The 62,626-nt window shown below is 38.1% G+C and overlaps 1 protein-coding gene across 1 annotated transcript; it reads left to right on the plus strand.

Moving 5' to 3' along the window:
• Nucleotides 1-34,772: 34,772 nt before the first annotated feature.
• Nucleotides 34,773-57,498, plus strand: AOPEP (aminopeptidase O (putative)). Its single transcript, XM_088525675.1, has 4 exons — nt 34,773-35,633; nt 46,388-46,554; nt 53,976-54,132; nt 57,044-57,498. The coding sequence occupies exons 1-4, from the start codon at nt 34,828-34,830 to the stop codon at nt 57,294-57,296; spliced, it is 1,383 nt and encodes a 460-aa protein (XP_088381801.1). The 5' UTR covers nt 34,773-34,827; the 3' UTR covers nt 57,297-57,498.
• The last annotated feature ends 5,128 nt before the right edge of the window (nt 57,499-62,626 follow it).

A 62,626-nucleotide genomic window follows, 5' to 3' on the forward strand; every position in this document is an offset into this window, starting at 1 on the left:
AAATGTGCATTTTCTTCCATGATAACAATGTGTTCTAATGGTTTTTTGGCAGCTCCATAAAGCAGCCACACCTTTTTTTTGCTTTCTAAACAGCATTTTGTATAACATGACCTTCGCCTCCTAAACTTCAACCATATTTTCTAACAATAAAGTAATGATAGTATAATTAAAATGAAAAACAAATGTTTTCTGGTAAACTCTCTAGATATATTTTTGTTTTGTGAAAATCAGAACTGACCGATATGTCCATTTTGTAAATCCCTGCCCCTCTTCTTCTTTTTTGTCATGCAGAAGGAATCTGCCATTGAAAGCGTCGCTCCTTGGGGACCAAATTCTAATTAAACCACAGGATTTTTTTTTTATTGGAAGTTAGTCTCCTAGTTTAATCAGGAGTTTTTTTTTTGTTTTTTTTTTTTTTTTATCAGGACTTAGTCTACGCATTCAAGGTGAGAAAGTCGGTACAAGTTCACTGTCCTGCTCTTGACATTTAGCCTCTGACTCCTGCCAGTCCCAGATATAAAACCAAGCACATGTTAATGCCTGTGTGGAGCGGAGCATGGGAACTGTTTCGGTGCAGGCAGTAAGGCTTAGCTGAGCAGGCAAAACTGGCGTGAGCCTCAGCACCAGCACTGAAACCTGAGCCGTAGCAATCCATCCCAAATTTTAACGTTCTTGAAGGTCTTCAGCTACAGATGTAAATATATTCAAGGAGCCTTTCAGTTTCTAGCAGCAACTTGACATTTGTGTGAATGTCTTTAGTTTTGAAAGTAGCTTGAAGGCTTCTGTGAACAGCAAGCCTAAAACTCTGCCAAGGAGTGTCTACTTTGCCTAGATCATATCCTAGCTGTTTGGCTCCTAACCCAAATGTGACATTTATGCACTGTTAAAAGATCCCATTATCCACAAGCATAAAGGATCATCTGGACCCTATTATCACTAATCTAAAATTCGCTTGGGACCCCTTCCAGACCCTTCTAGCTGTAATCGGGGTTAATCATTGCCCTTGGCCACCCAGTTTAGACCAGAATTTAAATTTAGCTAGCCCCTCAGCAGCAGCTTCTGCTCTCTACTTATAGTTTATTGCCCTTCCTTTTGACAGACCTCTATCCCCACACAAATCTTAACTTTAATCATAAGCCAATATAGACTGTCAGCCCCAGGCCCATTAGCTGCGTGGAAGCATTTAACCCAAGGTAATGTCTCCATCTGCACTCAGTCCTAAACCCTGCAAGGCCAAATCCTAACTCCAATATCAACTGAAATATCAATTACAGCCCCAGGGTTTGCTCAGTGGGCACCTCCAGGATGGGATTCAGACAAACTCCTAACCTAGGCTCAAGTTTGCTTTGTTTGCTAAACAGTAATGGAGATTTTTAGGACATGCCTTAACCACAGATCAAACTCCAGGCCTTTGTCTACTATCTCCCAGCTTCTTTTAAGGCAGAACTGGTTAATCTCAGCTAAGCAGATCATTCCTGTCCATTTATATGGACATTTTATATTTATATTTAACTCATTTTCAATCCCAGCACCCACTTTAGGCTTGGTCTAGAGCTGCTTCCATGCCATACAGCAGTGTAGCCCAGCAGTCCCCATTACTGCCTGAAAGAGTTGCAGCCCTTTGGCCAATGATGGTCCATACCCGAACCCTAACCACAATTCTAGGTTCAAAGGTTAAGCAGAACCTCCAGCAAATCTTGCTGTGGCAGTTTAAGAGGTTGCTGCCTCTTGCTCTTTACCCTTCCCCAAGCAGCGTGAGCAGAAGGTGTCATGCGCCTGCACCTCCGTGTGGATCCTGCTCACTTTGCTGCCTGTAAGAGACCTTAATTCAAGCCCCTCTAAGGCCAGCTGGTCACAGATAACTGAAGCAAGCAAGGCTTAAGTCTCTGGAGTTCTTTACTCCAGAAATTCCATAGGCAAGGAATACATGCATTATATAGTTGGATAGTAGAAGTTTAGCCAAATTATTTGAAATTCAATGGGTTAACCCAGAGAAAGTTTTTCATATATGATCAGGTGAATCATACATCAAGTTAGAAAGCAAAAGAGAATAACTGACAGACAAAATTTTCGACCTGCTGCACTCCTCTTTAGGACAAAAACGGCAAACAAGCTACTGGCGGCAGTGGCAGTGGCAATGGAAAACTCCACTGAGTGCTTATTTGGCTCCTAGCCATTCTGTGAATGCTTAATGATACATTTAAACACATTTAGCCAATTTTCCTTTCACTAATACAGTCTTTTCTTGTCTACAATCCAAAGCAAGAAGTTTTGGAACTGGAAAAGGCGTGTTCTGCTCTACGTTGTTATTCCACCAATAATCTCTTCAATTTCAACTAATAGCATGGACTTAAATCTATTTTAAATGCTAACCTTAGTGCCAGAGAGTACAAGTTCAGCACACAGAGGCCTGTCTGAATAAGTACAAAATTTCTAAAGGGGTATGAGCCATGCTTATTTTTATTCATATAAATGAATTTTGCTGCAGGTATACCCTGCTACTACAAATTATATCCTTTAATGGAAGTTAAATCAGCTCATCAGCAAATTTGGATGTCCTGATTTTACATTAATTACACAAATATTTAGCATGTGTGTTCTTGATTCTCATCGCACTGCTTTTGTTTGAATGGGCTTTATAAAAGCTTTGCTATCTAAAATGGCTTGAATGTGTGGCATTGTGGAGCCAGTATTAATGAAATATGAGATTAGGATATCTGAAGACAGAACTCAGACTCTGGTGCTTCAAATTAAAGTATCATCTTTGGCACTGATCACCTAGAAGTAAAACAGCAAAAAAAAAAAAAACAGTTTAACAAGGCTAGTTGGTGCTCAGTGAGCAAAATTATGGCAGGAGAATAGAGGGTTTCTGCAAAACATCCTAAATAGATCTTCAGCACCTGTTCCCCAAGTTTCTGATCTTTGGAGTTAGTCACAACTGCCCTCCAGACCCAAAGACAGGAATAATTCAGAGACAAAAACAGGATTTGAAAAACTAAACACTGAAATGCTGGCACAGAAGAAAGGCAAAAAGTTTTGTTGCCCAATGATATGAATAAAAAGTGCTGAAAAGAGATGAGAAATAAAAAGAAGCATTCATAAACAAAAATAAAATCTGAACACAGATCACCAGCTAATGGATTATAGGTAATCTCCTTATCACCAAATGCCAGGCTACTTTTGACTTGTACAAATTTTTAAAGATATGGTTCTGGAGTTTTGCTTTGCAAATGTAAGTCTCTATTTTCTAGATGTGAATAGCTGGCATTCTAAATTCTAGATTTTGATAGCTGGAAAAAATGTAATATGACCACTGAGCTGATTTCATTGTATCAATTTCACTGAGGCCAGCAAAATAGTGTTTGCGTGATATCTACTCTCTCCTCTTTCTCTATAGAGACAGTCTGGTTGGCAATTGACTTTGCTTTTGACACACAGCAATTTGGTCTGCTCAGTGAGGATCTTGCCATTAAATTTGCCTTGAATCACAACCATCTTTTAGAAATTGTCACTGGTTTACAGTTTTGACATTGGATAGTGTTGCAAATATATTTTGTTCTTCTGTTTCTGATTTCAGCCCTGTAAACCTGTTTTGGTATGTAAATTAGATTTTGACTTGGTCTGTATCACCCCTAAGAGGATGAATTTCACAGTTTAGACTTTGCAAACTTCTGTAAATTGGAAATACAAGAGCAAATGTTTTGTTCATCCCTCAGGTGACAATGTCAATGTCCATTCCTCAGCTCTGTAGGTCTAAGAATGAAAAGCTTGAAATAGTCATTTTACTTACTTAGAAAAGTAAGCAGCTAAGCTACGACGTTAAAAAAAAAAAAAACCTTTTTCTGGAACTCGTAATTCTGCTGCTTCAAGTCTATTATTTTATGTGCAACAAAATAAAAGCAAAAGGTTGCTGACAGCACTGTGAACACACTGAGAAACTAGAGCAGAGCTAAAGTCAGTATAGATATGCTGGACTATATCAGTACAGATACTAGGACTACCTGACTGCAAACAACTCTTTCTTCAATTTAAAATTAAGCTAAATAGTAGCACAATTTACCATCTACCAACAGTAACACAAGTACCATGCCACATTTTTTTAAAGTACTGACATTAAATAAAAAGTCATATACACATATATAAACCACAGGCTTTGAAACAAGATATTGTAATGCTTCATAAATTAGGGTTTTATGTTTATCATGAAAGCTATGTGTAAGAATGAGGATACTGAAATGAATTAATAGACAGGTATCCATAAATGTTATCTCTTTCTCTTTATTCAGTGAAAGTCAGATCAATAAATTATCAGTAAAAGGCTCTACATTCTCTAGTATCTGAAAAGCCAAAGCTCATTGCATGATTGTCTGCTAAGAATATCCCCGAACAATCTTCACATTTAATCCTTCAGTGGAATTAAAAATGAAGACTAATGGAAGTCACACTCTGGCAAAACACTCAGTCTCTTTTGTTACTGCAATTTTTCTTTATTCTTATACAATTATGACAATCAAAAGGTCAGGCTATGAAATGTCAAGAACATCCCCATAGCAGATCCTTTAATCCTGAGAATGGATAGCAAGGGCTGCATATGCAGTCATAAAATTTTAAAGAGCTACGGTAAATCTCTCTGCGAATTCTGCCTTTTACAGGAAAGTAATTGAATGAAATACAGACAGGTCCATTCACGAACCCATTTTAACCATAACAGTACATCTTGTTTTATTTTCTCTCTCACAATGACTTTTGTCTTTTCAGTGGCATTTCTCAAAGAAAGAATTCAGAGGCTAAGAATTGATATTGTAAGTCATTAACTAAGTTATGTTCACATCAACTTTGCTCATCACAGGATGAATAATTAAATTGTTTTCTTGTCAAAATGTTCATCTGCAACTTTCCAGCACAGCTGTTTAACATACCAATTTGATAATGCTCACAAACTTCTTGTTAAAACTCAACTCCATCCTTTCAGCAAAAATAAACAATTTCATGCTAAGCGAGAAGTGTAGCTCCTGTGTGGAATGTAATATGAGAAATGGAAGCTAAGAGAAATCATTTCATGAGTACATCCCCGAATTGCAGCTGACAGTCATAGATCCCACACACAAACTAACAATTTAATTTACAATAATAGGCAATCGATTGTGTTACATCTTAGGATTGTGAAAGTCCTTTTAAACTCTACTCTCTTTCTAGCTAGTCTTTCACAGGAAAGATTTATGAATTAAATTTCACAACATTTCTGTGTATTTTCTTTTCTATGGCAAAAATACAAGAATATTGTACAAGGATCTCTTCTTGGTTTTTCATTGTCTTCTCAGGTTGTTTGGGAACTTGATCTCTCTCTCCCCAGCATCTATTGGAATAGATATTAATGATATCTATTTATCTAGGCACATCACAGAACCGAGACAAGCTGGGTCCCTTTGCCATAGAGCTTAGAGTCTGTGACTCTTGTCCTGCAGTCCCATCCACATAGACAAATTTTTATACAGCAGTGTAGTGCAGATGTTGTCAGCATAGCTCTACACTGCTGTAAGGAACAACCTATTTGTACCTGATTACAGCTCTTGGATGTAAAAGGGAACCCAAGGTAATGTAATTCTCAGATTGGAAGAGATGGCCCGGGTGATCAAATTTACCCTGCTCATAGTCATGAAGAGCTGATTGATTACTGCATTCAAGGCATTTCACTTTGACACCAACCTGCATCATAACTTAAGGTATTAAAAAAAAAAAATCTCTGAAAGCTGAAACATTCAACAGGAAGATGAGGTTTGCAATTCCTAGCTCTGTGCAATACCAGAAATTTGGGTAGGTGCAAATGGATGTACAACTTGGGTCATCCTAAAGAACAGAGCAGCTCAGTTGAGGTTCAAGAGTGACAGAGAAAGGAGTGAATAAAATGAAGACTGGAGATCTAAAAAAAAAAAGGTCTCATGATTGAACAAAAGGAATTCTCAGCATAAAAATGATAGTGATGTAAACCCTACTAGTTCCCTTATATATGGAAGCCTAACGAAGTAAACAAAGCAGTGGAAAGACAGAGGGAATGGAAACTTTGTGGGTTGTTGAGCTGTTAATCCTTTCAATCCCACTGATTCATGGGTAATTATATGAATCAAACCCATTAACTTCAGTGTACAAAACTATTCACTAGTGTCAGTAATGGGCATTTAGAGGGTTAGAGCAGGGATGGCCTGATGGACTTCAGAAAACAAGAAACATATGGGCTCCAATTACATCATGTTCTGGCTGAGTCTGCGGTCCAACAGGATGGAGAGGTTAATTGGGGGCAGAGCAGCATCACCTTCCCTTTCACATTGCTTCTCCCTGGAGAGTGGAATGATGTGCAGACTCAGCACGGCGATGTGCCAGCAGCACAACAAGTGTGTTTGGAAAGGAACTTTTTTAGCAAACATGATGTTGTCCTCCCAGTCTGAAGTCTTGATGAGAAAATAGGCTTGAGTTTATGATCAGCAACAGCAAGAATGTAAATATGACATCTGGATAATTCCAGATAGTCATCCTGTTTAACCTTAGCTCTTTTGGTTAGATGGTCAGTCAGTCCTCAGGAGATCAGGGATTAGGGAGTGTTCTTCTTCTCAGTCAAGTGGTTGCTATCCACACTTTCGGCCAATTATAACAGAAAATCTGGCCTTCCTTGCTAAAAAGTTCTTTTCATCCCCTGCAGTAACTTCCTGCTCAATAACTCCTCCCACCCACTCAGTTCTTGTGTGGGTTGGAAAATCTCCAGCTTCATTATTTCCCCTTGCTTGAAGTTCCTATCCCATTAAAACCAAGAGTGAGCTATGAGAGGGAGCGCTAGAAAAACTTCTTAGAACTTTTTCAGCAAATTTTTCAAAGAAAAGATTAGGCCTCCAGAAGTCCATTTTTGAGGTCAAAATTGACCAGTTGTAGAGAAGACAGTTATTTTTTCATTAAGAGAAACATAACAGTGGTCATCAGTAAGATGGGAACCGGTGACCTGTTATGGAGGATTTGGTAAAACACATTTGTGAAATTTGTCTGATATGAAGGAACTTTTTACAGTTCTTTCTTGTGAAGTCTTTTCTTCCATTCATGTCTATGATGAAAGAACTGACAGACACTACAGTTCTTATTGTAGAATAAGTCCAATGTGCATACAAGTTAAAGATAAGGAGGAAATAAAGAGCTTATACAAATATCTCCGCTTATGAAAAAAGATGAAAATGCTTATATGTAATATGGTAATAAAGCAGCAATAATTGCTTTGGTTTTAAATCATTATGGCAAGCATATGTTCAAGGCATATCTGTGTGTGATGGGGCACTTTTGGTTATCCCATGCTATGCAGTGGCAGATGCTCAGGATGCTAAGACAACACTGAACAAACTCACTATACTCACCAGACAACTGAACAAATTCACTATATATGTAAGCAGGCATTCAAATCTTACTTTTCCAGAGCTATGGCTCACTATATCAGGATTTAATTTTGAAATGAACAAGTGATCTTAATACTTGTTGGGACAAATATGTAAAGTAACTTTGTATACGCAAAATCTGACTTTGAAACATTGCTCCTACTGTTCTAATACTGTTCTAATGCAAAATATATTTTACTTTAATCACTCTGTTTTACATCTTTATCCTTAGAGTAATAAAAAGGAGTTTAGTACTGGTACTTCATTGACCTGGGCTCGTGTGCCATTTGTTTGCACAGAAGGCAAACATACAGAGTCAAAGGCAGTGTCTTTGCATTGTTTGAGCCTGTGTTCACCAATGCAATATAAACATGTAATAACAAATCAGAAATTACCGAATTGCTATGACAGCTATTGCCCATTACCAGCAGTTAGCACGGGATCTGTTACTATTAATATGTACCCAGGACACAATGCTCCCTGTAGCTATGAGCAGATTAATATTCCAGTAAGCACTGAACTAAAGCCTTAAATATTAAGGCATTGTGCTCTCCCTAAGCTTGTCTTTTAGAATACGTTAGTTAGCTCATGATTAGCTGGTCTGACCCTCTACTATATCAGTTCTAATAGTTGTCAGTCAATGTTGTCAAAGATTTGTGTTTACATTTTATGTATGTATATATAAATATATACTGTATTTATAAAGTATATATACACTATGTGTGTGTGGTACATATATTATATATACTATACATCATTATATATACTATAAACATATATGGCAATATTCTTGAAAGAATTTTATATTGTGTGTGTACAATGTGTACATTGCTTGTGTGTACTAGAGACATACAGAGGATTAACTTTAAAATGGAGAAAAATGAGAAATATATTTACCAGAGATAACATTTACCATGAGATGACAGGTAATGCCAGCAAATTAGTACAAGAGTGTGAAACCATGGATGACCTACATGGTGGTTTTCATCAAACAAAATTATCTGCATCACTTTGCTTCACTGTGTGTTTTATTTATATCAAGTAAATCTTATCTTTGCTCTCTTTTGCCTTTTTAGTATTTTTTTTTCACAGATCCTGCAACAACTCAGTTTAATAAAATCAGAGCTGTTCTATTACTTTGCTAACGTCAAGTCAAAATACAATTTTTTACTTTTAAATGAGGGTAGATTTGCCACACATAAACATTTATTATGGTTGACTGCAGAGCAAAAAGATGTTGTAAACAGTCATGTAACTGTGCAAATCATTATGCAAGTTATAGTTCTTACCTGGAGGATCGTGTACTTTTGTTTTTAGTCCTATAGCTGTCATCCAGTGACTGCTTAATGGAAAACACAGACACAGTCCTGGATGGAGGAGTGGGAACACAGGACTTCTTTGTACCAAGGAAGAATCCAGAGTGTAAGCAGGCATGCAATATGTGAACTACAAAATAAGACAATAAGGAGCATTTAGGATTTAAGCAATACTTGTGCAAGAGTTTTCCACTTCACATTTTTCAACCTGGTTACTGAAATCCAGCCTGATTTCCATTTCTCCTACGTTGACTCCATGCAAAACTGTGCAAAGATCTTTAAGCTAGTGTCACAAGACCTAATGTCTCTATGTTTCTATGCAATCTTGAGTAGACATGCCAGCTCACTTGTGCTGGGTTCAGTGTTCTGTCCAGTATATACCTAGCCTTAAATCTTCACTGAATTTTGGTTGCAGTTCCCAAATAATAAAAACTTCTCAAAATGCCTTTTCTCAAAATTTTAATATCTCCGCTAATAATATATTGACAAAAGCAGTTCTCTTCTTACCTGATGAAAGTTTATCACAAGTTTTTGTTGATCATGGCTTCAAGCCTCAACATTCTACTGCATATTGGGTTGTGATTTAGTAATGTGGTCTGTGCTGTCATTTCCTCATGACAAATATTATAATCAATCCATCATTGCTACATAATGAACTAAGTCAGTTTTTCCCCAGAAACTCCAAATTCCAGATGAATCCAACAAACTGGCAGCAATAAACCACTGCTCAGTGAAGCTGGGTCTGTCTCCACAACACCTCCTCCTTCACACCATCCCCACAAGTAACAAGTTCTCTTATGAGCTCTGCCAATTGAAGCAAAAGGACTGGTGAACAGAGAGCCTGTAAAATCTATGAAATTCTCAAGTACCATCTTCACATATATTCAGATCATTAAAAAAGAGCTTAAAAAAAGCCTTTCATACTCCATTGCAACTCCTACATCCCATTCAAATAAGCCTGCATCACCTCAATTAAGACAAGCAGAAGAATTCCAGGGATTTGTGAAGGCATTCCAGATATCCTACTAAATACTTGGGCACAAATCATGCTTCATGGCCTATTTCATTTGACTGAAACATTAAAATGGCACCTGTGGGAACAACAGAAACTCTCCCCAAACTGAAATAATGTCTCTGGGACTGCCCAACTATTAGAAATTACTGAATTGCCATAACAGCTGCTGCTCATCACCCGCAGTTAGCATGGGTCCTGTTCCTATTAATATGTACCCAGGACACAATAGCTATGTGAACAGATTAATATATAAGTCAGCACCGAAGTAAAGCATTACATATTAAGGCATTGTGCTGTCTTTAAGCTGGTCTTTCAGAATAGTTCATTCTGCTCAAAATGCTCAATATGAGCTCAAAATGCTCATATGCTAGTTAGCTCAAAAACTTGGAGGTACAGGGAGAAGCCTTTGTACACTGATACATAATTTATTGATAATTCAAGGAAAATTATGTTCCAAAATCAGCTCTTTCCAAATATAGCTCTTATTAGTAAAAGTGAACATCAATTAGTTCATTCAAGGCATATAATATGTGCATTATGGAATTACGTCTGTACTGAGCAAAAAAAGGAACTCTAATCTACATTTGTAAATCTAGTCTACATTTTTTTGAAAAAAATTGTTACTCTTATGGATATAGTTATTGGTATATAATTAGATCTCTTTTTAAAGAAAGTGTCCTTCATACCATAAGCTTCCACGATCACTTTTTTTTTAAAAAAAAAAAACCTTTTTGGCTTGTGCCATGCAGAAGATTCTGATTAAATGTTCAAGTCTGTCTATATTTCACCAGGGATATATAAAACGAGGAGAAAATTTATTGTCAAGTCCTACGAAAGCAATGATGAATTTCCTTCTTTAATCTTGGTGCGTTGTTTTTTTTTCCCTCCACCCTGGTGCTAATGTAAGGGGCTGACAACACAGAATGTATCTAGAGTGTAACAGAGATCCAGCACAGACCCCGCAAACTTCCCAGACACAATCCTTAAAGAGGTAATGGCAGGATTTTCACAGTTTGCCCAAAATGCAAAAAGTTTTGCATTTGAGTTCAAAACAGGAATGGCTTTATTTTGGTAAACGATGCACACACATTACCTACTAAGTCTGACACAGTGTTTTTTATATGTCACCCATTGCCCTGATATCTGACCACCTCTTAAGCAAAACAAAAAATATTAAGGTCACTCCATTTCCCCCCCTCTCCCTTCCCAGGCATGCGAGAGGCAATAGCTTGTCTGATTCATAGCTCTGTTGCTGTGCATGGAAATGCAGTCAACACATTGAGGAAAGCTGAGGCAAAGACTTAGGCTTGTTTTGTTAGTAATTCTAAATGAGTTGTTAACAGTCACCTTAATTTTGAAATTAAATTACCTTTTAATGGCATTCTTTTTATTGTACATATTCCAGTTCTTAGTTCCTAGTTCCCAGATTTAATAACTAGAAGGCAGATACCCATCCTAATGGAAGGGGAGAATTGTCAGAGCCTCATGCTTCACATTCAACATTACATTCCAACACGTAATGTAAATTACATTCAGTTTCAGACAGTACATTCTCAACAGCTCGGTAGGTCACCTAAATATTGTGGTCGTGTTTGCTGGCTTAAGATAGACCTAATGCTTTATACAAATCTTCTCTCTGGATCCTCACCAACCTGCAAAAGTTTTCTTGCAGATTTTGAATAAAATGACGTGGAAAACTGCACCTTGTGTGGCTGCAAGTATGTGCTCTGGGGGTTAGAAACACCACTGCTGGTTTTCATGAAGTCTAGGAAAATTACAGGGGCTGAGCAGAACATTTCACTGTATTTCTGTAGCACGTTAGCCAGTGGCTGGTGACATTTGGGGGCAGGAGGAAGGTGAAGGCTGCATGCTCAGCCATGGCTGCAGGGGCTGGCTTCTACCAGGGTCTCCAAAATGGGGACTTTGACTTGATTCCCGTGTTTGGGAAAGGAAGGATGGATACATTGTGCTTGAGACATCTCCTGATAAGGGGAGAAAGTCATTTTGGTACTGTGCAACCTCTGTACTTCTGCCTGAAATTGTGTTTCTTTTTGATGTACACAGAGCTGGGGATGTTAGAGCATCACAGCCATTCCCCACAGACATCCTGCTCTAATTATTAATCCAAAGCTTTTTGGCCCAATCTGTCACATTACAAAATGTTCTCTGTATCCCCATTTGCTTTTATTTAGTCTTACCCTGCAGCAACCCTTGTGTTCCTGCACCTTTTTTTTCAGCTTGCTAGTGATAAGGCACTTGGTATTATTAACAGACAAAGGCTATTAAATTATGCATATGTTTACTTACTTTCTTTTTTTACGCTGTGTTTGGAGATGAGAAAGTGAATAGGTTATTTTGTGATGACTCACTCCGTGCAGCTTCCCCTTTGTGTGCTACCTGGAAAGGCTCACAATGAGCAGATCTTTCCATGGAGTGTAATTAAAACCAAACTCTACAAGGGGAGTGAAAGATTATTTGTGTCAGATGAGAGGGGTTTCCCGAAAGTAAAATTTGCTGACCCTTTGTCCTATATTTTAATGACTGCATTAGTATTTTCTCAGGCCAGGTTGGTATGAAGGCTTGAGACCAAATTAGGACAATTGTTAGTGTTTGTATAGAGGAATATTTTTCCGCACTGGATGATAAGAATCACTGCAGCTGAAATCCACTGCATAAAATAAATAATTCTGTCAGGAAAACACAGATTATTTTAGATCAGGACACTCGTGGCTGAGAGTGAAGCCATATAAGGCATTCATTTTTATCGGTTCTAGCAATGGCTGTTTCTTTTAAGTGCTGAGCTGCTAGCAATTCCCACTAATGCCCACTGTTCCTTATGTATGTTACCCTCATAAAGTCTGATCTCCAAATTAGCATCCATTTTTATATTTATATCTGTTTCCAAAAGATAACTTAGCTGCATGAGAGCTATTTTGGAAACTCAGAAGTGGAAATTATATAGGTGTCTAGTTACGGCAAAAATCAGCATCAGAAGTTCATTTTTATCTTATTTGATGTCTTTTAATGTTCCTTTGTTCTATTTTAAGTCATTAAACCAAGAAAGGATTTCCAGGCAAGTACTATTTTTTCCAGTACCTCCTGCATCATCTGATGTCTCCCTAGCCAATTTTCTTTACAGACTTCAACATATGGTTGAAAAATGGGAAGCCTGCATACTTTGTATGCAGATTTTGAAGACTGCAGAAATCACTTGAAGATTAGTATCCCTTTGTACTTAACAAAATAATGACAAAGTAGGCCAGAGGCTGAAGCCATTAAAGCCATCAAATGTAGAAACAATCTAAGTAGGAAAGATTTCCTTGGACTGGGGGTAGAACATAGCCAGAGGGTGGCCCCTACATCCTGAGTCTATGCAGGAAACACCTCCAGGTGAGGTGGCAGGACTTCCATTAACTCTTTTTCCTCAATAATGCATGACCTTGTGAAAAAAAAATGCAAGTCAAGAAATATAGGCTTTTTCTTTAGCATTTTCTGTCTTGAGTCGCTTCCTCTTTCCCCATTTCCCAGGCTTTTAACATTGGCTTCATGCGTTCCTGCTTTTATATTCACTTCTGCTATCCTCCTTCTTTGCCCATCCTCACTTTGTATTTATAATGCTTTCATTAACTTACATACCACCACTACCAGAATAGTATTGCTGCCATCATATTCTTCACTCTTTGTGTTAAACCTTTTTCTCTTACCCTATGTGTAATTTGTTTCTTTAGGCAATATGCTCTTTAGAATACAGGATATGGGCTTCTTACTCTGTATTTGTACAGCTTTTAGGCACTATATTCACAGACACAAAATAAAAACAGCAATGCAAGGAAAGCTGTATGTTCAAAGGAGTCTCCACATATAGTTTCAAACTGTGCTTGCAATTTTGCACACCCACAATCAAATACATCCTCGATTAGTATTTAATGTCTTAACTAACACCAAAAAATGCCAAACTTAAGTGTAAATGTTGCAAACTTACATTGGAATCGAAAAAGACAGTCCATGCACAAGGTTTATTTCTTTTAGACATCACAGGACAGAGGAAACAGTTACCAGAATGATAAATGGCATCACAATTAATGTATTAACTGTGTTAGAATAATTTTAAAGACAACACTAGTTACCCCAGAATGCAAAAATTCACTTCCTTTAGCTCTGTGTGGTCAGCATCTTATAATCAAATGAAAGGTGATTCATAATTAGTGCATGTGAATTGTAAGTGCTCAAGATTCAACATATTTACTGAGCTTTGCTTTCTTTTCCATAGTTTCAAGTACTTCCTCATCACTGCAGTGATTTCCATCCTTTCTATATGGTGACTACTCCAAACCACTGCCACTGGTGTCAAGTTTGGCACTGAAAGCAAGTCCAAGTGATAACAGTGACCACAGCAACAGCACTTTAACAAGCATTTATCAGTTGCTTTCACTGTTTTGGACTTACAGGCTCTTAATCGTAAGACTAAGTAGGAAAGGTGCATAATACTACTGCTGCTGCTGTAATATTGTTCACGTAAGCTGTTACATAACAAAAAAAGAAAAAAAAAGCCACTTTTAAGAAGCCTATTTCTTTGGGAGGGAAAGCATGGTAGGCTTTTTTTCAATAAGCTTTTATTTTTAATGGCAAATAACACCTGTAATTCCATAACTGGAATTACCAGCACCCACCCACTTTGCTTGTGTCTAAGGTCATATAAAGCAAACCTCCAGTGTTCATTTACTGCAGTCTATTTACTGGACAGCTCTATTGCAAATGGGAAAGGTGGTGACATGCCATGCTCTGTGCACTTGCATGGCAACAGAAAATGCTTTTTGCCAAGAGAACACCTCTTCTCTTAAAAAATAAATACATTTGTGTTAAATAGAAAGCAAGACAGTGGTTATTTACATTGATGATGGGGCCCTGGTTTAGCTTTTTCATGCTAGAACAATACATTTTCTCAGTCAGATCTTAATGACTGGAAAAGGCTGACAGACAGGAAAATAAAAAGAAAATACAGTCAACTGAGTTGTCCATCCATTAATCTACAACCAAGTGCAGAGGAATTTTTGAAATGTGAACTCAGGACCCTTATTTAAGCCTATTGAAAATGGTATAGCGATTGCAGTTGTCTATGTCAGATATAACCAGCCAGGGGCTACTGAAGTACAGGTAGGGTGGTTGTCATCATCTCAGAGAGGTCCCTAGAGATACTTTCCTACCAGTACAAATACCATTCAAATTTGAGGAGAAGTACTTAGATTTCTGCCAGCTATTTGCATTTTGAAAGCCACCTCAGTCAGACCTGCTTTGCAGAATGGCACCCAAGTAGGCACCCAAGATAGCCGGTGAATCCCACAAGCGAGGTCTGGACATACATACAGCTGTCTGGGAAGCGGAGGCCAGGCTACTTCTCTCATCCAGGGAGGATGTGAAGCACACGCACAGAAGACGATCTCTGTGCTTCTTTCCGTATAATTCAAGGGTAAAGGCATTTGTCTCGGAAAAGGGAGATGTGTTTTCAAATTTCCCTGTTAAGCAAGGGTTTGGAAGCCGCTAAGAAGGCTTCCCTACCTCCCTACAAAATGCATTTGGGACTTCTGGGAGGGAGTTTCACAATCTATCCTGTCAGGTTCTCTGTTTTTGTTAGATTGTTTTTCATTTTGCATAAATAATTAAACAGTCATTTGGCTAAGGAGGAGGAGCAATTGACTTTGCGGAGTTGCAGTTAAAACAATCACATTGAAAAGTCAGGTTCAAATCCCTATTCTAATGAATTTTTAACTATTCTCTGACTGAAAACGAGCTATGGAGGCATTTCCCACTCTCTCCTCCATGTCTCCATATGGTAACTTCACCAGGGAGCCTGGGCACCTGTGGGAAGAGCATTTAGTAAATGACAAGATTCAGAAAGGAAACACTTAAAGCTAAAATAAACATCACAGAGATCTTTCATCCTCTTGACAGCAAGCAGCTTGACCAGCAGCCTTCCTACCATTCTCAGACACCTGCAGAGTTATCCAGTGCCAGCAACCACCAGATATCACTAGTGGCTGCTCGCCCCATTCACAGGAGTAGCAAAACCCGTGATCTGCCAGTTAAATGTGTCCTTGTTGAGAGCTCCAGCATCCATGGAGCTCTTGCCAGGACAGCTATGCCAAGAGCTATCAAAATGACCCGTTCCAAGAGCTCTAACTGCCCACTGCCACATTGAGAAAGAAAATAAAGTATTTAATTAACTCGGGGAAGACAAATGTTTTCATTTGCATCCTAATCTCAGGTGACTGGGTTTTTGGCTATCTCGTACAGCATACCTTAATGTGCAAAAAAAAGTAAGCTACTCCATCCTGCGATTGTAACATGACTGCAAAGTTTGTGCCTAATAAACAAGTAATTTTGATGCTGCAAGTCGCCATCAGTTATTTGAAAAAGCAAATTCCCATTCTTTTCCATATCCCTTATTTCTTGCAAGTGGAAAATGCATATTTTGGGCTGTATAATGAAGCCAGGTCTATTGATAACAGGTCTGTGATTCTTAATGAGCAGTACTGTGTAATTTATGAAGAAGTTGCAGTGTGTGGGGGGGGGGAAGTTGACAAGAACCCACAAATTATTGATATATTTGAAATTTCTCTCAATCTTTAGAATTAAAGACAGCGGCTAGAAGGACAGACGAAGTTTCACCCACACGCACATTCACACTCTTTTCGAGGAGCAGAATGGCCAGCACACCCTCCTGCCCCATCACGGCCCTCGCGGTAGGGCTGCCGCTGGCTCGGGTGAGCGCACCCACGCTGCCCACCGCCGAGGGGCTGGCGCGGCAGCAGGTGGATCGGGGCGGCGCTGGGGTTGCTGCTCTGCCCACAGGCTTTGCTCTCCTGCGGGGAAATCAGGACTGGCCCAACGCCGGTGGCTGCACCGCGACGCAGCATGCCCAACTGCCCCCTGAATCAGGATCGGCGGGTGCCAGGCGCAGGAGACAAAACCCTGCTTCGCGTCACGGCGGGTGAACCTTCCGGCCTGCGGCCGGTAGCGAAGCCGAGCTGGGGCCGCCACATGCCGCTCCGCTCGTTTTACGGGCAGGGCTGCTGTAACGCGGGCGTGCGGCTGCCGGCGCCACCGTGCCGGCCGTTGGGCCACGCCCCGCGGCGCCGGGCGGCCGTTAGCGAGGGGCGGGCGGGGGAGGCCCGGCTCGGTGAGCTCATCACGGGGCGCCGCGGCGGGCGGGCGGGCGCCGGAAGTGCTCGTGGCGGGAGTGACAGGTAAAGCCGTTGCGCGGGAGGGACGGGTTGGGACGGGTCCGGTGCCGCGCACCCAGTCCCTCCTCCGGCCCCGGTGCTCCCCACTGCGTGGCTTCCCTGAGGCCTCGCCCTGGCCCGAGGTTCGTGCCCGCCGCGTCTCCCCGCGCCGGCCCTGGGCTTCCCTTCCTGAGGCCCCTCTGGGCGCGATGGGGCAAAGTTGTCATCTCTGCCTTGGTTAGAGGGTCATGCGCTGCTGCTGGAGGGCTCGGCGATGAGGAGGCAGAGTAGCAGGGGTGCAGAACCTGCGGTAGCCTTCGTCCTTGTCAGCTGGTCCTGCCTTAGGCTGTGCCCTGTTCATAGCATCCTAGTCTTAAGTGTGATTTCTTGAAAGGGTTTTAAATACAATTGTGCTAAAAACTCCCAAAGGTGGTTTACACGCTGTCTTTCCCAGCAGCCACATACAGCACTTGCAAGTGTATGGGTAAAACTTGAGCAATACCACTTAGCAAGTGGTATTTTGTAATTTATCTGTGGCCTTTGTATTAGCTGTATGTCAAGTCCTTTATCTCAGGATAATTCTTGATTCTTTCTGCAGAGCTCAGTATTAGTCAGCAACAGAGCTTTTGAATGCCAACATTGGAAAAAGAGGATTTTTTTTTCCCCTTATGTGGGCAGTATTTGTGGTAACTGCATGGAGTAACAAGCAGTCATACTAGTTCTATGTAGCTTGACCATGGATACGTCTCTATAGGAATATCATCTTTCTTGCCTACTCTTGTGAAAATCAGATCCATTTTGTTCTGTACTTAAGTGGAATTAAAGTCCCATAATGCTGTTCAACATCTTGAAAATGTAAAATGCAAAGTAAAAAGTTTCAATTTTATACCAATAGGTCTTATATAACCATAGTAAGTGCAGATACCTGAGCAGGGATCTGCAAAATGTTTATCTGAAAATGCTTGGCCCTGGTTAATGACTTGCTTATCTGCATTTTTCTACAAAAAAACTGCAAGTGGGCTCAGGTTCAGTGTCCTGAGGGGTGAGTTCATGATGCTTTTTCTAGCTCTATTAATATATTTTGGAATTGGTCTTTGGTGAATTATGTTTTTCTCTAGAAGCGGGTAATTTTTGAGGGAAAGAGGGACTGTTTGGTCTCCTTAGGTTTCTGTTCTTATATGAGTTGACAGAAGAAATAGCTGATAATCTTGGAGAAGAATATACTTCCACTATTGTTATTTTGTACTTGGTGAAGAACGATTTCCATTATGTTTATTATTTTTGTAGGTCACAGACTGGAGAGGAGGCTTCTGAAAAGCCACCATTACCTTTGAGAATGCTCTTCATTGAATTTGTCCCATCAAGGTTTCATTGTGGTGCGTGTTGGTTTTCTTGTGACTTCCAGTGAAGCTGCAAGCTGTTCCATACAGAGTGGGTAGCAGTTGTTAAACAACAGCAAATTGTTTGTTAGATTGTTAGGTCCGGTTTTCGAATCGACAGAGAAAGAGGCAAACACCATCGATATTTTGTGCTTTTAATAATAGGAGAAAGATAATAAGTATTACCAGCTAGCTGGGGTCCGGGCTTTCCCACGCAGGGGTCACACCACGGACCCCGACTGTTTCGGTCATTCCTCTTTTATACTGTTCTTACCCCAAAAATGTTCCCCCTCCCGTTTTCCTGCTCTGCTTTCATGTCAATGTTATCTATATTTTATTGCTGACTGGGACATCTGTATAAGCAACCCCTCCATGCAGAACATCCTGACTTGCCATATATCAGGAGTCCTTGCAGATAGGCAACCCCTCCATGCAGAGCCACCTGTCTTGCCAATTATCAAGAGTCCTTGCACTTAGAGACTAAGCATTGACTAGTTTATTAGTACACTCTACATTAACTATTTCGTCCCTACGTGATTCTGCCTTGTTTTCCCTGTAGAAAAGTTCATACCTGTCTCCTGCTTAAAACACCCTACCTGTTTGTGTTAAGTGTGTGGAAGAAAAATAAAGTTGAAACTACTGAAAATCATGCATACATATTGGTTAATATTTAAAGACTAGTATTAGTGTTACCATTGCTGTTCAAAACTGACTTGTGGAGAAGATCTTAATCTATTACACTTTGTAAAAAAACAAAATATATAAAACTGTATTTGGAAGAAGTTTCTTTGAAAGCTGGTTAAAAGAGGATTAATTACAAACCTCTTAAAATTACTAGAGAGGGCATTTATCCAAGAGAGTCATTTTTAAAATTTCTTTAAACATTAGATGGAGAGCAGTGAAGGTTTGCACCTGCATGTTGAAACCAATTGAGTTAACTTTTATGTAGGGACAAAGCAAATCATGCTTAATTCAAAGTGAACAGAACCCAAACATGGCTTTAGTTTGTGTGGTCTTTTCAAGGTGGATGAAAAGTTTGTCTACTTATATGAAATAGCATCTAAATACTGCTCAGTAGCATGCAGGTAGGTCTGTGGTCCTGTAATGCTTTTATAGCTTCTAAAGAATATATATATGAATATGAGATGCAAACAAATTTGTGTTTGTTCTTCAGAGATCTTGTTTGCAGCCCAGAATGTTAGCTTAAATTGCAGGTTATACTACCTCTGTCCAGGCTATGGAACAGCTGGGCATGGAAGCACTAGTCTTTCTTAGGTGATCAAAGCGTATGATTCTGGCAGGATAGTTGGAAGAAATATCTTCAAGCAAACCAGTTATAAATTAGTGGAGGTTTTCTGATGGGCATTAGTCTGCTAGGCACCTCAATTAGTGCAAATTTCTATCTAATTGCTTTAATTGGCTGCTATTTCAGGGAGTATGTGTACTGTCTGAAAAACAGAAAACCTAAGGTAGAACACACCCTCAGCTTGTGTTACTTGTGTCAGCAACTGTGTGTGAGTAAGCTTGTGCAGCTATGTGCACAGGAAATGTCTTGGGGGATTTTTTTTTCAAGTGCTAGACCTATTTTTTTTTCTTTTGTAATTGTGAGAATATTCATGTGTCAACTAGTTGACACTAGTCAACTAATATGTCTAGCATATTAGAAGTTTTGAAGCAGCTTTTAGTAGAGAATACTCCAGTGCTTGGCAGATAATACAGAATTGTATTTGACTTGTTTTGTGGAAGATTGGTTCTCTTGATCTTTACCTCTTATATGACCCTCTCTTTTACTCATTTCTGCTTTCTGAGATTTTGGAAGGATATAAAAGAAAATAGCTAGTTACATGCTCTGAAATAAGAAGTTTCTCATGTATTAATTTATGGAAGAGAACACACATTTGTTTAGCATAGACCTACATATTGCCATGAAGACTTTTTTTTAGGCAACTACATTTTATAGCCATCTTTTACTGTAGTGTATTAAAAATGTGAGTGAGTCCCTTGCCCACTCTCCTTATACAATCAAGTCAAGTATGTGCTTGGAAAGGGCCAAGAATACCATGTGTTCTTTCTATTATATGTGACTTATGTGAGTAAGTTATGGAGACATATTCTCTGTTAAGGTACTTCATTTGAAGTAGTGTATACATTTTGTTTTTGAAGTTATATTGATATTCTTGTAGTATAGTTGTGTCATGCAGTTCGTAGCTTGCTTAGTGAAATATTCAAAAGCATTTGCGAAATGTGCCAAGAGATGTATCTAGTATTGTTTAATTGACCACATGAACTGTTTTATTTTCATGCAGAAATAGTTTAGTCATTCTTACTTTCTGGGAAGGTGATACATTAAGCAGATTGTTTAATATTTTGGTGGATAATTTTTTTAGTATGCCTTGTAAAACATTTGCTATTATAAAATGAATGTAAAATTTTTCCATTCATACTTAACAGACACAAAATTTACCAATTCTTAATGCTTTAATCTCAGCTTCAGTCTCTCTGGAAGTTTGAGTTCTGCAAGTGGGCACATAACTGAAATACCTTTTGTACCCCTTCAGAAAAATTGTCTTGAGTTTTAAAGCTTTGGCTTCAAGTCTCTTTAAGATCGGTAGAATAGGATCCCAGTTACTTTGGAGTCTGTTGTATGTGGGGACACAACAATAGGTAAAGCAATCTATGCTCTGCATGGTTGTTTGTATTTGGTAGTTGTTACAAATATCAAAAACTCATTTTTTGCCTTTCATTTGCCTCAGCATAGTAGTTAGTACCTGTGCTGGATCTCCAAACAAGTTTAGATGGTAATCTGTTTTCTCATGTGGATTGCTAGTGTTAAAGGGGAAATACGCAGAGACAGGAATGGCTAGCAGTTGACAAATGAAAATAACAGCTTCCTGGAATAACGGGAGGTTTATGTAAATTATCGTAACTGATCATTTTGATGTTTTTTAAAGGTTATTTTCAGGTTTAACTACTCTGTCCTGTATAATAGCTCTTCACAGTTTTCTTATTTTGTTATTTGTACCAGAGATATTCCCAAGGTAGTTTACTTGCATCTTTTCTTTTTCTTCTACTTTGTCCTGAAGAATGATGTTACATTCCCAAGTTCTTATCTTCTGCAACTCCTGTAGCAAAGCTACCAAAACTTTTTGGTAGTGATACACAGAAACATATTTTTTCTTCTGTAGACTGTTTTTAAGGATGTTTATTCCCCACTCTTGTCTGCTTTGCAATCATGTTTTATTTTTTGCCTGGAAGCTCTTTTCGTAGTTATGTTTTCAGAAGCATATGACTCTAATTCAGGCTGATACTGCCTGTATTATGTGGAAAAGCAGTGCTAGAAAATTCCATTCTGTGAAGGATCACTTCTCCTCTGTTCACTGTTCTTTGTGCCTCTTACTCAATTGTATTATGCACAGATGTTCAAGACTGACTATTCATTTGGGCCCACATCTGCTATAATTGTTGCTTGTTCTTTGCAAACACCTATCTTTAAAATATTAAAATGTATAACCTAGTAATTAACTCAAAAATATCATTCAGGCTGTGAAGTACATTTGAAAAAGAAGGTCAATTGAATATGTAGTACATATAAAAATTATTCTGTAGTTATCTAGATTCATAGTACCGCCAAATTAATATTTTGGTACTTCTTTGTGAGATTCAAGAACTATGAGATGAATTATAAAGCAATTGTCAAGAGTTCAAGTTGGAATTGTAGTTCCTAATTTGTCCTGATGTTTAGGCAGCAACTTAAGATTCTACACTTTTATAAGTGAATGGCATTACAATGGTGCCAAGAGAAAAAAAGAAAAAAACAAAAAAGAAATGAAAAAAAGGATATTCTTACTACATGCGGACTGTAGATAAGAATATTGAAGATGACAGTGCTGTGTAAAAAGAAATAAAAAATATAAATGACTGCAGTGTCTTCTATATGACAGTACCCTGAGATGTGCATAAGCCAGTGAGAAACTTGTGCTATTAAAATCTTGTAATAATGACTCAGTCCGGCATATTTAGAAATTGGAAGCAAAAGATCTATAATTTCCATATACAGACAAAGCTCAGATACAGCAAGGTCCTTAAAGAGGTCTTCTGAAATGTACAGCATGAATATTCAACAGCTTCAACATTTGAGATGGTGTGTTTCTTCTAGTATGAATATCAGGACTGCAATTTCCTTGCTAGTACTGTTAAGGAGGAATTAAAAAAAAAAAAAAGGCAAAATGAATAGAAGTTCAGTTATAAGTGTATTATGAAACTGGACCTAAGATAAGCCAAATCCTAATTTTTTTTTTTGAGGCATATCTTGGTGTTCACGGAGCTGAATGCGTATAAGTGGTTTCTGATTCTCTAGAAAATATTTTAAAGCTATTTAAATATTAGTAGCAACACAACGTGTATTACACCAGTATATGAAAAGTGTGTATGAATATACAGGGAAGACTTTCCGCTTGTGTGTAGTTAGTGCAGTCTGTTCTTTTTGTCTAAACAAAACAAAAGCCCTGCTTCTCATTCTGTCTTGCAGACCCCTACTCCTCCAGTGACAGAGGAGTACGTTGAGCAACAAATGCTAGTTTGAGTTCCATGATCAAACACCCTTTTCGGGAATTCTGTGCTTCATCAGAATCTGCATTCAGTTAATCAGAAGTAGGAAAGAACATTGCCTTTGTGTGCCTAGGCTTCACTTGCAAATGTGCTTAGCATTGCAGCTTCTATTGAGTTTGCTTAGAATTTTGATTAGCTGAATTTTAGGCCTTCTAGGTCAAAACACTTTGGAATGATTCTATTATGATTTATGTGAATATTTGGGAAGACTTTGCTGAAGAAGAGAGAAAACTTGCATTTGATTGCTACTGGAATCCCATGATAAATTATCAGTAATTATTAGTTCTGTTCCAACATGTCCCAAATTATCATTTGTAAAAGTCATCACAGTTTAAATAAAGAGGAGAGCCTGACATCTGCTATCATATTTGCTTGCTCTGTGGCTGCATATAGGTTTTCTACATACTTCTCATCTGCCTTTGTACTTCTCATTGCATCTTCTGTCTTCTCTGAGCTCACACACACTTGTTTTCTGTCTCATCTGGATGATACGTGGCCACTGAGGGGCAGTTTGTATGTAGACATTAAACTTAAAATGTAATATCAGCACAGTTGTTAGTTATTGTTGAAATAGCAGTACTGATGCAAAGCTATAAATGACTAGCACTTGAACAAATGCAGAACAACATATATCTTTGACCTATTCAGTTACTGATGCCCTCATGTTCTCTCCAAAGAATAAAAAAAAATTGCCTTTTTTAGCTTTGGTAGTACATGCTGCAATAATTCCTACCCTCCTCTTTTGCTGAAATACGTGCTTGCTTCCTTTAGCATTGTTTTTGCTCGTCTTTTTTCCTTTAGTTTGATCGGCTTGTATTTTGCTTTCTATGTTATCTTGGGATCTTTTACTGCAAAAGTTAGGTATGGAATTTTTTACTGCTTTGATCTACCTTTATATATATATATATGTGTATATATATATATGAAAAAGCTGTGTATTTGGGCCAAACAATTCTTTTCTGATCTTCTTGGATAAAACTGAGACATTTCTCCAAAATAGTTCAGATCCAAAGCTGGATAAGTGAGGTATTGGCCTGCGGAGAATAGATACCCATCTTTTGTGGAAGGCTACCAGGTACTTTAATTTCATAAATTAGTAGTCCTATTAAGCCAAGTGCATCTGCTCATCCTTTGTGAAGCTAAATTGTTACATAAAATGGCCCTAGGCCCAAATTACACATTTAAATCATTTTTTCCCTAGCTCTTAGTCAGGTAACATTTTTATGCTTTAGAATATGTGTAATAAATTGTTTTAAATTCTGTGCAGCCTCATGCTGGTTTTCTGTACTGCAAATGCTGTATGTTTTCAAAAGATGTATCGGATTACTAATAAATTTATTCTTAATAAAGCCGATGTAAATAAAGTAGGATTAAAAAGCACAACTGTTTCCTTGCTGTGTTAGTATTTCCTTCCTTTTTATCTGGAAAACACTTTAACATTGATAGTGTTTATCATCTCTTATCAATTGCTTTGCTCTGACATGAGCCTGATGTTGTAAGAAAACAACAGATATTTTGTTGTTGATAATTTATAATTACTGGGAAGAAACACTGATCACTTATTTTTAAATAGATTATTGCATTTGTTCTAGATGGCTTAATACGTAGTGGTTTAGCATCACCAATACAGAAGAGGGCACACTAAGTCCTCTGGAATATAATTAGTGAAAGCCTTATCATTTGGGATAATTCAATATGTGCAAATAAAACAATAAAAATAAAATTAATGTGGTTTCATATGTAATTCTTAAATGTTATGTATAAATACTTTTGGGTGTATGAAAGAAGTTAACTAATCTTCTGTCAAAAACCTTTGATTTAGCTGAGTGAAAATTGTAAACTTCTATGCTTGAAAACTAGCAAAAATTGCTTTCCAGCAAGTTTTTACCATGTGTCATCACCTTTTTTTTTTTACAGTGGTGTTTTACAGACAAATCATTATGAAATAAACATTAACGTAGTCAAGTAGAATTCCAGTTTTTAAATATAAACATTCAAGGTTTTGAAAGTTTTTTTTTAAACAAGTTCTTTAGATTTTTTTTTCCTGTCCGTATTGTAGTTTTTATTTTGTCTCTGAAACAAGCACAGTGCTTTTCTGCTTGCAACTGTAAATGTGTGGAGTGAGGTAAAAAGTGATTTTTTCCATATGTAGTTTTAAAGATCCTGCCCCTTCCCTCCTCTCCCCCATGCCCATTTTTTTTCTGTACTAATGTTGACTTTCAGTTCTGACCAATGATTAGACTTCACTAACCATTTGGGCTTGTGTTCATATATTCCCTTTTTCCATTACTCTAAGTTATTTAAGTTACTCAGGGCCCAGTTCTAATTAAATGCAGTAGATCAATCTATCTAGATCCCATACGCACTTTGAAAATTTAGCTTAAGATGTCTTTAGAAAAGCTTTTGAATACTCTTTCAAAAGTCAGTGAAGGCAATATTTTGTAGTTATCTATCTGGATACAGACAATGAGCATTTTAAGTAGTCACACTGAGTAATGCATGATCGTCCTAATACTGCAGCTATGAAGTATATACCACAAATATACACTGTGCAGAAGTAAACTAGCAGCCTCAAATGATGCTGTGATCTGACTGCTTCTTCACATAATTCCTACCTTGCAATTTCTTGCTAAATTGACCCTGGAACTGATATTAATATTTCTCTTGTTTGTTCTTGTTGGCTCAACTACATTCTAGACTTCAAATGAAAATTTAAAGACTACTGTTTCCTGTGAGTCATTGCAGTACACCCATCATTCTTAAAATGATGCTTTTCTATTCTTATACTTTATTTGCTTCTTATAACTTCCGTAAACTTTTGACTTAATGCTTCAGTTCAACAACAACAAAAAGCTTTGTAGAACAGGAAAGGAGATATAGTGTTTTTTTTTTTTTTTTTAAATATATATATAATGCAATGAATTACTTGTAATGTGCAGTTATATGCAGGTTAATGTCTTTTTCTCTGCCCCTTCTAAAGAGCCAGCTCCATCATCACACTTTCAAGTAGCAGGAAATAACCATTACATTCTTCATTTACCTTTTCTATCTCTGTCTAAGCAAAACAGGTTCCTCAGCGTCTCTTCCTTTGTTCATGTGCTTCAGCCTCCTTAGCTGTTCTAGTGGCCACCTGCTAGCCTTATTCTATTAATATACTTGCAGTTTGTCAAGAAATCTGTTTAGTTTCTTGCCAGGAGGTTAAGGTAGGCTGCATGAATTGTTAGACAATCTATTTATGAGAAGAGAAAAATAATCAGTAGGGACTTGTCAAGACCAACTGTTAAAACAACCTGATTTCTATTTCTTAAAAAATGGCTGGACAAGTAGATAATGAAAAATATGCCTATTTTCACTTTGTCTTTGGAAGGACTGTTGTGTCATAATTTTCTTTAGCTTGACTATGAATTGAATTTTAATTAGTCAATAATTTAAAAAATGCACTTAACCAAGCTCTAGAGAACACTTTGAGCGTTCATCGGTAATTGGCTTTTCAACTCTTTTAGCATTTTAAGTGTGTATTTGCATACTTGAGTGTGGTTGAATCTGTCCTGGTTCTAGCTCAGCTTTTTTTTTTAGACTATAGATACTATGGCATTGTTGGCTTAAGTTTGTCCAAACCTGAACTGCAAGTGAAAGGTCTTCTGTCCGCATGTTGCTGCATATTCTTGCCTCTTGCACCTTTGTAGATGCCTGAAAATGAAGGATGAAGGTTGGGCACAAATTTGAAGAAGAATGATTAATTTTATTTTTTTCTCCCAGTCATCTTGGGCTCAGATTGGCTTTGTTGTGAATCCATATTTTCACCTCTCTTATCCTTCCATGAATAAAATGATTGGCAGAGGTCAGTTTGGAGAGGTTGCAAGTGAGCGGAATGCTCAAGTTTCTGTATTCATCAACAAGGGGGTTTCTCCACAGTTTGGCTGAAGAGCAGGACAAAGGCAGAGGAGACTGAGCGGAGCCATGAGCCCAGCGGGACAAAAAGAGCCATCTGCAACGAGATGGGGGCCTTTACAAAGGAGGGAAATAGGGCAATTGCCCCACATTCTTCAGCAAGGGGGACAAAGGAGTTGGTGAGCTCAGGTGAGAACAGATGGCGGGAGGCCGGAGTTCGGTGTAGGCGGGCCGGGAAGGCTGCAACTTCTGAGTACCTTGGCCAATGGGGAAAAGGAGAGGGCGTCCCTCGGTCGGGAAATTAGGATAAAAGGGGGGCTGCGTCCCCCAGCAATCTGAGAGACCCCACAGGGATATGCCCGGTGGACTCTCCCTTTATTCGAATAAAGTTTTAGGACTCCTCTGTCTCCTTTTGGACATTCAGTTCTTGACATCGGGATTTTCCGCACACAAGCACTGTGCAGAGATCAAGATGTAAACTGTATTGAAAAATGAGCTAAAATCATTAAGCTGCAAATCCATAGCAATGAGTAAAGTGTTACAGAAAGAAATTCCATGTGCAAAGCTCAGAGAACTATCTTGTGATTATAGCAGTATTGGATCAGGTCTAGTCTGGAGAGAACACTGAGGTTTAGGTTACTCAGAAACAGTCTTTCTCGCCTTAGCAATACAAATACTGATTGTCCCTCCTGCTGGGGTTCTCCTGACCGTGCAGGTTTGAAGAATGAGCAGTTTATGTAAATTTATCACGGTTTAAACCTTTTTAAGAAATGAGTCTGTTCTAAACAGCTATATTGGGAAATGGAGGTGTGTGCAGAGGGAGGAAGACTGACCTGTAAAGGAGAAGGAGTAGCCTTGTAGAAATAAATAAATAAAAGGAGCTTTGTTTGCTAGAAAGAAGATGTAATTAACTATTAGAAAGAACTGGATGAGGCTAACTACAGAACAGAAACTGAAAATTTCCTTTCCACAGAGGTCTTTAAAAGCAGAATAGAAGATTATTTGACATACTGCTTTCTCATCTCAAGGGGGAAAACCAGGTTCTTCCAATGAGGACTCTTCTAGACAATATAATTAATCTATTGGATGTATGGGTATGTATGCAATAGCTGATCATAGAATCACAGAATGCTTAAGGTTGGAAGGGACCTCTAGAGCTCATCTAGTCCAACCCCCCTGCACACACAGGGTCACCTAGAGCACGTGGCACAGGACTGCGTCCAAGCGGGTTTGGAAGATCTCCAGAGGAGGAGACTCCACAACCTCTCTGGGCAGCCTGTTCCAGGGCTCTGTCACCCTCACTGTTAAGAAATTTTTCCTTAAGTTCCTGTGGAACTTTTGGTGCTTTAGTTTCTGGCAGTTTACTCTAGTTCTGTCAGTGGCCATCAGTGAAAAGAGACCAGCACCAACCTCCTCACTGCCTCCCTTGAGGTACTTATAGACACTGATCAGACCCCCTCTCAGCCTTCTCTTCTCCAGGCTGAACAGGCCCAGCTCCCTCAGCCTCTCCTCATAGGGCAGATGTTCCAGGCCCCTGATCATCCTTGTGGCCCTGCACTGGACTCTCTCCAGCAGCTCCACATCCCTTTTGATGCACAAATAAAAATGGATCAAGCAAAAGGGTATATACTTGGAGAACATCTATGAGTAATAGCTCTGAACATTGGTAAGAAAGGATAAATTTGCTTTGAAGAAAGAGTAATCTGCTAAAATAAATTTACAGGGTGCATTATTTAAATTGTTTTGTGCATATATGCAAAAATTTGAACTTTTAGTGCGTTAATATTTGGTATATATTTAGATCTTAGCAAGATTTGAGTCAGATTATGACCTTTCTAAACATTTTAACAGGCCTAGCAACGTAAGCGCTAGACCAAGTTAACTTGCCCACTGAGAGTGTGTTGTTTGGGGTGTTGTTTGCCTTAGCAAGAGGTGCTGATTGTGACACACAGGTGAGGTGGCAGGAATATTCTACCAATATTTACCATTATTTGCAGTGCTAAATCTATCTTACCCAAAATACTGATTTTGGTCTTTATTTTATTCTTCCGCTCTTCTTTTTTTAAATTTTTTTAAAGCATTTTCTTTTATAAGCATTACTGCATGCTTGCTTTCTTGCTCATGATACATGAGTCGATCCTGTGGTAATAAGGGTATGCCTTGTAGTCCTGTGTGAATGTAGTGTGATAGTTTCTATTGACCGAACTGTTCTTCAAAAATCTGACTTTTCTTTTTAATTTATTTTCATAATGAAAGAGACATATTTCTGTTCTGTGAGATTTTTAATTCAATATTTGCAAAGCTGCAACGTTAAGAGTTGCTAACAATTCAAGAAGCTAACAGTGATGCAGGAAACACCTTATTACTACTACAAAGGTAGTGTGATTCATGGCAATTTTTTGAGACATCTGTAGTGCTGGTCTGAGAGTTGGACTAATTAAGACTGGGGTGAGTGTGTTATGCAAATAGTTACACTTTTTTAAAGTGTAAATTTCCTGCAAGATTGCCATGTTTTGCTTTTTTCCTCTGAACAAAAAATATCCATCAAATAAAAACTTGTGACGCTAACTATTGTTTAAAATTCTAGTAAGACTTGCTTCCTCCTATTATTTTTCATAGCAAATATTTAAAATTGTGTTAAACTGTCATGCTTTTGTAAGTTCATTATTTTGAAAGCTGCATTTGTATGCAATCTTAGTTTTATTCATTTTGCCTCATTTTGTTATTTTATGCGATGTTGGAGGATCAGATAGAGTGAGGTACAAAGAAAGTGGCAGCCTATGCTATTCAGCTGGCAGTAGAATATGCATTGTTCTGTTAACAAGCTTTGCTAAAGATCTGCTATGTGTTCCTCAGTAAGAGGCTTTATCTCTGTGGTTCTCGCATGCCTTTTCCCTTACATTCAAGTAACAGGAAGACCATCTCTGCATTTCCAAACCTAAATTTGGTGATGGTAAGGAAAAATGAGGCAACAATGAACAGAACATTCCTATCTCCAGAGAAAGGAAGTGTATAGTAGAGAGAGAAAATCAAGTGATCAGTATGTTTGATTGAATTGATCGCAATTACACTAATAACTGTTTCTTTTCAACTTGTTACAGATAATAGTTCCTGTATGTTGTGTAAGGCCTAATGCTGCTACCTGGAAGTCACTGAATTGTGGCCCTCTGATGGTTTGATTTCTCACTCTTCAGAGTTGCCCAGTATGAGAATGTTAGAGAATAATCTCTTCATGTTAACTGCGTGTGCAGCAGCTGCGAGGCTCACTTGCAATTCCAAGATTTAGCTTCATTTTTTTTCTTTTAACTGATTTTTAATATATTTTGGCAATTTATTTATGTTATGTAAATAAGTATGTTTCAGTTATTGAAACTGTGATTTTGCTTCCATCTAGAAGCAAAAGTTATTTTAGGCTAACCACTAGAAGTAAACATTTTTGATTTTTGTTTTTAGTTTATAGTGTGCCTCTAATATTTCTTAATCTGTTTAATTCTACAATAGTACAAAAATGCTTAAAGCAAATATTGCTTGTTGTGCATAACTGTGATAGCAGAACTGAGAATATGGAAGAGTTGTAAATTTATGCTTTGTATTCTGTTAATGGCAGATATTTTTAGCTTGTGATTTGGTGATCAGTAATTCTTTGGAGAGTCCAGGCATGGACCGGGTAATACAGAAATAACATAAATTGCAGGCTGTTTGGTTGCATTCTTTTTTTTCTCCATATGAATTCAATGTGTGTATATATGTATTTACAATTGAATATTATAAATATGTTTGATATTTGGCTGGTGTTTGGTTAGCTGTGGATATGGATGGTTACACTCAGGGACTCTGAAGTGTCGGAACTCCCATTGGCATCAGATATCCAGAAGTTCATGCTGGAATTGTGTTCAAGATTGCCGACTTGGTTCATGGCTATATTTTCCCTTGGACTTAAGCATTCTCTTTAGTATCATTATCCATCTATTTGTGAGGAATATCCCACCTGAAGTCCATATATTTAGAAATTCCACATTTGAGGATACTGTTCACTGTACCCTCATGATATAACTCCCATTTAAAACAAACCAAAAGATCTACAATTGGTAATTTTTTTTAAATAACATTTCAATTAAAAGCATGTACATTTATTTTAAAATTGAGTTTCTTTCCTGCTCAAAACTCTGTATAGAACCATCTTTAATTACTTAAGACACCACCTTGCTTCACAGAATGTAACTCCTAAATGTGTTGCTTTATGGGGAAGTAGAAATATCATAGAAGACAGAGCTTTTTGATAATTCAGTATCAATGTGGAACTATCAAAACAATTAGGATTAGCGAGCTCTCAGAACAGAGTAGCATACCAGCTTCTTTTTTGCACTGTTCTGATGTAGCATAGCCTCCCTCGAAGTGTTTAGTGAGAAAAATGTCTACAGAGATTTAGAAGTCCAGGCACTTGAAAATGTTCCCTTTAAATTCAGTTACTAGTGCTTGGAGATGGAGAAGGGTCTTAATATGCTCTCTACAGTTTATGAACTCTGAAATATCAAAACTAAGGAGATAAGAGGTAAGAAAAAAGCTTAAACAGGCACAGTGTGTTTTGCTTGTTTTAAAATTCAGTATCAAAGTGTGTGCAGAAACAGTTACTTCTTGTCTACAAGTGTGTTCCCTGTATATGTTGGTCTAATCCTAAACCTATGATCAAATGTGCTAATTTCAATAAAGAAACGTTGACCTGAAACTTTCAGCTACAGAAGATCAATGTCTTGTCCTGTGTTTTTAAGTCTCATTAGAATAACTGGTGTTTGTTGCCAACTGCCTATTGAGTATCACAAATTTCATATTTTTGTGTTAGTTGTTATAAAAAGGATTTATATTTATAGAATTTAAATTTTTGATAATACTTCAGTTAATTGCTTTTTCAATTCAGATTGAGTTTACTTGCAGGATACTATTTGTCACCCTTTAATCTGTCCTGTTAATTAATGTTAATGAAATCTGTTGGACATCCAAATAGAAAGCTAATGTTGTTTTGTAGGCATTTTGTTGCGAGTTTGATTTTAAGGTGTTCAGAGGTGTTTCTTACGGTAGCTGAGATTTGAATGGAAGTTGATTTAATGAGCTTAATACTGTTGAGGCAAGAAACGAATCAGACCTTCCATCTGAAAAGTTAAAAAAACAGGGATATAAGTATTTGGTTTCATACTCCTTCTTTTTATTTTATTTTATTTCATAGAATCATAGAATCACAGAATGCTTAAGGTTGGAAGGGACCTCTAGAGCTCATCTAGTCCAACCCCCCTGCACACGCAGGGTCACCTAGAGCACGTGGCACAGGACTGCGTCCAAGTGGGTTTGGAAGATCTCCGGAGAAGGAGACTCCACAGCCTCTCTGGGCAGCCTGTTCCAGTGCTCTGTCACCCTCACTGTTAAGAAATTTTTCCTTAAGTTCCTGTGGAACTTTTGATTCTTCAGTTTGTGGCCATTTCCTCTAGTTCTGTCAGTGGCCACCAGGGAAAAGAGACCAGCACCATCCTCCTCACTGCCTCCCTTGAGGTACTTATATACACTGATTAGATCCCCTCTCAGCCTTCTCTTCTCCAGGCTGAACAGGCCCAGCTCCCTCAGTCTCTCTTCATACGGCAGATGTTCCTGATCATCCTTGTAGCCCTTTATTTATTTTTTATTATTAGTATAGTACTCGTATTTTATAAAGTCAGTATTAAAACTGTTTTCAGCCTGTTTCAGGTATCTGTGAAAATCAGAGTTTCTTGAATGCAACTGGTGGCAAGAATGAAAATATGGATAACATCAAGTTCTACCTGTGTCATTAAGCACAGGTACCACAGATGCAATGCTCCCATCACAGCACTGAGAACCTTTAATTGTTCTACTATTCCCAGTTAGGTTTCAAGAGAAATCATTATAATGACTATGTGATACTTGCAGATGTTGCAGGTTTGCAATGTCTTCATTAAGCTATTGCTACAACTCCTTCTTGATCATTTAATCTGCAGTTGTGTCCCTAAGTCCATGTTTTGAATTAAGTATTAAAAGTCCCAATTAAGTAGGAAGCAATCATCATTATGATATTAGGGTGAAAAGTGCATTCGTGTTTTCAGGGTGGATCTTGATACAAAATTGCTTTCTGAAAGTACCCACAGATATGTACATCAGGGCAGTGAAAGCTGCTAAGTGTCTTAAAAATACAGAAATTTGAAAGCACTTGAAATAGCAAGCAGTTGCATTGAATAATAAAATGCTTAAAATCAGAAGAGGAATCTGGGAAAACTCAAAAGGATAACAGAGAAATATCTACTAGAAATAGTTTGAAAAAAAATCAGTATTCATCAGAGTGTTTGGAGTTTACTGGGGTACCCGAGTAACTGAATTCTGGGGTGAGCCATGTGTCCTGGACAGCTTTGCTGGAGTTCCTTTGTGAAAGAAGACTGATAGCAAAATGAAATAAAGTGTTTTCCTCAACTCGTCTTCAACAACATCCCTGCAAGATGTTTTTGTGAGTGACAGAAAACCGCTGAAGAAGGGAGATACTTCCTGTATCTTGTGTGCTTTGCCTGGAGTTCAGGGAAAGTTGTAGGGTTTTGGTTTTTGTTTGTTTTTTTTGTTTGTTTGGTATGAGCCTTTCGCTCACTGATGCTAGAGTGACAGCGCCCCATAGATTCTTACAAAAGCAATAGCAACCTTTGAGGAACTCTGAACTCTCTTTTGTGTTGACATTGGGAGCCCTGTGCAGGGTGATTCTGGCTATTGAGGTCTATGACACAGTTGTGAAACAGTTTCACAAAAAGAACATCTGGTCACTTAAGACCCTTAAAAAACAGTTACTTTTATGACATGGATGCATCTCTGAACTGACAGAGAAAGGACTGCAAGTCTTAATGGTCAATTCCAGCTTCCTTTTCTCTAACTCTAGAAAGCAGAATGGCAATTAGCAAACTGAAGTATGTAATTTTAGCTTGACAGTCATAACAAAACAGAGAATGCATGAAAGTTAGAAACTTCTATGATGGACTCCTGGCTGTTGTTGTAACAGATGTTGATGCATTTTAATATTTTCTCACGTTTATAGATATTTGCATATTTTCCGGTGAGGAGACCTTTTGTTTGCTGTAAGAAGCTATTATTCAAAGCATTAATGGGTTTCCAGCTATTAAGATGTAATGATATACCTTAAGTATTTAACTGTAAATTTGAAAAATCTCCATGAGCAATCTCAAAGGAATACTTAGAATGCACTCATAGTAAATTGGCCCATTTTCTTGTAATTTACTAGAAGTGCTGATACGAGAGCAGTTGCAATGTGAAAAGTATATTAATCCCTAGAGTTGCATTGTATGTATGAAATTACTACTTTCAAAGTTTAAGACACATGAAGCTATTTGGGCTCATGCTCATTACTTAGAATCACAGTAGAAAAATTATGACCAGTTTTTGGAGTAAGGAATTTGAAGTATAAATTTAATATCTATAAGCAATGTAATAATAAATTTTATGTTGTATAACAGTGTCTAATTTCTAAAGGATTACTCTGCTAGATGAGTGTCAGCAGAAGGCATTACAGTTAAAGCTTCTTTCTTTAATTAAAAAAAAAAAATCACATGAGATCCTTTGTAAAAAAATAAAGCTAGTGGTTCTTGATAGCAGATCCTGAAGGAACTAGCTTGATCCCGTGCTATGGAGGTGGAAGAAAAAATCCAACTTTGGCCATACTATTTTAATAAAAACAACTCAGCTCTAACTTTTTGATACACCCTTTTCAAAAACTCTTGTTAAAGGATTATCTGTTTTTTTTTCTTTTTCTTTTTTTTTCTCTTTCTCTTTACAGAATTCTCTTTACAGAATGAGAGAGACATGGAGAAACTCCAGTTAACTTCAATAATGTAATATTTGCTAGAATATACTTTTGGTCTTTGCATTTCCTGGAAACACTTTGTGTAAGAAATGACTAACAATCTGTAAAACAGTTGTCTAGCAAACTGGATCATGGAGAAGCAGCTGGACCCCTGGAAGGATGACTTGCCTCTAATGGCCAACACCAGCCACATTCTTGTAAAACATTATACATTGGACTTGGATGTGGATGTAAAAAGCCAGAGTATTGAAGGCACCATAGTTTTCTTTTTTGAGACAGGGAGCAGATACAAGAACCGCCGCAGCACTGAGGAGGGCGGCTGCCGTTCACGGTTTGATGAAACCTGCAAAACCGGTGCGTCTGAACCCGGCCACATCCCTGTGACAAGTCTAAGTGCCGGCTCATCTAACGCAGAAGATTATGATTTTGCGGTCTCTGGTAAAGGTGGGAAAGATACTTCTGATAAAAATGGTAACCATAGCAACGGGGAACAGGCTTCTGGGATTCCTGCTTCAAAGAACCGCTGTGACACAGAGGATCCCGGGAGCACCGATTTTGTGCTGGTGCTGGACTGCTGTGATTTATCCGTGCTGAAGGTGGAGGAGGTAGATGTTGCTGCTGTGGCAGGCACTGAAAAATTTACACGGTCTGCCAAGCTCAGTGATTCCTCGGCAGAGCTGGGAGATCTCCGGAATCAGATTGTACATGGACTTGTGACTTTACCTGCGGATCGCTGGGAGGAACAGCTGTGCTATTACAAGCGCTGCAGCCAGGCACCTGGCTGTGGACAGCTTCCCTTCACCACTGGCCCGTGGAGCCTGGAGATAAGGAAATCAGGAATTCGCGCTCCAAGAGACTTTCCTCATGTGATAAGAATACGGTACAAAACCAAACCAGAGGGGCGATCTGTTACATGGACTACAGACCAGAGTGGCAGGTATGTAGCTGTCAGCTGAAAAGCTTTGCATGCATTAATTTTAAACGTTAATTTTAAGCAGTCAGTTACAGAAGAGCAGCTGTGTGAGGAGGATTGAACAGTCTCTTCCCTTCTTCTAAGATTTCATCCTTGGTTTGGATGCTATTGCACTGTTACAGGAGGGCAGGTAAGCTGTGCTCAGGAAACCCCCGTGCCCCCGCAGAGCTTAGACCTGTCTCAGTGATAGCCTCTGCTCATTCTGAGTGGGAAGAAAGAATTGTTGCATATCGGATGCACATTTGTGCTGGGAATGGGGAATTCGCACTTAGAGGAGAGTAATATATGCGTGATAATCACTTTAATACTCTATGCTCATTTTCCTTCCTGTGTCAAGGCACAGAGATCAGCACACATAATATTTAATAGAATTGCTCCCCAACCAGTCTTTTATCAATATTGTAATAGGTTTACAAATACAGTCTTTTCCTGCTTAGTCTCTCCTAATCAACTTTTAAAATCTCCTTCATCTATTACAAAAAATACATTGATGATAACAAGTGAATTGCAAATGGAGACTGTAAGAAGAATTGAGTTTTTTATCCAGCCTTTGTGAAAGTACACACTGCTGTACAGAAATCTTCAAGATAAGTGCCTATTGGAGGGAAACTACAATATGCTCTTGATATTTACAATTGTAACATAGTTTTACTGTGATGTTCAAAGCTGGATTTTAATGGGGAGCAAAGCTGGAAGATGAAGAAGCAAATTGGTCCAAGTGAATACTTGAATTTCATTCCTGAACTAAAGATTTATGTTTGACTTTCTTTTCAGTTATGCTAATATTAATTAAGAGGCTCCTCACTAACATTAACATAAGGGAGGGATATGAAGCTTTTTAAGTTAGAGGGCTAGTACTTAGGCAGTTTTACACTTAAAAAGTATGATCAGCCTCAAGCCCAAGAATGTGTTATTTATAACCTTCCCCTTCCCCTTATGTCGCTTCTTCTTCATCACCCTCCCTGCCCCCCCATAACAAAAAAAAAAGTTGCTATGGGTAGACATGCAGGAAATTTAGCTGAATATGATGTATTTCCTCACAAAAGTTATGAATTTTGACTGAAGAATACAAAGGTAGTGCAATTACCTGTAATGACACATTGTATCAGTATTTCCCTACCCTTTTCTTAAGTATTTCAGACTAACTTCAGCAACACTCTTCTGGTATAGACTTGTCTTCTCTATTTTCCCTCACATAAATATTGTGCTCTCTTGTTTTTCTTTAAACAATCTAAGTCACTATGAACTTCTGACTCTTTTCCCTTTCCCTCAATGCTTACTTTAGGGGCATTTTGTGGCAGTTGAAAGCCAGCATAGAATTTTATGAATCGGTGATGAAAAAGGAAAAAACAATTTGTCCCGGGTCAGGTAGGCTAATGGCAGCATAAGTCTCAAGTTGCTTTATTTTCTATCTCTAGAAGGGTGTTCCAGAATCTAACCTCTGACAGAAAATAAGTTTTCCTGTCACTCACAGTTCTTTAAAGCTCCTTTTTTTTTTGTCCTGAAAAATGATGTGCACAATGAACCCATAAGTATAGTGGCCAAGCACGTTGTGCAAAATGCTGCCATATTTTTCTTCATGTTTCAATAAATGGAACCCATTAAAAAGGTACAGGGGAAGTGCTATTACAATTTATTCTCATGAGATAATTCTTTAAATTGTTCCAAATTATGTGCATGGTACTTTCTAGGCAGATGTCAAATCGTGTCCCAAAGGAGACTATAATTTGTGGTTCTAACCATGAAGGAAAGTAAATAACAAAGAGCAAGCACTGGGTAGCCACTTGCAATACATTTCCTCTGATTAAATGTTTGAACAGTGTTCTGAAATTTACCCTATGCACTAATTATTTTATGAGGACTTCCATTTTATTCATTTTAAACAATGCTTGTACTGTAATTCACAAAAATCTGTTAAAACAAAGCTTTGTGGGCTGGGTTTAGGCAAGCTGAAATATGAGTATGGAAACCTGATATGGGCATAGCAGGGCAGATTTCAGTTTTCAATACTGGAACAGAATGCATGGAATTTCAGTGTTTCCCTATTTGGTCTTTTGATCCTAGAAGCTATGTAATTATCACAAAATGGGGTTGCCTTTGGATCTGTAACATTTTTTTAATAGCGCTTCTTGGGGCTTTTTATAAGGAAGAACAAAAGGGCAGAAAATAAAAGCGAGTGTGTGTTTCTGCGTGTTTGTGTCTCGCTGGCGCCGTGCGTGCCCTTGTGCACACCCGTGACCGAGCACACACGTGCGTGTACCTGGATGTACGCGCTCTGGTCCTCCCGAAAGACAGGGCTGTGAAGCCTGCATCCATTCATAAAACTGGAAACAAGGAAATTATAACATTAATAGATAAAATCATTATTAAAATAGAAAAATTCCCTTCAGTATAATGTTTATAATATATTCAAAAAAAACAAAGAGAAAGCTGTTCTATTTTAAGTTTTTTTTAATTTCTCTTTACTAACACAATGCAGAAGCATTGGGGTTATACAAACTAGGAAGGTATTGTGGCGATTTAAGCAGAACTTTTGTTTAAGTATTCTTACTATTATTAAGTATTATAAAAACTGTTCTAAAATAAAAGCTACATGGGGGAGGCATAGAAACCTCTTCGTGGAGAAAAAAATTGGATATAAAATATTTTTGATTACTGGGACGGAGAAACTTTGTTCAGCTGAGTTAACGCAAATCTTAAGAGTATATAACAGTGTTAAGTTAGCAAAGCTAGCAATGTAGTTCAAGAGAATTGCTTTCTTGTGATCTTTGTAAAGTCAAGAAAACTTTGAATATTATCTTGGGATTCCATCTCTTTATTACTTAAAATTTGGATTTTATTACAGATTTAGATTAAAATGAAGAGGTAACTTTCTTAACAGACAGTTTAGCAAATTCACGTGTAGTAGGCGATTCCTCCATCCTTTCTTTTGCCTTCCTTATTGCCACCTCTAACTGCCATTGTAAATTAGTTAATAATTTTGTTGATCTTTGTAAGAGATTAGGTTTGATCTGATTTCCTCATCATGAGGTTAGATATGATGGAGTATCTTTGATACGAAAAATGTCAGTGAAAAGCATTCCATGAGACCGAAAGCTTTCTGTACCAGCTCCTAATCCTGTTGCTACCTGTGCATTATCTATATTGGCACACATGAAAAGGTCAAGCTATTAGGAGTAAAGTTGAGCACATGTATTTATTTTTCAAACTGTAGCCTAGATTTTAGATATTCAGAAAAAATCTGTGAAATAAAGGGAATGGATTGAATTACTCTAAGTGTAACTTTAAATCTGTGATGTAGAAAAATTCTATGGGAAAATAATATGTTTTTAGAAGGTATTAGAGGAAGATTGTGTTGTTCAGGGAAGAACTTTAGCAGGAATTAACCTTGTGATGATTTGAGAACTATCAAAATGAAAAATATTGAAAAATGTGAAATGAACTAAACCAAAAGCTTACTGTAAAATTTTCATTTTTGTTTGACCAATCAAAATGTCTTTTAAAAATATTAAGAAATACTGTCTTATAAAGTCTTGTGATAAAATATCAACATACTTTTAGAGAATTCAAGATCTGCTTTTGCCTCTGTAAAATCTTTGAAGGTTAATACAGCAGGCGTAAATCTATCATTTTGTAAAGTGCTAATGCCATCACTTATTCTTCATTTTAATGCTTCTTTCCAGCTTCAGTGTTCAAACATGCTATAGACATGTCTGAACTGCACAGTTCTTTTGTTATAAATAATCTTGTATTTCCCTAAAGTGCAGCTGAAGGACTAGCCATAGACAGTGATGAGGTGAGTGTCCAAGTGAGATGGTACCAAACATGGGAATAAAGAGAGACTGACAGGATTCCTATCTATTTGCTAGCTGCAGAGCATAGCAACAGTACACAGATTTGGAGGCAAGATATATTTGAGAATTACAGGGAGAAGGTGGCAAAGGGGAGTGATTTATTTATGTCTTTTTTGAAAAGAGTTGATAAGTTTGTGTACTTTCAAAGACACGCTCTAAAAAAGCCATAATCTTTCTCTGTGCAGACTGTCATACGTAGTATGACCTTTATGGATTCTGAATCATTCATTGCATTTTGATAGGGTACCTGATATTTGCAAAACTAATTTTACCCATGACGGTAGAAATTGAAAAATTTAGTTGAATTTGAACAATTTCAAGTGACGAGTCATGTTAGCATATGGGTCATGAAAATAGATACCTATTTTTCAGTTGGCGCTGGTTGGTGTTTCGGTGCTCTTGGATGCTAGAAACATGGGGAAGGAATAGACAGGTTGCTTCTCTTTCTGGCTAAAGTTTGAGAGAACATGGCGCTGCATAACCCAGGCGGGTCCGTGACTGAACCCTGGGGTGGCCGCCACCAGCTGCGAGGACTGTCTGCTGTCACCCTGCTGACTTGCGTGATTCACGAGCTGGGGTTGCGGCACCGTGGCGAGGCCGCAGCCACGGCGCCTCGGGCAGTGCCAGTGGGGAGGGCCGAGGAGGCCGCCTCGTGGAAATACCGCTTTCCTCGTAAACAGTGGAGTTACCGCTCAACTGCTTCAAACATAAAATCTGAAGGGGAGGTCAGAATACTAGATTGAAGAGACAGCTTTGTGCTTGCCGAGCTGTGGGTAGAGATCAAACCCAGATGTGAAGCAGTGTTCAGAGAGAGAAGATACTCCCAGACCTGTGGAAATTGCCTGGTCTGTGGTGAAGTTTATGCTATTACTGACGAAATGTTACAAACAAAAAGACCCAAAGCAGGCGGTTACTCAGAGATCAAAGCCTGTTTATACAAACTCCTCACAACTGCAGATAACTTCACAAGCCCCGGCAGGACTGTGCTATAAGAAAAAAAAAAGTCAAATATAGTTGATTACTGTGCTTTGAGTTTTCGAGTGTTGAGCAATGTGCACAAAACACCAACAGAATTTAGTAGCAGCTCTGGCCCTTTGGATGGGATGCACAGGAATTTTAACAGGGTAAAGCAGAGCTGCCAGAAACGATGCAAACACTAAGAATACACATGTAATGGTCGATATTGTGATTTGCCTTTAGGCATGTGCTATATATGCCCAAGGAGGGCAAAGAAACGCAATAAAGTGAATATACAAAGTAAGCAGATTGTGAATACAATGGAAAAAGCAATTATTTGCAGTGATGTTGGAGATGGGGAAACAGCGCGCCGCTCAAGAGTGTGCAAGAACCTGCGTAAGAACAGAAAGCAGCATTTCATTTTGGAACAGAGCTGAGGCTGTCCAGCTGTCTCTCAGGTCATATCCACAGGCAAACTGTCTTACCTCTGAGCACAGAAGGCCTGGACCTTTATGGTTGCTCTTGTGGAAATAATAAAGCTCCTCCCTGATCTCCTTGGCCAATAGTCAATCAATAGATGTTTTCTATCTTTACTACTAATTTAAATAGGATCTATAGCAACTAGATTATGCTGTGTTTAAAGGCAATAGGATGGCATCTCCGGACATGTTACTAGAGTAGTGTTAAGAGGTCTGCATGGAATGAGAAACCTAAAGGATTGTCAGATGTGTGACTTCAATTGTTTTGAAGGCTTTTTTTTTTCATAACACTGATGAAGTTATTACGCTTGTTACATTTGTTTTTTTTAAAAAAAAGCAAGTTAAGTGGAAGAATAATCCTTATTATTAGAGGTAAACTGCTTCCTGGGAATAGAACAAACAAGTTGATATACTTTGGATGTGGAAAATATCTGCCCTGTCCTAGCAATGTCCGGTCAGTCTTGCTTCCTAGCAATGTCTGTGCTAAAAAACATGCTTTTGATAGGAAAAGACTGTGTGCAGCTGAAGCAGATTTGATATACCTGTCATATCACCCACAAATTCGCAAAAAGTTTTTCAGTGAACTGGGAATTCATAAATGTATCTCTCCAGCTGTTCTATAAACATCATCAGAATAATAAATATTACCAGAAAAGTCACTCATAATTGTCTTTAGTACTTACTTAAACAGGTGAATAGTTTAAAAGGCATAGGTGGTGTCTTATTCAGCAGAAAAGTGCAAACAGGATGCCTGCGCTGCTGGAATCCAGTTGTGATCATTGGCACTTTGCAGAACAAAAAACATGGTATAATTTGTGTCTCAAGAAATCCTGCTGCTTCATAGAAAATATACCTTGTGACACACTATAATTTTGAATAACCAATAGCTTCAAACAGCAATGTTTTTTTGGGGAGTAACCTTGTAATTGGAAGAGTTTGCCCCTTATGTGGAGGCAACACTTGATAAACTAAGAGGTTTTTTTAAAAAAATTATTTTTATTTTTTATTTTAATGCAAGAATAGAGCTGCTGACCTGGGCACTTTGCTGGAGAAATATTCAGACAGGCTGAAAGCAGGTTGAGCCACATAGGATGTCATCAGTTGGAGCTTCGGTTGGAGTACAGGTGTCTCAGACAACTGAGTTCCAGTTGGATATTTATTTTTAAGTAGTTATTATTAAGTTTCAGTAGCTTAGTTTAGTTTTAATTGCTGTATGCTTCCATGGGAAAGGGAGATGTTCTAAGAGGTGGTTATGCTAATCTTTTTATTAAAATGTGTGGAATATGGATGAATTAGAGTTGAATGACTCGTATTTAGATCAGACGCTCTGTCTCTGGGAGATGTGGAGCGAATCTTGCCCCAGGCCTCTTCTTGAAGCTCAACCAAGAGTATGGCAGCCAGTGCTTGATAGCCCAGAGGCGTCAATTATCTATCTCTAGAAATCACTAGTCATGAAGTTGGCCAAATGAGTGACCAGAGACCTACTTTGCGTTTTGCAGACACCTGTCTTTCTACTGGGATGGCCAGTTGAGGCAAATAGTTCCAGTTCTCTGCTCTTCTGCTGGTGCTGTATGCTGTTTGCTTACTCTTTTGAAGTGTGGTGGAAATTATTTTGGTTGTCCATAGTAAAATGCAGAGAGTCACCTAATGCAAGTTAGGTGACCATGAAAAGTGAAAGGAGGGATCTAGAGAGTGGGAGTGGGGAGAAAGGAAAAGGACTAACAAGTCTCTTACTAGAATTGGTAGTGATATGGTAGAGAAAATACATTTTCAATCTGTTTGTAGAAGTTTGAGACTGCTGACTAATTGTCATTGCTATTCTTTAGCTTCCTAACTTCTTCTGAGTCAGGTTAAAAGAAACAAGATAGAAAGAAACTCTGCACTGTTAGCAGAGTTGTTAATATCCATATTATACATATATATATGTATGTGTATATATATATAAAATGTAAATGAAGTATCAAAAAATAGCAAAATGAAATAAAGTTTGTCAGGGAAAGCAAAACAAACAAACAAACTCTTTAGAGATATATTAGGGTGAAAACAGATTAAAAATCCCAGAGAAAAAAAGAAGTATTTCTTCATAATCATAAGTTCATCTTATGAACTTCTTTGTAAAGCAGAACAAGGCTGACTTCTCATCAGAAGTATTGGCTGGCTTCTCATCTGATAGCATGTTGTCAATCAGTAAATCTCCAGGTGATCATGCCATGAATATTAGAATATGTAACTAAATGCTGATGTAATTGTTGTTCTGACAGTTCCCCTCCAAATTTAGAACTTTATGTTTCATTGCCATTTTCTCAGCAGACTTTTACATATTTTAATGAATTTGAGGTTGAAATAATGAACTCTAAGTACATCTGGACGAAAATAGTACTGAAGCACGTGAGGAGTGCAAGGAAGATGTAGTTTTGAAAATAGATTTTATATTCGGCTGTCTCCATCATTCCTCTTCTACTTGGTCTTTACTGTAGAGACTTGTGACCTATCTGTTTCTATTTTAACATTAAAATTTTTCAGAAAAAAAGTTAGTTATGTAATATGTAAATTTATTTCTCATATTGAGGCTTCTGAGTGTAATGGAAAAGCTGTGGGACTGCGAGACTAGAAACTAAGTCTGTAGGCCCAGTGTGCACACAGGCACTGAGCAAATCTATTACCCTGTGTCATTTTCTCCATCTGTAAAATGGTATTGACATAATTTGTAAATCACTTCATGATCTGCAGGTAAAAAGTGCTCTCTGAAAGCAAGATTATATTAATAGTCTAGACAGCATCTGGTTCATGTTATGCTTTTATTGCATTTGACATTGGGTTTCTATCTCTGAACATTAAAATGATACCAATTGGAAAAAAAAAAAAAAAAAGAGAGAATCCCAGGCTGCTCTTCGATTCTGCTGCTAGCTGATGTGTTATCTGTTTGAGACTTCGGCACTTGAAATATGAATATGGGACATCCAGTCTTCGGATTTTTAACAGTTGTCATAGACTATATGCACATTAGGGTACAAGGCAAAAAAGATCCCTGCTTTGACAAGTTAACCCTCCCTCTGTTTGAATGGGGTGCTGCTAGCTCCTGTGTGCTGTGCCGGGGTCTCATAAGGCCGTGATGGTGAAGGTAAGCTCAGTGTTGTTCTGCAGCCTGTCCCCTCACCCACTGCAGTGCTGCCCCTAGAGTTTATTCAGCATAGAGAAGTCCTCTGCACTTGGTCTAAGACAGCGTGAACCAATGGCACCCTGCAAAACCTCCATCCCAAATGTATCCATTGATAAAATGTAAGTCTCTGCTACCTTTACGTTAAAGAGGAAGAAGAACCTAGGAAATGAAGGAACAATCTCTTCTTACTTGTCTGAAACTAATTCTCGTGGTCTCACCGACACGTCCTGTTTCTTTTTGCGGGAGAAAACCCATTTAAGTATTTCTGCCTTGGTTATAGGCTCACCTTTAGCAGATTAATTCTAAAGAGATGCCAGCTAATAAAAGATGTATGCGTGCTGGTTCTGCTGGGTGAAAGTAGGAGACGGAGACGAGCAGTTGCCCTTCTGCACACGCTGGTTCCCTGGCCGAGCTCCGCTGGGTAGCGGCGACCCGCTCTGTTTAGTCTGATGCTGGCTAGGAAGCCAGACCCTCTTCCTGCTTGTGTCTGAGGGGCAGGCCTGTTTAGACTGGTGCCGCCCTGTCTTGGAGAGGCAAGTTAAAACTTCACAAATATTAGGAATGAAAAGCTGTAAAAGTTCCTTTAAATTGCTTAACTCTGAGGCTCGCTCCCTGAAGTTAGGTCACTGAGGAGTCCAATACATGTTCAAATTATTTTAGATTAGAAAAGTGCTGATGTCAGCTGAATCATAGTAACTAACCTACATTTGCTTTTAGTCCATTACAAGTTTAAGGAAAAATGCATCACCTTAACAGCATTTAAATGGGTTGCACTTGCTATGGGTTAAAAGTACAATTTTGAGAGCTGCTACAGCTCAGGAAATGTGCTGGGTGATGGAGCCACTGGGACTTGATTTTGTTGTAGACAGCTCTTGATCTGTTAGGACACAAAAAACCTGACAAAACGGGTTAAATTATCTTCATAGTATCTTCCAGCCATGGCCATTAACATCTCCATGTTCACTCCCTCTGTACAGTCTGGATTTGATTTTAGGTGAGGAATTGTTTGAGTGAAGGAACTACTTGAGTGAAATAAACAAGATACTTGGATCTTAGCTGTTGCCAAAGAGGCTGTACTGTAACAACTTGTCTCCTTTTTTTCCCCTAAGCATTTTGATGTTTTTTTTTTTTCAGCTCAGGTTATGCCAGAAACTGAACAGGATATTTTTAGTTTCAAGTATTTCCAAAAGTAATGTGTTGTACTCCCAAAATGTTGTCTTTAACTATTAGGGATTAAAAAAAAAAAAAGACAGTTGAATCAAGTGATGTTTTCAAGATTTTCTCTTTTACAGCTGGAGAAGCCTGCTGATTGATTGTTTTGTGTAGTTTTTATCTGAAACCTGTTTGCTGTATGACTGATTCTGAAGGGATGGTATTATGCGAGTACTAGAAATCATGATGAAACTGCAAAAATACAACTAAAAGGGCAAAATGAGATTTATTACATCTGTGCAGTGGCACTTTGAAGGAGCTAATGAAAGGCCTTGTTTTTTTCCCAGGAGTGGCTGGGCTGCTAGTAAGAAATCAGCTGCTATGAAAAATTGCAGGATAAGAGGCAGTAGCTGAAGAGGTTGCCCAGAGAGGGCTAGAGAAAATGCAGAGTATGCAGCACCACAGGAAGGTTGCTAGATGGCAAAGTGGGAAAGAGGCCTGCCTTGACGAAGAGAGAAGCAATACTCTTCTCATCATATGCCCAGTGCCCAAAATCGTGAAAGGCAGGTTGACTAGCCTGTGCTTCCTCGCTTCATGAAGAAGAAATGTTAAAAGGTCACAGCTAGCTCTGATCTTTGACTGGGAAGGGCCTCAAGACTAGGTCTACTGCAGTGACTTAGCCTCCAGGCTATGTATGCAGTGAGGGGTTTAATGGCAGTAGAAATTAAAGACCTCAGGCAGACACTGTGGATGCTGATGCCTTTTGAAGACATCCAGAAGACACTGCTTGGCCCTACAGGCTCAGCTGAGAGTTCTTATCTGAAGCTGGATGGCTCATGCAGAAGCAGGAGAGCGCAGAGGCAGGAGGAATTTATTGTTGTTTATGTAAAAAAATATTTTGTAGCCACCTTGCTATATTCATTGTGACTTGAGTAACTGAAATAGTACTTTGTTTGGTTCATCTTAAACAGATGTTGAAAACTACATAGCTGAGAAGCTTGAAAACAGTAGCACAGTAGGGTTGATCTTTGACAGGGAGCTTAATTCAGTCTTTGCTATTATAATTTCTGTAGTAACTCCAAAAGCAACTTCAGTCTCTCTTTTCCTTCCGTCCAGGCCGTGTGTTTATACGATGGGATCACCAATTAACAACAGAGCTCTTTTCCCATGCCAAGAGCCACCCGTTGCATTGTCAACATGGCAAGCTACAGTCCGAACAGCTGCACAGTTTGTTGTGTTGATGAGCGGTGAAAACTCAGCAGAACCTGTGCCACTCCAAGAAGGTGAAATACATGTTCTACAGCAAAGTATTTAGAATAATTTTCCCATTACAAATATATCTTACTAATTATAAGGTTAAAAAAAGAAATCCTTGTCTTGAAAGTACTTGAAACACGTCTATCTTTTTAGTCTCCATGTCTTCTTACAAAAACATTACCTACTAAAGGTCTCCGTGTAACTTAGTAAGAATGCAAGGTTTTTGCCTTTTAATTTTGCTACTTTTACTTATTTTTGAGGTTTTATTCCTTTTACTTTCTCCATATGTGGGTTTCACTTGACATTAATTAATTTGGAATTAATCAAGGTACAAGTAAAGATCTGGCGGATAGTAGAGTACCGTATCAGGCTCTTCACTGCTTCAAGTTTTGGTAGATTACTAAACATCCAGTGTTAGTTCTCCAGCCCAGGTGTAGGTGACAGTGGCAGTGATTGGAATCTCTCGTTGTATCATGCTCAATTCCTGAAAAATATGAAAGAGATGCAGCTCAATAGTGCCCTGGATATCTGATCTTTGTTTGTTTATTTGTTTTGCATTGGAAGGTCATACCTTGGGCAACTGTAAGGAAGCATATTTCTTTTGTGTCAGTTGTACTTCAGTCTTTAAATCTCTGCCTGCAAAGAGAAGGAAGGTTTTAAGGCCACTTATAGCTATAAAGTATGTTTTGCCACCATTGGTTTTGAGGTAAGCTCTAGCAAGGTCTAGTTTAAGTACCAGCTGGTCCAGCTTGTGTTTCTGTGTTCCTTCCCCCCCCACCTTCTCCCAGGTACAAACAGCAGCATTGCTCGCTTTATTGTGGGTTTCCTCTGTAAACAGGGGGACACAACTGAACTGTTTCAGCAGTGATGATTGCTCAGGGAGCTTGAATCTTCTGCCTGGAAATGGAGGCAAGTTAAATGGGAGCATCCTGTGGGGTAAATCCAACTTGTTTTACTATCTTTGAGAGCTGTGCTGATGGGGGGGTAGCTTCTTCCACAGAGTGGGAAGTAAATTCTAAATGTTTTCTAAGCTTTATTCAAATTTTTATTTAGGTAATTTAAAATCCTTAAATAACTGCATACATTTGCCCTTGCAATGGAAAAAGGGTGTGCTGTGTATGGTTGAATAAGGCCTACATCTCCACAGACAATTTTAATTATAGGTGAAATAGATGAATTACAGATGAAATAAGAAATGTAGGTCCCGTATCTCATGCTCTCTGATAAAATAAGCTTTTGGAACTGTCTAAGAAGGTCTGCCTCCAAATGTTTTTGAAAGTCTCAGTTGTGCAGTTATTGAAGATCCTTGTGCTTACAGTCATCCTTTAAGAGGATAGGTTGGGCTTGGTTAGCAAAAGGAACATCAATCTTCACAAATTTTTTCAATGGTGTCTTTAAAAGCATTTTGTTACTAAATAGGACTAAAAAAAGCTGTTGTTCCTGAATCCCTGGAAAAGTGTCTGGCAGTACATGTCAACCAACTGTTTTTTTTTTTTCTGACTGTAACAACACTTAGACAAGTTCTAGGCTTGCAAACCTTACAAAAATCTCTTCTTACAGTGATGTGATGTTGTACAGCATTTTCACTGGCTGAAAAATGATCACCATTTTGCTCTGTTTTATTTTATTTTCTTTTTCTATTAACCTGAATAAGTCTCCTTTTTAAACCTTAAAAGCTGTTCATTGAGGAAATAATCTCTCAGCACTTGCAGAACAGGACTGATGCCTGTGTTTAGAGATGGCCAAGATAGTTGAGGAATATATTGAAAATTTGAAAAGTAGCTTAGGTTTACTTTTGATGTATATGACTTTGTTTCCTTTTGGCCAAAAGAACTGTAGATTGCATGGATATTTGGAAAGCTTTTCGTTAGTAAAAAGTATTAACGTTTTGGTTGATAATAAATAACTTACTGGAAAAAGTTAGTGTTAGGTGTGTCTGAAATAAGATTTAAAAGAGACGGGAGTTTCTTGGAGAAAAAAAAAAAAGAATGAAAGTCTCCTTGATTTGAGACCCATCAGTTAATCCGTTTATATTGAACCATGCAGTTATTTTTGGCCATACATAAGACCTGTTCCAAGCCTTGTCTCTACTGCTGAAGTGTGGAAAACTGTTATAATGAACTGCTCAGCTCACTTGGGTTGTCTTGGCATTCTTTCCTGTCTTGGCATTGGGAATATTGGAGTGCTTCAGACTTAAGTCTAGGAGAACAGCTCTGCCATCGTTGCCTAATTAATATTACCCACACTCACACTTTGCTAATGAGTTGTTGCTTGTTAGGCTCTCAACAGGCTTGTTAGGCTACCTGGTCTAAAAAACTAAGACTGAGAAAGATGTGTATGTGAATTTCTAGAAATAGAAGCTGATAAAAGACGGTGTAAGTTGGCAAAGGTCCGGTAAAACCAATTCTCCTGTATAGCAACAGGAAACAATTGAATTAAGAATTGCATACAATTCTCCTGTATTAGCTACCTGAAAAGGCAGAATTGTGAAAGAATTATTTCATTATCAAAACTATTTTGTCACTCTTTGATTTAAAGAACCTATTAAGAATCTACACCTTTCTTTCGTTTTTTTTTTTTTAATTTTAATTTTTTTAATTTTCCAAAGTCTAACCTGGTATGTTTCTTTCCCTAAGAACTTCATGAAAGCAAGAAATACTGTAAGAGTCTTTAATGGAAAGACCAGTAGAGGGGAAATGACTCATTTTAGCTTCACTGTGCTAATGATGTGCTGAGTGAAGAGCACTGGAAAGAGGCAAATGCAGCTTTCAGGCTGGCTTCTCTGGGAGCTGTGTGACAGTGGGAATGGTTTTTTCTGCTGAACTTCATAGAACTGAAGTGAAGCAGCAGGAGCACATGTTGTATTTCTTCCCTTACAGTTTTCCAGCCTTTTAAACCTGTTGGGTTTAACAGGGTTAAGGGCTGTGTGTCATTAGCTTTTCAATTAATGATGAGAGCCCCGTTAAGTGGGTGCTCATCTACAAGGAGAGATTGCAAGTTACTGGTATAGAGCATTTTTCAACTTGTAAAAAGATGTGAAGCAGTTACAGAGGACAGAAGGAAAAGGAGCAATATTGTGACGAATGATTCGAAAAAATATAAAGCTCAACTGCTAATATGAAGCCTTGAAAATACTCTTGAGTTTAGAAATTTAGATTCAGTCAGTTTAGTAAGGAGGCCTTCTAAGAGTTAAAGTTCGAAATGGTCTGTGCTGTTACACGACCTATGCCACATGGATCTGTCACGTCATTATACATACAGCTCTAAAAGCCTTTCAGGGTGGCCTAGCAGATGTAAGGGTTTTCTCAACACGTTTACATACGATATGCTATTGCTGTGATGCATGTTTATAAAATCATACATAACTGGCAGAATCCCTATATATGTATATATATATATGTATTTTTAAATGCACATTCTTGTAGAAAAAAAGCATTTCTGACAAGTGGTTGTGAATGGATAGCACTTCAAGTTAGTTAGATTTTTTTTCCTTAAAAATCATATATGTAAAATTTTGCATGCATATATCAAGAGAAGATAGGCAAGGATGAAGCCTTCCTCCTTTTAAGCAGAGCATGCTGCTTCACTGGCCAACATCTCTATGTGCACAAATGCTGTCATTGCTGTGCATAGACCAGACTATGTGCACTCATATGCACAGATCCTTCATTTCTCACATATGTTTGCAGATGATAGTGCATCTCCTCATCTATGTGTATGCATACTCAAGTACGAACAGTAACCATGTGAATGTGATCTAAAAGTGCTTAAAATATTCCTTGTGGAGTATTTAGAGCGGAAAAAATGCTTCTATCAAAAATGCAACTGGTGACCACCTTGGGGAAAAAGTTTGCAGGCAACACTGAATATACATGTGTGTGTGTGTATGTGTAAACATAAATATGTATATATGTGTGTATACATGCAAATATGTATGTATGCATGTGTGATCACAGAATCACAAATGTGAACCTCCTTAATCACTGAACTCTCTTTTCAAAACCTGCCAGTGTTACCTGCAGCAAATAACACACACAACATGCAAACATATTTAGTCATGAACTCCTTTACATTTGTTTTGATTCACGGTCAAGAAACCCATGTTCAGCAATTTGGGGTTAAATCCAATGGCTTTCTCATTGCACAGTTCCCGCATCCTCTTGCAAACTCCCTCATTGGAGTTTCCATCTTGTTTCAAATCGATTCCAGCTGTAAGGGATGTGTTTATTGGTGGGAAGATATCTGCTGCTAGAAGAGACATCGCCCGTGCTGCAGTGAGGTTTTGTTGGTGTTCTGTCGCCTTTTGCAGGCAAAACAGTCGTGTTGACTCATGAGTTGTGCTTGTGTTGACTGATGTCCATCCTGGGCATCAAATTGTAGCAAATCACAGCACTACAGCAAATGCTGAGTGGTGGTGCTGTGCCTTTCAGGCAGTCTGCCCTTACCAGTAGAGGTAACAGAGTTGTATTTTTTTAAGTAAATCATTTACATCCTTCATATTTTATGGTGGTCTTATTTGTGTTACTGTGAGCTATTTGAGAAGAAAGACATTAATAAGTAGAAATAATTTAATTTTCTTGCATCAGGCGTTAAGAGATAATGACTCTCAAGTGTTTTCTTTAGTTATAATGGACTCAGCAGGACTCAAAAATGATTTTAATGGCTTTAAAGATAGGTTAAATGCATTAAAAATTCTAGGAAGTAGTTATCTCGTCATTATTTCAAATACAGGAAATAAATGGCCTTTGAATTTTTTTACACACTTATAAATAGCTTATAATTTCCTACTTGTGTTAAGTGCACTCCTAAATAATTTTGCCTTGGATATTCTCCAATTGTGCCTTATAAAATAGGTGATTATTTTTGCATGGCTTATGTGATTACGATATGATAGATTTGTCTTGAGAAGTGAGAAAAATAATTTTTGGAAAATGTTTTTCAAAATTACCTGTCAGATTGATTGCAGGGAGAGGGAATAAACACTGCAAATAAATGAGTAGGGTGCTCTCCCACTATTTTTCCTGTCAGATAAACCCTCTCTGGTATCTTGGTCTTCCCAAGGTGCCCTTGCAGGTGGTTTATTTTTGGTGAAGATAAGTAGCCATTTCCCTATTTCAGCTGCACTGCTTTCCTTTTCTCTGGAGGTGGTGCTGTCTCCAAGGGAGCCACTGGGAAACAGGAAGCAGAAGGGAGGAGAAGGGAAAAAAAGGGGAGCTGGGGGGGAGAGCACAGCATGGTAGGGATATAACTGAAAGCAAACAAAGCAAAACCCACAGGTCTGAAGAAAATTAAAGAAAGAAATTGGAGCTGAAAGAGGAGGAAACAGAAGATACGTGAGAATTGGGCTCTGGAACCAGACTTCGTGGTGGTCGTGGTGTAGGTAGTGCCGCCCCCACAAAGACCAGTTCAGTCACTGGTCGGTGAACACACTGCAGAGAACTTGCTTGTCATGCCGATGATAAGCCATGCCAGTGTGAGGGATTTCTTTTAACGTCTTCAAGGAACAGCCTTATAGGATAAATATATTGGTTATTGTGCAGAGTGCTACGGTATGAATGGTGGAGGCACCCAAAAAGCTCAGGAGGGTGGACTGGACACAGTTTGGATGTATAAATCCTAGATCTTGCACTGGACATATCATGGTCTCTGTAATGCCCAGAGAAAGGGTAGGAAGCTTGGAAAAAGGGAAAGGATCTGCATGTCAGCTGCCTTTATTTTTTTTCTCCTTTTTTTTTTTTTCCTTTTCTTTTAAAAATAAATCCTAATTTAAAGAAACATGAAAGCCCATACTGAGAACAAAATTAACTTCCTTTGCGTTTGGCAACTATAGGCTTTTGTAAGGTCTTCAAGGTCGCGTGCAAGTAGTATGTGCTGGCCTGGTCCCCAGACCACTGAAGTGACTCCCTGTCCCCTTTGACATTCTGTCCAAATTACCCAACTTGTTTTTTGAAGCACTCCATACTTGCTCCAGCCTGTCCTGCTAACCTCATTTTTCACTGTAGCCTTCTCTGCTCAGTCTCCTCAGTGTTGTTGTGAGACCCCCTGCCGCCTGACACGGTTTGCTGTGTTGCTGCCACTTGACTTTCAGGCTTGCTGCAGGACCCAATTGTAAACATATTGCTGTTTTTCAGATTTTCTGTCTTTCTTCACTGCTGCTTAACTCTCGGATTTTACCAATAGCAAACTGCATTTTATCATATGTCTAGTTTAATGGCAAAATATTGTAGACTGCCTCTGGACCTGTACCCATTTAAGTCAATGGCCAAGCCTTATGCAGTGAAACTCTCAATGTTAGAGTCTAGCATTTCAAAATAATAAAATAATAGTGCTGCTCTTGGTGACCTTTCTCTCAAGGTGGGATTTGCTTGCTTTTGCTCCTTCCTAGCTTTTGTAAGTCAGTCAAAAGGCAATTTGGCAAAGTATTTATCCTCTTCGTTTCTCATGTGTTTGAAGCGAATTCTTTCTGCTCCTATACTGATGAGAGGTCGGGAAAGTTACAGGGCTAATGTACTGGCCATACAGACAAAAGCTTTTTGGTGCTAGTGGTAGATCTTGCCAAAAGCAGAATGCAGTAAGGGGAATGCGAGTGGCCGCCAGTGCCTACAGGAAGCAGAGCCTTTGCGTGCTTCCCTCAGGGCTCCACATTAACTAGTAGGTGGCAACAGTTTTTGAGGCTAAGCAGAATTTTTTTTTTGCTTGTTCTTCCTTTGAGCAGCCTGGACTTAAGTTAGGAGATCCAGAGATACTTTGCTATTCAGTTGTTTCTTTTGCACCCCTTTTTGCATTGTGACAGCTGTTGAATTGATTGCTAACTCCGTCCTTTCTTCTTTTTTTTTTCCTCAACTATGTTTCCTAGTTCTGCTCAGAATACTATTGCAAATATATTAATATTGGAGTTATCACTTGAAAACTAAAGCCTGATGTTTCCATAGTTGCCATTGCTGTACTTATTTGCACATGATTTGGCAGATTGTACCTCATAGTTGGGACCAACAAAGGTGATTAAAGGTTGTAAAAGTTTTGGGATTTGTTTTCTCTTTTGCGGAGCGGAGAGCTCTGTGGTGTGTTTGGTTTTTTTTTATGTGTGTAGATTTAAAGATCCTTTTCGATTTCCCATCTGATATGATTCTTGGGCAGTAACAGTGCAATCATATTAAGCTGCATTAATAACATCCCATTTATGGACTTTTTAATAGCTGAAGAAAACAGCAGATAGTAGCATTTAATCTAAAGGTAGAGATATAAATATAGGATGTTTCAGACAGAAAGGAGCGATAGAGAACCCATGGTGAGTTTAAATCACCACCTTTATGCGTCTCAGTAATATTTTCCCTTCTTTAACAAAACTGTGAGGCTCTTTGGTGGGAGGCTTGGCCCAAAATTAGAATTCCCAATACTGGCTCTGCTGTGACTGCTGATTCTGTACAAATGTTCTTTTTCCTTGCAGGTGTCTTGAGCTGGTATTACTACGTGACTATGCCAATGCCTGCATCTACCTTCACTATTGCCATTGGGTGCTGGCAGGAAGTTAAAGAGCAGTTCTTCACTGCTGATGTTCAGACAAATAGTGACTTTTCCTTGCCACTTTCCCAAGCTGACTTCAGGTATGTGTTTGGACTGTTTCTGAAAAATAAGATATTTGTGTAGCATTTTCATTTACTCCATGGAATGTAAAAATGAGTCATTTCAGTACAGGAATCAAAACAGAACTTGTTTAATCTGAACAGCCAAATCTTGACAGAGAAGTAATTCCAGAGGTATTATTTCATAGGTAAGGGTGTGGATCTTTTAATGTGAAAACAGGCTCTTAGTGAATAACAGGATTAATGAAGCCTAGTATCATGTGATTTGCATGCTGCATCTCTTGCTGCAATAATACCAGCTCCTCCACTGTTTCTTAAAACACTCACTGGAAGATCTTTCTTTTTTAAAGTCTCGGTCCCTTCTGGATCATTAATGCCCTCTACTACAGTATTACCTACTTAGGCTTAGTCAGCTGCTTTTCCTTTCCTGTCCTGTACAGTCCCATCCCAGACTTAGAGCAGGCCTGTGCAGTGGTTTCCCCGGGATGACCCAGTGGTCCCTAAAAAGAAAGGCAGAGTATTCATTTTACTTAATAAAAAATAGTCTGTTTTCCAGCACACAAAATTGTTACTTAGCAGTCTGTCACCAAAACTGTAGAAATGTAGTTATTATGGACACTTCTATCTCTCTGTCAGTGTAGCTGAAAGTGATCATCAGGTTTAAGTCATTATTATGTTTAAATTATATATCAGCCTGCAAATGAGAATTCAGACTAAAAATAAGTTTCTTGGAACAATAGTTTGTTTACATATGTATTCTTGCTAGTTAACACAATCTCAGATATTGAACTTTATTTTATCATGTTACCTTTAGCTTTTCAAGTTACAGAATCACATAAAGGTTGAGGTTGGAAGTGGCCTCTAGAGATCATCTAGTCCAACCCCCTGCTCCAGCAGGGACACCCAGAGCACGTGGCACAGGGTGGCATCCAGGCAGGTTTTGAAGATCTCCAGAGAAGGAGACTCCACAGCCTCTCTGGGCAGCCTGTTCCAGGGCTCTGTCACCCTCACAGGAAAGAAGTTCTTCCTCCTGTGGAGGTGGAACTGCCTGTGTTTCAGCTTACGCCCATTATCCCTCGTCCTGTTCCTTTAAGTTCCTTAAAGCCCTTTTTATTATGCGTTCAGAAGTTTGACCTAAAAATACTTACCTAATAGGCAGCCATTTTAGGGCTAACACCATACTAAAATTAAGGCTGTGGCAGTCCTTACCACTTTGATAGAGCTAGAAAAACTTTGGAAATTGAGTGTGTAATAAAGATATCTCAATACAATTTTGAAATTAAAGTATTCTAATAGATTGCAACTTGGCTAATATTAGTTAAAAAAAATCCATGTAAATCCTGAGTATAAGAACTTCTGTGTTTCATCTAAGGTCAGTAAGACATATACACTGAGAATTTTAAGTGGTTTGTATGTCTGACACACTTTTAGAGATTGTTTTGTATTTATTTCTCTACTATTTATATATTTATGGTATGAGTGCCTTTATAGCGGCACTACTCTATGGGTAGTTGTTCTTGACTGTGTATTGTCTTTAATGCACAGCAGGATTAAAAAGAAGGAATTCTAAAAGAAACTAAAAGTAACATAATTTATGTGCAGGTGGCAGGGAATCTGAAATGAGTAGTTTGAAAGAAGTTACTGTCGTAAGATACCACAGAAAGTATAAAATTGAGCTAGGATGTGAAATAAGATTTCTGTCTCCGTATGGTCATTAAAGAATCATTGGCAATTTTTATTAGAAATAGGTTGTTAGCTTCATGTGCCTACCTAATCTTAACTCTCTGGTTAAGTATGAAGTGACATCCTTTTAGATCAGAATGATACTGGTTTAGACCACCCTTGGAAAAAAGTGTATAATGGTGGGTGTAGTTCCCTTGCATAGATAATCCGTGAAATAGCTTACAGTCCACTTCTTTCTGAAAAAGTGGAACATTTTCTGGGGAAGAGTTATACAAGATGTTAAAATGTTGGCACTTCAGAAAAAAATATGCTTTTCTGTGTGTTATCATTTGTTTTTGTGTGTCAGCATTCACTTGGAGCATGATCTTATGAATGTAAGTGCTTTGGGTGATGCCTCCTGCAAGTGCTTTGCCTGTCAAGGCATAGTAGAATCAGCTCCCTTATGTTGAAATATGAAATCAAAGAAGAACATCATACAGAAGGCAAGTTAGCAGGTGAAAACATGAAGCAAACTTCTCCTTAGATAGGAGTTTATTTGGGTAGATGAATTATCTTTAAAGAATCTGACTCAGTGTTTAGGAGAGACTGGATTTCCCCTTTCTTCAAGCTACAACTTTGAACATCCTGTAAAAGTAATGTAAAACAAGCTCGGTCTTAATGTGATATCTTAAAATATCTATGTTGATAAATCTGAATTAATATCTACTGCGTTTCTTTACCTAGGGGGGAAAAAAGGAATTGACCAGTTTTCATGGAGAATTATTTAATTAAAAAAAAAAAACACAAAACTTTGAATTTTATTCTAATTGCATGTAATATACTTCTGGAAAAATAGATCTTCTTTTGGTAGCTGAGTTAAAAATTCATAATATTTTACAGTGTTTGTTTAAAAATTATCTGAGTAATATATCTTTTTTATTGCTACTCACTTAGTTTTCTGTATTTCCATTTTAAACACATGTTCTTTTGATACATAACCATTATAAGAACAAGTTTTGACCAGTCTCATTTACTTCTAGTTACGACTTAAGTACATCAATTCTAGTTAGACTTGTAATAATACTCTTAGCCTATGTTTTTGTACTGCTGTGTGTATGTGGACGGTATGAGCATACAAATGAGCTGGCTTTGTGATCCAACTTTGTAGTTCTGTCTCTCTATTGTATAGAAAATATTCTTATCTTGATATACTTAATTGTGCATATTTCTGATATCACATTGAACTGTTGTACATTTTTCTTGTTCTCAGGTGGCATGAAGAAAACTGTGGTCATGTGGAGTATCCCTGCCGTTTCCAAAACCCTGAAGCCAGGTTGCAATCGGTCATTCCGTACAGAGTCTTTACTCCCTGGTGCCTTATGGAAAGCTGCAAGGATCTTGTACTCCGGCTACTTCCCCAGTGCCTCTCTGCTGCTTACTCCACCCTGGGTACTCATCCCTTCTCCAGGCTTGATGTTTTGATAGTCCCTTCCAACTTTTCCAGTCTGGGAATGGCTAGGTAAAGAACATCTTAGTATCTGCTTTTGTATTTTGTTTTTATCAGAGAACAGTGTCAGATTTTTCTCAATGTAAGGTTGCTGTCACATTTTTGCTAAACCAATTTTAAACTCTAATTCTTATTTCATGTAGGCAGGGCTATTTGCATCCGTTGTGCTATGAGTTTTAGGTTGAACAGGACTCAAGGAAGGAAAATACAGGCTCGTTAGACCTGTGGCTCTGAATTTTGTCCATTAGCCAAATTAAAGTTATTTTTCTTTGTTCAATTTAATTCCATGCTTAGTACCTCTATCATTCTCTGCTGTTTTCTTTGGTAATAATTTTCCTATTATATCTTAAACAGAATAGCAGGAACATACAAAATTCAGCTACAGTATTTATTCATGAGGCTGTTGTGATTTATGAATTTCTAGTTGAAAACTGGGCTTTGAAAACTGAGACAAACTGTAAAAATTGTATTATCAAATATTCATGGAGCTGTGGAGAGGAAAAAGAATAACAAAATGCTTTTTTTTTTTTTTAATTTAAGTTCCAGTTGTCCAGAACTACAAGAGAATTTTAGCTCTATTAGTAGCAAAGAAATATCTAGCAAATAACACTGCAAATTATTGGCTATATTTTTAAAAAAGTTTACTATTATTTAAAATGGTAATGAGGTAGTTTGCATTAAAAGCACAGAATGAAACACTGTTTTTGTTTTCCACTATTTGAGTACTGCTAACAGTATAGTAGATACTTTTAAGTAGATGCTTTTTTATTGAAAAAACAGCCGAAGGAAGAATTCAGGACAAAATTTTGTTAGAAAGATGTGAATTGAAAGGAATTTCCAGACTGTTGGTTTGGTATTGTGGAGCTGTTTAGGAATGCTGTCAGCTAGGTTTGATCTGTGATCTTCAAATTGCATATGGGTGCAGCCAGCCCAAGTGCTTAGACGAACCAGAAGTTTTTTCTTTTTATTTTCGCTTTCTTTTTTTCTTTTTCTTTTCCTTTTTTTTTTTTTTAAGGAAAAAGCCCTCTATAATTAATCAAATTATGAAACTTCCCATTTCATGGTGGATTTTTTTCTGCGTCCACATTTCTTTTTTCCCCGCTTTTCTCTTGCAAGCCTGCAGGAGGCCTGCAGGAGGCTTGCAAGAGCCGCTTCCTCTTTCCTCTTGCACGTGGTAAATCCCTGTAGTGTGTAATATGGTATTGTTTTTGGTGTACTTTTACTTTCTTTATGAAGATCTGTACAATTAAAGACTTAAAAATTCAACTACTCTTTTCCTTTGTCACATGAACTTTATTGCTTTGGAATTATCCCATACTGGTAAAATGTGATGTTGTGTGTCGTGTTCTTTTAAGCCATATGAAATCAGCAGAACTACTCAGTCATTTCTACTGATTCAAAAGACCATACTAGAAGACTAGTGTGATCATCACTGTAAGTGAGGAAGGAACTAGCCTTCTTGCTTAGCTGTATCACAAGAAATCAGTGGAATTTTGAGGGTCAAGATGTGCCTTGAGTATGAAATGAAAGAGAAAAGGGGCAGAGATGTGTAGTCCAAAATGACAGGGAATGACAGTCCACACAACAGGGAAAATCTTCAAGATTCAGTTGTGGATGTTCTGCTCTTTGGGAAGCTGTTGGAGCTTCCTTTGCATGTATTTGTATGGAGAAATGCCTGTAGGATATTCTGATGTAAAACTATCTGTGATTATTTAGTCCAGATTGCATATTCTAAGTATTGTTGTAATAATGCTTCTTTTGTGAAGGAGTTGAGAAAACCTGTGCTTGTATTTTCTTATTCTAACAATTCAGTTCCAAGTGATCTGTATCACTGGGTACAAGGATGAAAGAAAGGGCATATAGGCTTCCTGATGCTTTTCATTCAGCAGTTTCTCAAGCCAAGCCCATTCACATTTTTAAATATTGAAATAAAGGAATAATTTAAGCTGTTTAAATGTCAAGCTGTATTTGGACAAGGAAGGAGATTGAAGTGATAGCACACTTATTCCTGTTCTGTGTGATTTTCAGAAGGCTCTGCATGTAGTGAGTTACTTAAATAGTTAATTCCTGCCCAAGTAATGATAATTGCCTAAATAACTTCGGTTGGGAATAAGCTATGCACAAAACCATGCCCAAACCCACATTAAAAAGTTTGCTATTATCTTGGGTTAGAAAGGGTGCTGTGCTATTTTTTTTTTATCTCCTAGTCTATCTGTAGCCGTATAAACACAACACAGCATGCCAGCACAAAAGGGGCTGTTGTTTTGAGAGTTCTAATTGTACTCCTGTCTGCCAGGGAAGGAAGCAGTCATAAATTTCAGTCATTATCTTAAGTATCAGGGGCCTTACAGCGTTTGGCACTTTTCTTTGTCTGTTCCTCATTAGCTGATACTTACTGTGCTTTTTATATCTCCAAATACTTCCCTTGAGTTAAGGGGGCTGTTTCTGCAACATTTTAGAAGGGTATGAAATGATGATAGTTCTGGCATGGAACAACCTGATTAGGAGCTTTAAGTTGTCTATTCCAGCAGCCGCTACTGTGGGTCAGCTGTGTTTCCCTTCAGCTCTAGCAGATGCTTTGTGGGGAAAAACTCCAGTTGAAAGGATACGCATGTTGCTTAGGTTTTCTGTGCATCTCCTCCTGTGTTTTTAATTTGCTACGGACTTCTGTATGGGAACAGGATCTTGATTACTTATAGTAATAATTGCAATCATTCCCTCTTGCTTCCTGCTGGCCTTTGAAGTTGGAAGGTTTAATTTTGCATACTTTCTTGGTTTTACACTGTTTTTAGCTCAAGTGAACTTCAATGCAATTTATCCCAAATTTGTCTAGTAAGAGAACCCACATGTCTGTGTTGACAGCATTTTGTTAAACTGTACATAAAAAAATGAAAAAGCATTGTGAAGCAGATTTTGTATAGCTTAAAGAGAAAAGGCTCAGTGCTTTCTGTAGAAGTTGGAGGATTTCATAAGTGCCTAACCACTTTTCGTCTAAGTTTGAGTTCTAAAGCAACAGATAGGAGTGAATGGAAGAAAAGGGTTTTGTATCAGACCTAAATACTTTAGAACTCTTAATTAGATTTTTTTTTTCAGGTAAGAGGTTTCTGGCCTCACAACACAGGGAGAGGTAGGTATCATTAATCATGTACTCTTGAGAGCTAACAGGTTAGAAGCAGGACCCTAAATGTAGCTTCATGGTTTAATCTGTTGTAATGATGTGGCATTATGCGCTCAGGAATTGAATGTAGACTGCATTTGCATTTAAATACTGGAGATATTTCACTTTTGGAAACACCTTCATGCGAGCCAATGGGATTGCTCATGTGAACTATGCTGGCTGAAAGACGGCAAATAAGAAAGGGGAGTCTGTGCTTTCAGTCGTTGTTCACATTTTAAAATCACTCTATCAAAATCAATCCATTTTTGCTGATCCCGTTTGAAATCCTTGAAATCCTCTACTGGCTAAAAGGCCTTAATTTCCTTTTGGCAAGACCTGAAGACCTGAATTCCTCTTTTTTTTTTTTTTTTTCCTATTCCCTCAGAGGGAAAAAAACTCTTTTATCCCTAGAATTTCTCTCTAACTTTTTGTGCCACCTGAGCTAGTGTTTGTGTTCCTGACCTCTCTTGCATAACAGCTCGTTTTGTGCAAAAATCCTTATTCCTTCTTTGCTCACTATGAAGGATTTTTCACAGTTACACTAATCTGTTGCACTTCCAGGGCCCTAGAAACAGCCAGCCATCTTCCTACTTTTCAAAAGGCGAGTGTTTATATTCACTTTACTACCCTGAGATTTGTAAGCCTTCGTTTGCTTTGAAGTACTATTTTAGAAACTACAGTCTTCTTATTTTTTTAAGGAGGAGTGTTTTGAATAACATGAGATTACTACTTTTTTTTCCTGTTTGAATTAATGTGCTTTAGGTGTCATGGTTTTGTAATGATTGCTAGCACAAGAAAATGCTCTTAAGCAGAACATTATCTATCAATAACTTGATCAACAGCATCACATGTTGCTGAGTGCTAGAAGGATATAGTAAGAAAAGTGTCCCTTGGTATTTAGCCTGTTCTTACGTTTTTCCTTAAACAGCTAGCCCTAGTTACTGCTGAAGACAGAACGAGGGAGTAAATGGAGCTTTGGACCTAGTTTGGCTAGTTTTGTAGCAATTTCATTCAGTAGATCTACAAAATAAATGTAACCAAAGAACTTCTAAGCAAGATACTGGCATTTTCAAACCAGGAGCCTCATGTTAGGTTATTTGATTCCTGTTTGTTCTCTAAAATTAGTGGCCTCATTTTCAAGTATGCTGGACAGTCTTAAAACCCAAGTGTGTTTAATGACAGAAACATAGGGGGTGCTTGCCATATTTGAAAATCAGGTCAACTTATATAGCTGACTAAATATGGATTTAGCAACCCAGCTTTCAGCTCCTATTTATAAAGATCTTAGTCACTGTTCTTCTGTTCTCATGTGAATGGTCCTTGATGGTATTTTAAGAGGAAAAACTATCCTGTTCTTCAAAACATGGTATATCAGCAGAACTCTTAAGGCTTTCCAGGCCATGTCATTAAGATCGTTACCGTTCTAAATTGAAAAGAAAAAAAAAAAGAAAGAAAGAAAGAAAAAGGAAAATAAAAAAGCAGCCACTTTGATCTGTGTGTCTGTAGCCACCATTTACTCAGTTTGTATGTCTGCAGTGTTCTGATGACAACTGATAAGACTATAGTAAAATGAGTCAGGACTATTGGAAATTATCCAAGTGGCAAGCCTAAATGTCACCTTTTCTTGTTCTTCAGTCTTGCAGAAATATACTTGGCCATTTACCTCAGCTGAAGCAGGCTTTAATGGTTGCATAAATGTACGCACACTTTTTGCACAAATTTTCAGTTAGGTTAATTTTAGAAAATAAAATAACCTACTTCCCAGAGTAATCGTTAAAACTGATTTTTTCTTAATCCCCTCTTTGCATATAGCTAGTAGCTAGTTCACCTTCTAGATGGAAATAACGATGTATGAAAATTGAAGCATGAAGGAAAGTGAGACTATGTTGTCTTAGATATTTTATTATATTTATATACACACACACAAATATGCACCCATATTATATATGATTTATGTAGAAGATTGCAGTTTGCCTGAGAATGTAATCCTGATCTTGAAAATGGGTATGCATGTCCACAAGTTTATGTGGAAAGGTTCTTTCTGTTTTATCCAGATCTGCTTGTATCTTTTCTTGATTTACTTGCTGGGAGGATAAGAACTTAATGTCAATTGAAGTTTTTAAGTGAAATTTTACTTAGTAATGCAAGTAAGGAAGAAGAAGAAAAACTTTTTGAGCTCCTAGAAAGAT

This window comes from Tinamus guttatus, unplaced genomic scaffold (assembly GCF_059628265.1).
Source record: "Tinamus guttatus ecotype Peru unplaced genomic scaffold, ASM5962826v1 Tinamus_guttatus_pri_ptg000237l, whole genome shotgun sequence".
NCBI classification, from domain to species: domain Eukaryota; kingdom Metazoa; phylum Chordata; class Aves; order Tinamiformes; family Tinamidae; genus Tinamus; species Tinamus guttatus.

Excerpts from the sequence above, each read along its gene's own strand:
- AOPEP (XM_088525675.1), top strand. The coding sequence starts at position 34,828 with ATGGAGAAGCAGCTGGACCCCTGGAAGGATGACTTGCCTCTAATGGCC. Across the intron at positions 46,555-53,975 it reads ACCTGTGCCACTCCAAGAAG|GTGTCTTGAGCTGGTATTAC; the intron begins GTGAAATACATG and ends TTTTCCTTGCAG. Across the intron at positions 54,133-57,043 it reads CTTTCCCAAGCTGACTTCAG|GTGGCATGAAGAAAACTGTG; the intron begins GTATGTGTTTGG and ends TCTTGTTCTCAG.